Source organism: Mesocricetus auratus, unplaced genomic scaffold (assembly GCF_017639785.1).
Source record: "Mesocricetus auratus isolate SY011 unplaced genomic scaffold, BCM_Maur_2.0 Super-Scaffold_6731, whole genome shotgun sequence".
NCBI classification, from domain to species: domain Eukaryota; kingdom Metazoa; phylum Chordata; class Mammalia; order Rodentia; family Cricetidae; genus Mesocricetus; species Mesocricetus auratus.
Genome location: NW_024429185.1, coordinates 3,788,416 through 3,860,504, shown reverse-complemented (window position 1 = coordinate 3,860,504; position 72,089 = coordinate 3,788,416). Strand labels below are relative to the sequence as shown.

The following is a 72,089-nucleotide window of genomic DNA, read 5'->3' as shown; positions in this document are numbered from 1 at the left end:
ATTCAGTTTAACTCAGACCTGCAGTGCACACTACTGTAGGACTGGATCAAAGATGCAGGAACAGGAACAAAGTTCACATAAGGGATGCCCTGGCGTCACATACAATTCTTTAATTAGTTCCCTACACTCTTCAGTATCTGTGTTGGATACGAAGTTCTAGTATTCTTATAGTTATGGATATTGCAGCATGAAATAGCTAGATAACCTATTCCTATCCCCCCAAAAAAGAAAAACCATAAATCTAGCTGCAAACTCAAAGTGAAGCTTCTCCCCTCTCCTCCTTGACAGCACACACGTTCCAATAGGCTTAGTAATTCTAGTGTGTGGATTAGAGACAGTGGGAGGCAGAGAAGAAATGTGCTCGTCAAGCTCACCCTGGCAAGCTCCTGTCCAACGAGCTTAGAAAAATACCCTGTCCTCTGACAAATAAGTCCCATAGGACCTCACCTCGTCACACGGCCCTTGTAAAGCTGCTTGGGTTCCATCAGGCTTCTAGCCTCCATCTGTAGCATGGGTGTCCGGGAACCTCCAGTAGTAGGTTGCACATGCTTCAAGGCGTATCTTCTTCATGGTTCAGCTCATATTTTAAGGCAGTTTGTTTTAAATTCCGTCAAATTTGATGCCGCTCACCCACCGTTTGAGAGGCAGAAGTTTCACTTTCTGTATACTGCTCAGCATTTCCTTTCTCCACCTGTGTTCCAGACCCCTTAAGTTGTATGTTGTAACATTTGGTGCTGTGAGAAACTCGGCAGGCTCTCCTGGCAGTTCTCCTGCCTGCCTGCAGTCTTAGGTGCACGAGGACCCTGAAATCTTCAACTCCATCACTTTCCCAACTAAGGATCACTAAAATTCTACATCCAACACTGGCTTGTGTGGTAAGTGCTCTTCCTCTGGCCATGCTTCTGTGAGCAAAGATTCATTTCCTGAGCATGATTTTCATATTTTGGCTTTGTTCAAAAACCCCAGTACTAGGCAACCACATGTCTTTCAGACTCAGAACCATCCATGCCCCTGTCTCTGTGTGACAACATAAGAACAGTTGTGCCCACACACTTCCCATGGCCCCTGGACCTTGAAGGTTATGATCCAAGGCCAATCTGTGGCTGGAGTCCACTCTGCATTTCTGGGATGCTGTGAGTGCAACCTCTGAACCTTATCTCTGTTGGGGAAGTCTTATGCTAATAAAGCACTGTCTGGCCAATAGGAATCTAGATAGGTGGGGCTAGGAATCCAGGAGGATGCTGGGAAGGAGAAACACAGGAGAGTCGAGATGTAACGCCATTGGGGTAGGAAGCCCGGAAACCTCTCCGGTAAGAGACATACTTAGATTAACAATTATGGGGTAAATACTTAAGTCAGAGCTAGCCAGTAAGAAACAAGCAAGGCCAACAGCTTCATAATTCATATCGCCTCCTGTGTGTTTATTTGGGACTGATACGGCTCTAGAACCAGGCTGGCGGGAAAGCGGCTCTGGAACCAGGCTGGCGGAACGGCTCCTTCTCAAGGAAAAAGCTTCGCTTAACATATCTCTATCTCATTCATGGAAAATGTGCCTACCCCAAAGCCCATCCCTTCCAAACAGCTGCTTACCAGAACTCCACAGCCCATCATTTCACGTCAGTGAGATCCAATAGTTGGAGATGTGTACCCTACCGCCCCAAGCTCTTTCTGTTCTCTCTCCCTGATATCTTTCCTTGTCGTCTTCTTCTTGTTCCCAGCATCACCACAGGTCTGCCCACAGCCCTGCCCACAACACCCTGGCCTGATACAAGCAGCAGCATATGGCTCAGGACCCTGGGGATGTTTCCTGTCTGTTTCATGTGTATGAAAAGATGTGCGTATGGTGTGAACCACATGTGTGTGTTTCTGTGTCCTGTACATGTGTATTGTAATGTGTAAAAGTTGTATAACCCTGGGAGAATCTGGGTACAATGTTTCAGAAAGTTGAACTGTAGTCCCCAGTTGAACCAGTGATTTCAGTGTGAGTAGTAGTTGTCCACAGAGAATCTGGGGATCAACAAGATTATAGCAGCACTCTCAGAGCAGGCCCCAACTAGAAACTGTTCAATTGCCCATCATCAGTGAGTGAACACATACAATTTCCTGAGTTTTCTGAGTTCATTGCTTTGGGCCTAAATTGAGGCAAGCTGGGTTTAAAGAGCTCCTTTTGGAGGAAGCTGCCCTCCTTGAAGACACTTGGAAGCTTTGAATGAGAGCAAGCGGCTGGTCCACCACCATCCAAGCCTTCAGTGAACATACTGGGGACCTTGCTAGGCAAGCTTGGGTAACTGGTCAAGGAGACTTGGCCTCCATCTTTCTGTGCGCTGGCGTTACAACGCAAGCACTACACTGACTGATAGGCCCACGGGGTTCTTTCCCAGGTCACCAGGCACACACACGGTACACAGACATACAGACACACAAAATACCTGCACATACGAAGTGAAAATAAGATGAAAAATAGAAACCTAAAGCAACAGTACACAATGTTCACCTCATCCCTGTGCTGAGAGCATCCTGTGTTTTCCTGCCTTTGGTTTGCAATATGGGTGGAGAGGGTGTGGCCTAACAAAAGTTAACTTACTTCTCCATAGTATCCCAGGTGATCGCTTGTTCCGTGAGTGTTATCTGGGAAATTAAACACGCGCATGCAATGCAGTGTCCTTGTCCACGTGCATTCATGTGCCTGTGTGTGTTCAGGAGTGTATGAGTGTGTGTGTGTGTGTGTGTGTGTGTGTGTGTGTGTGTGTGTGAATGAGCACGGGTGCTCACACATGTACATCTGCACATGGGTGCAGAAGACCCTCCCCTAAGAACACAATGTCCTAAAGGACAGGGACAACAAAGACTGGAGGAAAAGAAGGAGCTGTCACCAAGCGCACGGACTTGGCAGTAAATCTGCAGCATCACTTCACTGTGTCCCAAATGAGGTAGGAGCCCAGACTGGGAAGACCGGGTGGAGCCAAGTGGGTCCCCTTTACCTGGGTCTCTGTCCTCTTTTGAGTTCTGTTCACTTGCCAAGGCTCCCAGGCACAGCCAGGAGAAAAAATATCTCAGAGTATGCTGCTGCCTACATGATCAGGAACTTTTGTCCAGGAAGCAATATGCTCGATCCTCATTCTTAGGGGGATTGTGTCCCCTTCTTTCCTTCTGAGACCTCTAGTATGTTCTTAGTATCTCAGCTGTGAGGTCTTCCCCACAAATATCCCCATGAGGCCCCCAAATCTAGAAGGGGGAGAGTCAATAGTGAGGGACAGTGTGTCCTTTTGCCACTTTATTTTCCTTCAGGAACATCACCTTACGAGAGGAGTTTCTACTCTCTGTCAGATTTGCACGCAGCGTGCTCCTGCTGACTGCAGGCTCTCTGCAGTGTCCACCAGTGTCCTGTGAGAAGATTTCTCTGGTGATAAAGAATTAGGAGTTGGAGAGTTAACCATACAGGGTCCTGAGATTTAGGATCAATCCGAGCATTCTTTGCAGTGTTGTGTAGGCTCCACCAGAGGGGCTTTCCAGGTTACTCCTTTCACCTGGTATCTCATCAAGGCCATGCATGTCTTCCCTTCCTTCCTTTCCTTTCATTTCCTCTCCTTTCCTTTCCTCTCCTTTCCTTTCCTTCCTTTCCTTTCCTCACCTCACCTCTCCTTTCCTCTCCCCTCCTTTCCTTTCCTTTCCTCTCCTTTCCTTCCTTTCCTTTCATTTCCTCTCCTTTCCTCTCCTCTCCTCTCCTCTCCTTTCCTCTCCCCTCCTTTCCTCTCCCCTCCTTTCCTTTCCTCTCCCCTCCTTTCCTTTCCTCTCCCCTCCTTTCCTTTCCTCTCCCCTCCTTTCCTTTCCTCTCCTTTCCTTTCCTTTCCTTCCTTTCCTTTCATTTCCTTTCCGTTCCTCTCCTCTCCTTTCCTCTCCCTTCCTTTACTTTCCTCTCCCCTCCTTTCCTTTCCTCTCCCCTCCTTTCCTTTCCTCTCCCCTCCTTTCCTCTCCTCTCCTCTCCTTTCCTTTCCTCACCTCTCCTTTCCTTTCCTCTCCCCTCTTTTCCTTTCCTCTCCTACTCCCTCTACTCCCCGCCTCCTCCCATCTGCTCCATGAAGAAGGTAAGGCCTCCCCTAGGAAGTCTACTAAGTCCGTCCCATCATCTAGTTGAGGCAGGACCAAGGCACCTCTCGACCCCACACCCCTATGTCTAGGCTGAGCAAGGTATCTCTCCATACAGAACGGGCTCCACTAAGTCAGTTTGTGCATTAGTGTTAGCTCTTGGACCCACTGCCAGTGGCCTCACATATTGTCCCAGTCACACCATTGTCATCTATATCAAGGGAGTCTAGTTTGGTCTTATGCAGGTTCCCCATTTGTCAGCCCTGAGTCAGTGATCTCTCACTAGCTCAGGTCAGATGATTCTGAGGGTTTCCCCATCATGGTCTTGACTCCTTTGTTCATATTATTGCTCCTCCCTCACTTCAAATGTACTCCAGGAGCTTGGCCCATTGGTTGGGTGTGGATTTCTGCATCTGCTTCCATCAGTTTCTGGAAGAGAGTTCATGCTTCTCTGGGATCATAAATTGTAGGTTGGTTTATTTTGCTTTATGACTGGTATCCACTTATGAGTGAGTCCATACTATAGTTGTCTTTCTGGTTTGGGGTTACCTCACTTAGAATGCTTTTTTTTCTAGTTCTGTCCATTTGCCTGCGAATGCCTATCTTTCTTACACTGTGACTAAGACATTGCTATACTGATATTTTTCCAAAATAATGTTTTTGGACTATTGGAGAAATATACTGTTATTTTTTTCTAGACCAGCACAGAGTGTATTTCCCAGTTTAACTTTTTAAAAAAGTTAACAAAGAACCTCTCGCGATCATAGATTCAGGTGAGATTGGGTCTCTGGGGGGGGGACTACCCATCCCCTGCCCAACACCCATCCCCTTGATCTTCCGGGGGCCACTCCTGGCATCCAGAAGACCCGTGCACACAGGAAAGACATCAGCCCTCCCAAGCCCCAATATCCAGCAATCCCTGTTCAGGAAAGGCATCAGCCCTTCAGGCTCCAAGCTCTGGCAACCCCAGCTTCAGCTTCAGCTTCAGTGTCAGCATCCCCAGCTTCAGCTTCAGGAAGGAAGGAGACCAGTGGAGACAGAAAGACCCCACCTACACCCACTGGAAGAAGAGATGGGAAGAAGACAGAATGAGAGCTCATTCAGCAATAGGATGACCACCAGAATCTAGGGAACCAACGCCAGCTAGACCTGAAAAGCACTACATAGACAAAGCAGAGGACACAGACCTTAAAAATTATTTTATGATGATGATAGAGACCCTTAAAGAGGAAACGAGGAAATCCCTTAAGGAAATAGAAGAAAAAACAAACAAAAAAATCCATGAAATGGGGGAAAATTTTCAAGAAATAAACAAATCTCTCAAAGAATCTAAAGAGTACCAAGAAAAAAAAACAACCAAGCAAATGAAGGAAACAAAACTCAAACAGTTGAAGGATTGAAAGCTGAAATAGAAACAATAAAGAAAACACAGAACAAGGGGATGCTGGAAATAGAAAATCTGGGTAAAGGATCAGGAACTACATATGCAAGTATCACCAATAGAATACAAGAGATAGAAGAGAGAATCTCAGGTGTTGAAGACTCATTAGAAGATATACAGTCATCAACCAAAGAAAATCTCAAAACCAACAAATCCCTAATACAAAATATCCAGGAAATATGGGACACCATGAAGAAGCCAAACCTGAGAATAATAGGTATAGAAGAAGGCGAAGAAATATAGCTCAAAGGTACAGAAAACATATTCAACAAAATCATAGAAGAAAACTTCCCTAACCTAAAGAAGGATATGCCTATGAAAATACAAGAATCTTACAGAACACCAAATAGGCTGGACCAGAAAAAGATCACCTCGTCATATAATAATCAAAACATCAAACCTACAGAATAAAGAGAAAATATTAAGAGCAGCTAAAGAAAAAGGCCAAGCAACATATAAAGGCAGGCCTAGCCAAATTACGCCTGACTTCTCAATGGAAACTATGAAAGCCAGAAGATCCTGGACAGATGTCCTACAAACACTAAGGGAACAAGGATGCCAGGCCAGACTACTATATACAGAAAAGTTTTCAATTACCATAGATGGAGAAAACAAAATATTCCATGACAAAGGCAGATTTAAACAATATGTATCCATGAATCCAGCTCTACAGAAAGTGCTAGAAGGAAAACCTAGACCCAACAAACATAACTACACTCACAAAGACACAGGCAATAGATAATCCCACTTTACCAAACACCACAAGAAAAAGGGAGGAGAACCTACACAAATAACTCCACTACTAATAAATCAAGCACAAACAAGAATCATCAATCAATGGTCATTAATATCCCTCAATATTAATGGATTTAACTCACCCATAAAAAGACACAGGCCAACAGAATGGATTCGAAGACAGAACGCATCCTTCTGCTGCATACAAGAAACCCATCTTAACATCAAAGACAGTCATTACCTCAGAGTAAAGGGTTGGGAAAAGATTTTCCAATCAAACAGATCCAAGAAACAAGCGGGTATAGCAATCCTAATATCTAACAAACTAGATTTCAAATAAAAATCAATCAAAAGAGATGAAAGAAAAGTCCATCAAGATGAAGTCTCAATTTTGAACATCTATGCCCCAAATACAAAGGCACCTACATTCATGAAAGAAACATTACTAAAGCTCAAATTGCACATAAAATCTCACATACAAATAGTAGGAGACTTCAACACTCTGCTCTCACCACTAGACAGGACCTCCAGACAGAAACTTAACACAGAAACAAAAGAACTAATAGAAGTTATGACCCAACTGGGTTTAACAGACATATATAGAAATTCCACCCAAACACAAAAGGATATACCTTCTTCTCGGTGCCACATGGAACCTTCTCTAAAATTGACCACATAATAGGAAACATAGCAAATCTCCACAGATACAAAAAAAAATCAGAATAACCCCCTGTATCTTATCAGACCACCATGCATTAAAATTAGAATTCAACAATAACACAAATCGCAGAAACCCTACAAACTCATGGAAATTGAACAATGCACAATTACACCATCCCTGGGTAAAGGAAGAAATAAAAAAATAAATTAAAGACTACCTGGAATTCAATGAGAATGAAGACACAACACACCCAAACTTATGGGACACTAGTGAAAGTTCATAGCACTAAGTGACCACATGAAGAAACTGGAGAAGAGTCACACTAGATAATTAATAGCACAGCTGAATGTTCTAGAAAAAAAAAGCAAACTTGCCCAGGAGGAGCAGATGCCCGGAAATAATCAAATTGAGGCCTGAAATCAATCAAGGAGAAACCCGGAAAACATTGAGAAGAATCAATGAAACAAAGAGTTGGTTCTTTGAGAAAATCAACAAAATAGACAAACCTCTGTCCAAACTAACCAAAAGACAGAGAGAGAGCATGCTAATTAACAAAATCAGAAATGAAAAGGGGGACATAACAACAGACACTGAGGAAATCCAGAGAATCATCAGGGAATGCTTTGAAAATCTGTACTCCACAAAATTCGAAAATTTAAAGGAAATGGATAATTTCCTAACAGATATCACTTGCCAAAACTAAATCAAGAACAGATAAACAATCTAAACAGACCTATAACCCTTAATGAAATCGAAGCAGTCACCAAAAGTCTCCCAACCAAAAAAAGCCCAGGCCGAGATTGCTTCAGTGCAGAATTCTACCAGAAATTCAAAGAAGAGCTACTTCCAGTACTCCTCAAAGTATTCCACAGAATAGAATCAGGAGGCTCACTGCCAAACTCTTTTTACAAGGCTACAATTACCTTGATACCCAAGCCACACAAAGACACAACTAAGAAAGAGAACTATAGACCAATTTCCCTCATGAACATCGATGCAAAAATACTCAATAAAATACTGGCAAACCGACTCTATTTATTGTTATAGGAAGGAAAGTTTATAAATTAGATGTTACTACCAAAAAAAAAAAGAATTAGACAAAACAGGCACTTGTAAGAGTATTGCTGAGACCGATGTACACAAATAGCCTGTGGTGTGGTGCCTGGGTACCTTCATCTCCTTCCAGCATGTCAACACTGTCAATAGTGTGTCTACATCCCATGCTACAAATCCCCTTGCTGAATGCAGCTGCCTGAAATCCCTGATACCCTCAGCTTTTAGTGGGCACATGTGGCCCTAGTAGGTTTGGCTCTTGAGCATACCACCCAGACTTCTGACACATATGAAGGGCTAGAGCCTAGAATAAGCCATGATTTTGATCTCTATGGTTATATTTTTTCCAATTTGTTTTTATCTCTAAAGACTTATTCATTTGCCAGTAAGAAATATGAAAAGTAGTACTCTCTAAAAGGTAAACTATAAGGCAGATTAATTTTTATTCTACACTTGCCAGTGTTCATCTTTATCTCTTCCTTGTTCCAACTGTATGCTCATTCTTTCAAGCAACTATTCAGAAACCCAGTGCTAACTGGGTTTTGAAACTCAACCTGCTTAACCAGCAGCTGAATATGTTATAAACGACAGCTCTCATTAGTGTAATATTTCTCCTTCTAGCCATGTGGTTATTTCTAAAAATAGCATATACAAAGCCCTGCAGGCTTCTTTCTTTCCTGTTTCTTTGTAGCTGATCAACCTATTTTATTTATACTTCTTCCAACTGGATAAATCTTAGTCATTGATACCTAGTTTTCTTAAGCAAAGAATGTGTTGCTTATGTTGTTCTGAATAGCCAATTGTCCTCTTTACAAATGTAAACATGCAGGCTGCCTCTTATTTCAAATTAACCGCTAAAATAAAAATTCAGATATACTTCTATAGAAATAAATTAAGATACGTAAATTCCTAAAAAGAAAAAATACTGGCAAACCAGATTCAAGAACACATCAGAAAAATCATCCACCATGATCAAGTAGGCTTCATCCCAGGAATGCAGGATGGTTCAACATTGGAAAATCTATCAATGTAACCCACCATATAAAAAAACTGTGAAAGAAAAACCACATGATCATCTCACTAGATGCTGAAAAAGCCTTTGACAAAATCCAGCACCCCTTCATGATAAAGGTCCTAGAGAGATCAGAGATAACAGGAACATACCTGAACATGATAAGAGCAATATATAGTAAACCAACAGCTAACATCAAACTAAATGGAGAGAAACTCAACGCAATTCCTCTAAAATCAGGAACAAAACAAGGCTGTCCACTCTCTCCATATCACTTCAATATTGCACTTGAAGTTCTAGCTACAGCAATAAGACAACAAAAGGAGATCAAGGGGATACAAATAGGAAAAGAAGAAGTCAAGCTTTCACTATTTGCAGATGATATGATAGTTTACATAAGTGCCCCGAAAAACTCCACAAGGGAACTCCTAGAACTGATAAATACCTTCAGCAAAATGGCAGGATACAAGGTTAAATGAGAAAAATCAGTGGCCCTATTATATACAGATGATGAAGTGACTGAGAAAGAAATCAGAGAAACATCACCCTTTATAGTAGCCATAAACAGCATCAAATATCTGGGGATAATGTTAACCAAGGAAGTGAAAGACCCATATATCAAGAACTTTGAGTCTTTAAAGAAAGAAATCAAAGAGGATACCAGAAAATGGAAAGATCTCCCATGCTCTTGGATTGGTAGGATCAACATAATAAAACTGGCAATCTTGCCAAAAACAGTCTACAGATTCAATGCAATCCCTATCAAAATTCCTGCACAAATCTTCACAGACCTTGAAAGAACAATAATCAACTTTATATGGAAAAACAAAAGGCCCAGGATAGCCAAAGCAACCCTATACAATAAAGGAACTTCAGGAGGCATCAACATCCCTGACGTCAAGCTCTATTATAGAGCTATAGTCCTGAAAACAGCTTGGTATTGGCACAAAAATAGACAGATAGACCAATGGAACTGAATTGAAAATCCTGATTTTAACCCACACACCTATGAACACTTGATTTTTTACAAAGAAGCTAAAACTATACAATGGAAAAAAGAAAGCATCTTCAACAAATGGTGCTGGCATAACTGGGTATTGGTATGCAGAAGACTGCAGATAGATCCATGTTTATTGCCTTGTACAAAACTTAAGTCCAAATGGATCAAAGATCTCAACATAAATCCAACCACACTGAAACTCTTAGAAGAGAAAGTGGGAGATACTCTTCAAAGAGTTGGTATAGGAGACCACTTCCTGAACATAACACCAGTGGCACAGACACTGAGATCGACAATTAACAAATGGGACCTCCTGAAACTAAAAAGCTTCTGTAAGGCAAAGGACACAGTCAACAAGACAAAAAGTCAGACCACAGAATGGAAAAAGATATTCACTAACCCCACATCTGACAGAGGGCTAATCTCCAAAATTTACAAATAACTCAAGAAGCAAGTCTCCAAAACACCACAGGATCCCATTAAAAGGCGGGGTACAGAACTAAATAGAGAATTCTCAATAGAGGAGGCTAAAGTGGCTGAGAGACACTTAAGAAAGTGCTCAACATCCTTAGCCATCAGGGAAATGCAAATCAAAACAACTTTGAGATTCCATCTTACTCCTGTCAGAATGGCTAAAATCAAAAACACTGAAGACAATTTATGCTGGAGAGGATGTGGAGAGAGGGAAACACTCCTCCACTGCTGGTGGGAGTGCCAACTCGTACAGCCACTTTGGAAAACAGTATGGACATTCCTCAGGAAAATGGGAATCAATCTACCACAAGACCCAGCAATTCCACTCTTAGGCATATATCCAAAAGAGGCAAATTCATACAACAAGGGCATCTGCTCCACTATGTTCATAGCAGCATTATTTTTAATAGCCAGAACCTGGAAGCAACCTAGATGCCCCTCTACTGAAGAGTGGATAGAGAAAATGCAGTACATTTACACAATGGAGTACTACTCAGCAGAAAAAAAAAAACAATGGAATCTTGAAATTAGCAGGTAAATGTATGACACTAGAAGAAACCATCCTGAGTGAGATAATCCAGTCACAAAAAGACAAACACGGTATGTACTCACTCATATATGGATTTTAGACATGGATCAGGATAGTTCAAGTCTGCACTTCCAATGACAGAGAGTCTGGGAAACAGGAAAGAACCTAAGAGACATGCATGGTACCCAAAAGAAGAGGAATGAGGCAAGATCTTCTGAACAGATTGGGAACATGGTAAGGGTTGGGGGGGGAGTGGGAGCTGGGAAGACGAGAGGGAACAGGAAGGTTGAGTAGGGGATAGAATAGGGGGAAGAGGGAATCATAGGTTAGAAGACAGATCAGGCACCAGTGTGACCTCTAGTGATCTAAAGGGATGACACCAACTGGCAAGCTAAGCAATAGTGAGGAGACCACCTCGAATGCCCATTCCTGATAATGAACTTGATGTCCATAACCATCCTGGAGCCTTCATCCAGTGACTCATGGAAGCAGAGGCAAACACCCACAGTTAAACACTGAACTGAACCCATGGAACCCAGTGACAGAGAGAGAGGAGCGCTGAGCAAATTGGCAAAGAATGGGCTGGCAAAACCAGCAAAAACTGCTGATCTGAACAGGGGAGGGCTTTTGGACCCCAAACCGGCAGCTGGGAGGCCAGCATGGGATTGATCCAGACCCCCTGAATGTGAGAGTCAGTGAGGAGGCCTGAGCAACCTATGGGGCCCTGAGCAGTGGATCAGTGTTTATCCCTGGAATACAAACAGACATTGTGTGCCCATAGCACAAAGAGGGATGCTCTCTCAGCCTGGACTCTTAGGGGAGTACCTGGACCCTGCCCTAAGTGAAATGACAGACTCTAGATATCCCCTATGTGGAAGGAAATGGCGATAGGGTGGGGGTATGGTGGGGGGGGGGGTTGCAGGAGGATGGGAGGGAGAGGGAACTGGGATTGACATGTAAAACAAGCTATTTAAAATTAAAATAATAATAAAAAACTATCTAGCTGGGGTGCTCCTTGACCTTTTTCCCTTGGTGAAGCAAGGAATGAGTTCAGCTAAAAGGCAATGCTGAGTAGAAAATATGGGGGACCGACATGTGCCATGGCACGTCCTACCAGGGCTGTGTCCCAACTGCCTTCCTCCCCTAGGTTTGCAAACCTTCAGCATGAACTGAACCAGACCATAACCCAGGCGGAGAGCCCCCCTGAAGACGAGGCTGCAGCAGCAGGGGCACTATGTGCCAGGCAATTGAGTCACCATAGAGCCCCATGCCCAGCAACTAGGCTACCCATGGGGTAGAGTACGTTCTTTTGTTTTCTAGGGATGAATGGGCCCCAATTTTTCTTCCCAGAGACCCAGGGGGACTGTTTCTAAGTCTGATTTCATTTCCTTCTCTGATAGTACCTCTTTTTTGTAGTTTGTTTGTTTAAGATTTATTTAGTTATTATGTATATAGTGTTCTGCCTGCATGTATACCTGCATGTCAGAAGAGGGCACAAGATCTCATCATAGATGGTTGTGAGCCACCATGTGGTTTCTGGGAATTGAACTCAGGACCTCTGGAAGAGCAGCCAGTGCGCCTAACCTCTGTGCCATTGCCCCAGCCCCTGACAGTACCTCTTAAGTGAACTGAGGAGGCTGGAGGAAGGCACAGACACCTTAATGGCATGACATTCTACACTGCAGGATCAAAGCCTCCACAGAAAAAGCCACCTACTTGAAGTTGTGAACTCACTAATGAGGCAAATACCAACCTACCTGCTGGTGATACTGCACCAAACTGACCCAAGTCTGTTGACTCATTACTCCCAGAGTAAAGACTGCATCAGATAAAAGCTTGAGATACAGAGGACCTACCACCAATTACTCAGAACCATGGCACACATCATTAAGTGGCCCTAGTGAGCAGGAAAAAAACATGGAGGAGGAAACATGGATGAGAAAGGCTTACTCTGTCAGTTTAGGGTCAAGGACTTTGCCAAACTGACCCCATATGTGGCGGGAAATCATACAAGGAAGACAGTGTTAATGTCACACTCCTATCCAGACAGGCCATACTCAAAAGAGTAAGATTCTCTTTCCAGTGCCATGCTGAAGCATACTCCATGCCACGCATGTGTTGTTGAAGATAAATCATCACTACAGAGACTAAGCAAATCTGTCATGCTTCGTGCTAGTCATTTTCTCTCCCATAAAGAAAATTCCAAGGAAACTGGAAATTTGACTTAATTTTTTTTCTTGTTTGTGTCTTGCGATTTTTTTGCTTTGTTTTTTCTTTATTTTAATTTTAGGTTTTGATATTTCTTATATTCTTGTCATTGTGTTAATAGTTTGCTAAGGCTGCACACTGTATATACTGACTGCACTTTTAAACCCCCCATTGAGTAAAATCAATGTATTTCATGAATAAACAATTTCCACCTTTTCACTCTTAAGGTCCTTCTTTAGTAAGGTATGGTGTCATATGCCTGTAACCCTCCAGACTGAAGTTTTTAGGGTTGACAGGGTCTGAAGGGGCAGAGTGAGTTCCAAAGAATGACCAATGAAACTCCAGTACTGCAATATAATGGAGAAAAAAATGTTTCTATTTGTTTGCCTGGTTTTTCTTTAAATGTTTTTGTCTTTTCCTCATAATGAAAATAATTCAGTGTTAAAGATCCCTTTATTGGAAATTTTATTTTTGATTTTTCCTCAAAGTGGGAATAACTCATTATCAATTGTCCCTTCATGGTAGACAAACAATTGCAATCTAGGAATAATCACTAAGCCAATGTTGTTTAAATTTCTAGAGGAATTACCCATATATTGCATGGATGATTTTATCATCTCCTGACCACCTAATTAATACTTAAATAAATGCTTAACTTTCGTGGTAAGAACAAAATTTACAATTTTGGAGATATATCATTAGGAACACTCTTATCGGTTTATCACTACTAAAGATTTGTCTCTGTTCTTTATGTTGCTTTCTGAAAATTGTTGTCAATTTTTACAACTAATTTAACATCTAAAACAGATCAGGCTATTAATTTTTTAGATAGTACAGTTGCTACATCAGTAACTCAAAACAATCTGTTACTGATAAAGAGCCTATAGTAATTATTACGCCACTAGATAAAATGCAGGTCATTTATTAGTTTCACACCGATAATACTTGATGGATTACATTAGCATGGTACTTGGATTCTATAGATGACTACCAAAATTTTCCCTCTTAATGACTATGGACACACTATGTATGGTACCTAAAAATATTATAGATTTGGTGGAGTTCTTGCCTTTGCAATAGGTCTTAAGTGTGAACATGTGTATGTTCTTACTTTTCCTTTTCCTAGTGCATACATGATATTTGCTGTCTTTGTATATAATTTTGTATCAACTCTAAATCTTTCCTTTAGACTAAAAGGGGAATTGTAGTGAGACATCCACCCCGCCTGCACCTGTTACACTGACCACACTCATTTAGGTGTGGTCACAGGTGCAGATGTGACGGGGAAGGGGGAGGGAGGCTAGGTCTGGGGTCCCAGACCCCAGCTTGAGCTCTTGGTTTTGGTCAGGTCACAGAGAGCAGCCTGGGTGTGGATCCTTGGAGCAGGAACTTGCAGGTAATCGGTGACTTCTCCCCAAATAAAATTAACCTATATTTAACCAAGTCCTGTGAATCTTAATCTGTGCATCTACAATTTAGTTTTTTAAACCTAAAAGATATTGCTTTTAGTGTTTTATAGATGACTCTTTAAAAGGTCAAGGAACATGTATTCCACCTGATTCTCAAATAGTGTATCAATACCAGGTGATATAGCTCAAAAGTGTGAGCTTGCTATTATCAACCAGATTTAATTAGATACTCTCAGTCATTAGATATTTTAACTGGCTTTGCTATTTATTTAAATTTGGATAACAATTTATTGGCACTAAGAAGAATCAGAGTCTTATAATCATAATGGATAGCTTTGGATCCTCAGTTTACACATCTCACCCAAAATAGGTATCCTGAAGGAAGATTAAGGCTCAATATTAACTCCCCTCATTCATAAGTTAGCACATGAAGGGTAGAGATGTCTTATCTAGAACTTGACTTTGTCAAATGACTCTATACATGTCCTTCCAAGGACTCTTATTAAAGCTAAATGCTAATAATAATCCTGCTTAAGCTAAAAATAATTCAAGACATTTTAACATCAGTCATGTTACTAAAATGCCTTACTGTACCCAGGGTATAACTGTTATAAAATACCATCAAATACTTAATCAACAAATCAGAAAAGTGTTTTAAAAGGGAAGTAAGAGCATACACCCACTTATATTCCATATGTTATACTACATTTAGTTATGTTAATTTATAGTCACTTACTTGATTTTCAGTTAAGAACTTGTGGTACAAGGCGAAAATGCCAGAAGCATTTCTTCACATCCTTTTTATAATTTATCTATGTTTCTACATAACGCTGAGGTAACAATGTCCCCAAATGTATGTTTTTTACAATATGACCACATTCAGGACTGGGTTTGTTAACTGAGCATGCTTACTGATAGGCAGAACTCTATATGAACATGTCCAGAATCCCTATGTGAAATCCCCATGCTTCTTTGACTTAGGGCAAGCATTGCTTTGGATATGACTCCTTGCCTCCTGCAGGAAAGAAATCTTTCTCAGTTCTTCTGTCTTTGTTCTTGTGATGGCTTTTCTTGGTAGCCAAACTGATTATATCTGCAATTAACTAATACTTACAAAATTGGGTACCGCTATGAGAAATTTTTCTTTATTTAAGGTTTGCATTTCGTTAATCTGGGTCTTTTAAGGTAGTAAGACCCACCTTAAATTTGGGTCAAACATTCTGGTAGCAGCCCACATATATAAAGAATATTGAAGACGGAAAAACACTCTCTCTCTCTCTCTCTCCCTCCCTCCCTCCCTCCCTCCCTCCCTCCTTCCCTCCCTCCTTCCCTCCCTCCCTCCCTCCCTCTCTCTCTCTCTCTCTCTCTCTCTCTCTCTCTCTCTCTCTCTCTCTCTCTCTCTCTCTCTCTCTCTCTCTCTCTCTCCCTGTCTCCCTCTCCATCCCTGATTTCCCTGACTGTGGCTAGAAGAGTCATTCTTTCGTTAAGCCCAGTTCTTAGGAATTATGATATATACTGAACATCAGCTGAAGCATCCAGCCTCATGGACTAAAAAAACTAATGAATTCATTGACTTGCCATTGGTAGATGATCAATGTTCGAATAGCTTGACTAAAACCTGTGAGACCTTCTAATAAATCTACTTTCTACATACATTAAGAGATTTAGTCCATCAGTTCTATTCAAGCAGGGAACCTTGACTAATACTACTGCTTTTTTTTAAACCTGCCCACTGAAGATGTGATACATAAAAATAGCAGTCATAAAGACATCCTTCCTTGTTCCATTTCTTTCTAAGTATTCAACTTACCCGTACTTGTTAAATTGTTAAGAGATTGAAATGAATTTCAGAACAGACCTTCTAAAGCAATGGAGCCACCACCCTGCCTTCTGGCTGGAGAAAGACCTGCCCTCTCATTTGCAATCTGGTTCCTGCTTTTCTCTCCTTGTTGTTTAATGTTCTTGAAACAAGCAGGTAAAAACTATCTGCATTCTCCTGACCCCAGTGCGTAGCTACAGCACAAGCATCTCCTTTTGCATCCTAAAAATCTCTTTAATTGTTAATATTCTGGGCCCTGGACCCTCTTCCACCTGGGAGAGAGGGGACTTGGTCCCCTCTCTTCCAGGTGGCTGTGCCAACTAGTCACATTGTGTCCAGGAGGAAGAAGGCAGATGGGCCTATGGAGTGCAGGAAGATAACAGTGTGTGCTATGGGAGCCAGAGACAAGCACTATTGAAATGCAAGTATCTGCAGATCTGGTAAAGGTCTGGCTCTGTGGTGGAAAACAGAGCCAGGAACCATGTGCTATGGTCTTTAAGCACATTGGAACCCTAAGGGAGGTTCTCTTGTCACTCAGGCCTCACTAGCCAATCAAGGCCTTAGTCTGACCTGTCTGTCAGAAGTTATGCAGGACACTTTGAGGCACTAGGCAACAGGGTTGGCTTTGTCACCAAAGAAGCACCAGTGTTTTTGTATGCTGTTCAGTGAGTGCTATACTGCAGGGAGCTCTGAGGGGGGCCTGGGTGAGCTGGGATGTGAGGACAGGTGAACAAAGAGCAATTGGCCCCTGCAACATGACAAATAAATGACCCAGAGACTCATATTTGGGTTCAAACTTCAAGATGAATATCAGAAAAGCAAAGGAGCTGGTCAATATCCCCTTGTCTCTAGCTCAGGCTAAAAGGGCTGATCCGTGAATAAGCTCTTCACCAAGTCTCAAACTGCTGCCTCTCCTCAGCACAGCTGGAGAATGAATGCCTCTCTGAGACCATGCTTCTATACTTCCCTAATGTTGGGATTAAAGGTGTGAGCTATAATTCTCTTTTAGACTGATTCACTCTTGTGTAGGCTCTGGGTAGCCTTGAACTCACAGAGATCCATCTATCTCTTAATCCTGAATCCTGGGATTAAAGGGGTGTACCACCACCTCTTGGCTTCTGGCTGCTGGGATTAAAGATATGTGCCTGACTTTGCTTCCGAATCCTCAGTCAAAATTTAATAAATCATAAACAATATACCACTACAGTCCCCCAGTGGGGATGGGGGATGGTGAGCCTTGGGTGCAGTTGTGGCAGGCTTCCCTGGGGCTGGGTGAAAACCTAGGTCCAGATTCCATGCGTCCTTGCAGCTTCCTGGATGCAGATGCATACCTCTGAATAACTTTGTTCAATGGACTGCATCCATGATGAGCATTGGGAGCAGGGAGCTGCATGTGGAAACATCTTTGCAGCGAAGACCAGCATGCTCTTGGCGTATTTGGAGAAGCGTAGTTTCTCTAGTATCTTCGAGAAGTTCTGCACTTCACATTTAACATTTAGGTGTAAGATCCATTTGAAGTTAATTTTGTGGAGGTTGTAAATGGCGTCTCATGTACTGGGAGCACTTTATACTAAACTGTGATGCAGAAGAGTAGAATTCATTATATAAAGCATTTAACAATGCTTAAAAGATAGTAAGCGATTTTATACTTCGTCAGTATGTATTAATTCATGTCATATGAGTGAATACAGACCAGACTAGTGGGTGTACAATTTGGAAAGATTAGCTTGATCCAATGAATGTTGAATTTCCAATTAAGGAATTCTCCTGTGCAGGAGTCTTCAGTCCAGTCCTGCTTGCCACAGTTAAGTCAGCTCAGAGGTTTGAGAAACAGGTCATTGGCCGTAACTCTGTCAGAAACCAACATGTGCATATAGGCAAGGTAAATCTATCTCTTACTAATGACATTCCCTCTAGTAGGGTAGGGCCTATGCCTTTTCAAAGACAGTTAAGTTTTTTAATGTTAAAAAAATTGTTTTTATCATTTAATAAGGAAAATTACTGGCATCGTTTTTAAAAATTTCATTTTCTTTACATGCTTTACTGTTCTATTGTTTGCTTCTGTTTCCCCTGTTTCTCAGTCAATAATTTCTTTGCTTTTTTTCTCAAGTGCTGTTTACTTACTTCTGTTTAAATCAATATCTCCTGTAGCTCAGGCTTACCTCATACTACGTAATTGGGTGTTGCTTTTAAAACCTAATCCTGCCTCTGCTGCCCAGCGCTGGGTAGACAGTCCTGTAACTTCTTCCAGGCTGGGCCTTGACTGATCAGTGAGGAGGGAAAATAGACCAGTGAGTGAGTGTCTTCCAATCACTCTGACTTTTACTAGGGACATACAAAAGAAGGAGGACCCGTGCAAGAACTGAATCCCCTGACCAGCTTTGAAGCTGGTGTAGTGTAGCAGTGCGGGAATGATGGAGCAGAAAGGAAGGTGAAGGGAAGCCTTCCTCCCTTGGTAGTAGCTGAGGTTAGCAATGTGCAGACAGGTGATCAATTTTAGATGACTAAAAAATGTCCTGACTATTCATGTCATGGGTCCACAGACCAGGGCAATCAAGAATGTGGATAAAGTATGTAGTTCAACCAAAATGGTGGTGGTCCTGCCTAATACAATTATTATTTTCAGGGTTTGATGTACAGCCTGACAGAAAAGATGTGAGTAATCCTTGGTGTGCTTTCACACAAATCTTAGTCTTTGGAGCACGTGACCATAAAGCCCGTTTCAACTTCTAAAAAGTAATTCTTTTAGTTTATGACTACATATACACAGTCTCTTTCCTGCCTCCAAGCCCTGCCATGACCCCACATTGTTTCTAAGTCATGCCTTATTTAGCTTGAACAAAGTTATATTTTGAATGTGACTTATGTATGGCTGTAGGACTTCCCAGCTAAGGAGAGAAGGGTTGACTGCAGTAGACATTGAATATGTAATGGAATGACACACATGAAGGACTTTGTGCCTTAGAAGAAGAACAGGAAGTATCCAGGGAGACTGGAAGAATTTCTACTAAAGTGCAAATTTCCTAGACTAGGGTCTTGTCTGCTGGTGTGGATTGGCAGAGATAGGAAGGCATGTGCCATGTGAAGTATTTGAGCTCTGCTCATCCAGTAGGGGAACTGCTACTGTCCTAAGGCCCAACTGGGTGGCCCTAACAAATGAAGGACTCTGGAAAAGATTAGCAATCAGGGTCACTAGTGGGAGGTAACTTGCAGATTCTTTCCAAAAATTCTCTCCTTGTTCTGCTGTAGGGAACTGTGAGGAAGACCACAAGTCATGCCATGGTGTTTCGGGGAGGCCACTGACCCCAGACCACGAGGAGCAAGTCTGCTGAGCTGTCAGAAATTCTGAGACTGGGATGAATCATGAGCCAGACTGTGGCTCTGTCTGTCTAAATAGTAACCTGGACAGTGGCCCTGACCCTCTGAGCCTCACTGAGTATGGACTCCCTGGAAAGGAAGGGGGAGGAAATGATGTGTGAAATATCACTGTCCATTGTGCAGTGATTGGCGGGAGGTCACCTCCATTTCAGAGAAAGCTCTAGAACATGGGGCCTTTCTGTAAGAAATATCAGTAGCTGGAGTGTCATAAACAAAACAGTTCAAGGTCATTTTGAGTTAATTTTGTGGGAGTTATGAACTCTATGCTTATTGAATATCTATATATAAAGATACACATTGGTCAAGATCACACTTTTCCTGGCTGAGTTTCCTTGGTCTTTTGATTAAAAGTTCATGGCTATATGTTCATGCCTTTGTTCTTGACTTTTTCTCTCTATCCCCATTATGTTTCACAAACATTGTGCACATTCACGACTGTTGTAGTTTTGTGGTAACTATAGAAGTTGCATTGTGTAGATCTGCATACAGTTTTTTCAGAGCTCTATTGAGCATTCTGAGTGCTTCCACTTTGCCTGTAGCTTTGGAATCAGCTTTCCTGTTAAAAAGTTTTGAGAATCTTCTTTAGATTGGATTCAATTCATGCTGCAAATTTACCATGTGCAACATCTTAATATTAATGCATCATGTTCCCAAGGATTATTTATTTAGAATCTGTGGTTGTTATTCTTAACCTGTGAGAGACTTCTTTCTTGGATAAAAAGGACTATGGGGCTTGGCAGGTGACTCAGCACATGCTCTTCTTGGGGATAACTTGAGTTCATGTCCCAACACCCAAGTTGGGAGGCTCATAACTACTTGCTACTCCTGATCCAGGGGATCTGACATCCTCTTACCTGATGTGAAACCTGTATACCCATGGAAGATATTCTCTCTAACATAGAAGCATATGCATAAAAATGAGGATAAACTTGTTTCCAAAATTTCTCATGACTTATGCAGCAATTAGAGAAAAAAAAGTTGCTTTAGGTGTAAAATACAAATCATGCAATGATTCTTTAAAAACCCATTATGTTGCCTTAGGTTTGGAAAAGTTTTAACTTTCTCACTATGATGCAGACTTACAATCTTCAATCATAGGAAATGAAATGGTGTCCAAGTGATCCTAAAAATATATTATTTCCTGTTTCCTTAGGGAATGAGATCCTTTTAGTAGTCAAAGCTATTTTGTACAAAACTAAAACATCAGAAAGCTTCAAGCAAATATCTCCAATTCTGTTGGAACAGCCCTCCTCAGACAACCTATTATCTAATATTGGCAGAGGAGAGAAGCAGAGTGCACAAGATATGTGCTGGCCAGTGATTTCTTGGAGTTTGAGTTTGATTAGAATTTTGTAGTTCTTGTTTACGGGATCATGGTATATATTTGTAGGTCTGCCTTTATGTTTCATTTTTTTCCATTGGTACCATCTATGTTGCTGATTTTATTAATTGTCATCTAAATATATTGTTGCACCTCTGGAAAATGATGAACCTTCACTAATATTTGTATTCAGAAAATTTACTATTTTATGTAATGAGTTCCTTGAGTTTTTGTTGGCTTGGGAACTTTCTGTGAAAAGACAGTTATAGTTTTCTTGATCTTAGAGACTTAACTTTTCCCATTTCTAAGCATATCTGTGTTTTTCAGTTATTGCTGTTTTCATATTTGGGATTTTGCTGCTTAAGTGATTGATAAGATCGATACATTGGTTTTGAGTTTCTAAATGTTCTCCTCTATTATTGTCTCTTTGTCTTAATATCATCGGCTGTCAACATGATCTAGCCTAGAGTCCTCTGAGGAAGCATCAGCTGAGGGCATGCCTGGAATTTCTAGTCACTGTGTCTGGGAGATACTGTGTTGATTGATGACTGATGTGGGAAGCCTGTTCCACTGAGACTGCAATACCCTAAGCAAGTGGACCTGACATGGATACGAGAGCTAACTGAGCATGAGACAGAGACCAAGCAAGGAAGAAAGCCAGTAAGCAAAGTTTCCCAGTGGCTTTGGCCTTAAGTTGCTAGCTTTGGTTTCTATCCTAAGCCCCTAATCTGGCAGTGTCAGTCAAATAAGCCCATTCATTACCTGAGATGCTTTTGGTTAGAGAACTTAATCACAGCAAGAAACAAGCAAGTTGGAACAGAATGTGGTACAACAAAAGCGATCTTGTTGCTGCAAAGGACCTGGGAATGATGGCCTTGGAGGAATGTTGAGGATATCAGGACTTTAGATGGCAAAAGACATAGAAAGTTGCACACAGAGCTTAACTGGCTGTTGCTACAGGACTGGGAAGATAGGAGCTTTGAGAATAATGCAGACAGTGGAGGCAGAGGTCATAGCATTCCAGTGGAAAATCAACTCCATGAAAAATTTAGGTAGAAGTCATCTGTACAATATTTTGATGCCAATTTTTATTTTCTCCATTCCCTGAGAAACTGAAGGAAGCAGTATTAAATAGGAATGGACTGATTTCTTACATAAACTATTTATTTTTTCAAATGTTTAGTACTGATAACTCATTCAGGTCTACAGTGAAAGAAAAAAAAAACAAGAGGAGCAGAAAGAAATGAACAGTCTGTGCTTTGTAGAGAAAAACAAGACTAGGTAGTTCTAGATGGCAGTCCAGTGGTGAAACAGAGGAAGGAATTTTCAAGGAGTTTAGTACTGTTAAAGAGAAGGCCCTTGCAATGTAAATGTACTGGAAGCCTAGGAAGTTACCTAAGGATTGAACCTTCAATTTATGGAAGAAATAGGCAAAGTGATCCTCGTCCCAGCAAGCAACTTCATACAGAGCCTGTTTTAAGTCTGGTCCAAGTGTAACAGGATCCATCACAACTTAGAACCCAAATTCTGGGGGATCATTGATGTTGCACTGGTTCTGGAAACAAGAAAGATGCAAAATTTAAGGTCATGGGGTCTGCCTCTGTGGTTTCAGTTCAGCACTGTTTTACACATCTATGTTTGGCAGAGTGTAAACCCCAGTGAGGAGACAGTTCATTGCATGAAGCTATGAAGATAAAACCTGCGTTGAATTCTGAGACCACAAGATGTAGACATCTGCCATGGAGAGCTGCATATAGGGAGTGGAAGTAACCCAAGAGAGAAGTGTATGAGAATTTGCAGGGATAGTGCCATCTAAGTCCTTCGAAACTGAAGCCCCATGTGTCTGAGACAGAGCTATACGATTTGATGTTTGCCCTGCTGGGTTGCAGTCTTGCCTTTGTCCAGTCTTCTCTGTGTCCCCATTTCTCTCCTTTGGAATGAGTATTCTGTGTCATTGCATGTTAGAAAGATGTAACTTGTTTACTTTATAAGATGTTATGTCAAACAGTTGCCTTCAGTGTCAGAAGTGGCTTTTCACACTGAACAGTGTAGCAGCCATGGCAGACTACAAGGATCATTGAAGTTTGACTAAATGCATTTTCATGAAGGAATGACCATAGTCTGTAGTGACCTGGGTCAGAATATAGTTGATTGAATGAAAAGCTCCCAGATTGGATGGTGTATTTGAATACTTGTCTCTCCTTGACAGCTTTCTTTGTGGTGCTTGGGGGATGTTTTGTAGGAGAAGCCTTTCAGGATGAAATTCCTTACTGGGGATCGGGTTTGCATGACAATAGCCTCAACCCATTTTCTACTTATTGAATCTATTATGTTGTTGAAACTGATAAGCCACTTTTCTTCTCACTCGGCCATGCCTTCAAAGCTATTTTAAATGCTCTCACTAAATCACATAAGACACAGTTGAATCAATTGCTATTCAGTGTAAGCCATTTTGCCAGGCTTCATTTTTTTAATTGTGTTGTTTTATTTATTTATATATTTTGAAGACACCGTTTGTCTATATAGTCCTGGCTGTCCTGAAAGGAGTTATGTATGGTAGGCTGCCTCAAACTGAGAGACTCAAATGATTCTGGGTCCTAAGTGCTGGGATGAAAGATGGGCCAATATGCTGGGTTGTTTTGTTTGTTTGTTTTGTTTTTATTATTTGTTTGTTTGTATTCTTTTTGTATTATTGGATGATGGACCTGAAATGTAGTTTTTTGCACATGTCAAGCATATGCTGTAGTGCTGATTGACCCAACATCTTCCATTCTAAAATTTGGCAAAGTGTGTCATTCTCTTTCCCAGGATAGCAGTATGCATGACATTAATACTAGAAAGCCTTAAGAGTCATTGGATTGCAGGTGTGTGACATTCTCCCTATCAATTGTATTTGTTTTGAATTCTTTTGAATGAATATGAATAGTTGCCTGTATGCACAGATATGCACCAAATGTGTGCTTGGTCCTCACATTAATCATAAGATGGCTTTGGAACCCATGAACTTGGAGTAAATGATAGTTGTGTGTCCCATGTAAATACTGGGAATTGCACACAGCTACCTGCATGACCAGCAAGAACTCTTCTGAGCCATCTCTCCTGCACTATGTTTTTTATTTATGATCAATATTTACATTGCTAATGTTTTCATTCATCCATTTGTAACTCTAAACATGCAGTGACTTTTAGTAAGTGATGTTACAGTTTAAACTGGGATCTTCAGTTGAGCACACCTATCTACAAGACCAGCAGGAGCCCTTAACTACTGAACCATCTCTCCTGCCCTATGGTGTTTATTTATGATCAACATTTCCATTGCTTTTTATTTTTTTTATCCCACTGTTTTTATTCATCCATTTGTAACTGTTTAAACATGCATTGCCTTTTAGCAAGATCATAATAACGTTATAATTTAAGCTGGGAATTTCAGGTTTCTGGAATTTGAGTCCTGAACTGGAATTCACTCTTTCTACGTTTTTTTTTTCTTTTTGATTTTTGTTTTTTGTGAGGGAGACAATGTTTTATTAATATATAACTTTGGCTGTCCTGTAACTCACTGCATAGGCCAGGGTGGCATACAAAACAATTAAATTCATCTTCCTCTGCCTCATGACTGCTGGAATTAAAGTCATGAGTCACGTGACATACAGCTTGGCTATCTTTTTTCTGATTAGTTTTCTAGTTAGTTCATACTGTTTCTCTGATGTGTACTCAGTACTATTGATCTGCTTCCTTGTCTCTATCTTTATGTTCGTTATTTGGCTATATCCTAGTCAAAGGACGCAGAAATGGCAGAAGTGAACCTCTTATTCAGTTTTCTTCTAAAGTGCCTTGGTGATTACATTGGAACTTCTGTGTCATGGAATAAGTGTGCAGAACACCAGAATTATGTGAATATATTGTCAGAAAGTGTACATTCACAACGCTCTCAGTATCACACTTTCTTTTGCACACATGTATGGAATATTTTAGAATCTATAATCATGTGAATGTCGACTTCACTTGTGAAGAGTGGGCTTTGCTGGATCCTTCCCAGAAGAGTTTCTATAAAGATGTGATGCTGGAAAACTACAAGGCCTCATGCAATAGGTAAGAATGTGAACTTTCCTTCACATTTTAAAATGAGATTATTGAAGCTTTTCTGTAATTTTTTATTGAAAAAGAGGAAGAATGAAGTGAATAAATCAGACATGATTCTAAGGTTCACTGAAAATATTAATCTAAATATTGCACAGTTTCCAAAATGTATCATATATGTCTGGTACTATATTTTAGGCTATAGTTTGGAAGACTGTAATATTGAAGATCATTGTCAAAGTTCTAAAAGACATTAAAGATAATTTTCATGTGCAAACTGATGTAAATGTGTCTCTTAAGAAATTTTAATGTGTCCTGGGAGTGTTAAAGAAACAGTATAAATAAGCACCACTTAAAGTGTATTGATAATTATTAAATTCTCACAAACCTATATACCTCGATGTCAGGTGGCTGATCTGTGTTTGCAAATCATTCCTCCATGAAAACAGTGCCTTAACTGATTCACAATTTGAATCATAGCTCCATGAGCACTATGCTGTAGAACTGCCAATCAGTTTAGCTTCATACCACTCAGATATTGTGAAAAGTATACATGTTGCATAGATAAATATATGCTCAAAACCATCTAATAAGCAAATAGTCCATAGTAAAGTTAGTGTTACTCATATACTGCTAGCTTGCTATGTTTAGTGAGAGGGGCAGTTTACATGCAGCAAGAAGGTTGTTGTAGAGAAACCTTAATCCCAATACCACATGTCTGTGAGGAACCAAAAGATGAATTGTGTTAATGCAATGTAGAAACCTGTTATTCTTCCTTTAGTCAGTATATCATGTGTCACTCTAGACACAAGCAGTGTGAGCATAGGGATGCAGGAAGTAGCAATGTGCATCTCTCCCTCCCAGAACAATTAGAAGATGTTTAGACATCCCTGCTTTGAATAGACTTATTCAATGTGAGACCACTTTACAATTACTTAGTTTTCTACCTTCATTGTGCATATATCAACAAACTCAAGCTGCAGAAAATCATTATGAGTATAGGAATGTATGAACACTTCTGTTTGTCCTGGTTCACTTTGCAAATGTAGAATGAGTCACAGTATAGGAAAGTTTATGAAAGCATTAAGTGTGCTAGGGACTTGAGTTGTTCCAAGTCTCTTGAAATATGTGAAAAATCTCGTGTAGAAAAAAAGATGCTGTAAATATGAGCCATGTAACAAAGGCTGTTACCATCACAGTTATCTTCAAATATGCGAAACAATCCTTAATGAAGGGGAATGCCTTGAGTGCAAAGTTTTAACATTGAGATCTTATTCCTCTATACAGTCAGACCAAATTATAAACTTAATTCATGCAAACATAAAGATTCAACAGTGTAATGAATGTGGTAAAGCTTTTACCTGTGCCAATGACACAAAAGAAGTCACACTGGAGAGAAGCCCCATGAAGGTAGTCAGTATGATGAAGAATGTATACCTTCTGTAAGGGGCAAAAGGGAACTAGCAGCCACAAAGACTGAGTTGTCTGGATGGGATAGCATTCTTCTCTGATGCCAGGGAACTTTTGCTTAGGAGACTGGAGTGATGGTGACTCCAGATGACATCCGGGTTGTGAGGAGATCCTGAGATTTATCATCAGAAGTCACTATAAGGCTGGAGGAATTAAGCATTTACAAAGAGCTGTGGTGTGTAGAGAAGGTGTTCAGGGGAAGCTTTGGGTGTGAAAGCCAGAGGACCAAATGTCCAGAGAGCAGTGCTTGGGGTGTTCCTAACGTGCTCTCTGTATCCACTGAGCTGAAGCTTTGGGTGTGAAAGCCAGAGGACCAAATGTCCAGAGAGCAGTGCTTGGGGTGTTCCTAATGTGCTCTCTGTATCCACTGAGCTGTGCTTCCTCAGGCTCCTTCAAGTCTTTCCTTCTTTCGTTTATTTTTCACTCTACGTAGCTGTCAGTGACATCACCCTGCAGGCCCACACAGTGAGGTCTCCACTTGGACCTTAAAGCTCCTCAGCGCCCACCCTGTCAGTCACTGGAACCTGCCTGTGTGGTAGAAGTAAGGGGGTATTCTAAAGAAACATTTATATCTCAGTTTTTGGCCAACACTAGTGAAAAGTAGAATCCATAAAATTTTAATTTCCCCAAGAATCTCATTGTGGGAAAAGTCTTCCAATGAGAATGTCTCTACTGAAGAAACATTTACTCCTTATCCACAACCTTGCAGGAGAGACAGGAGCTGAGAATGGGGTAGGCCCTTAGAGATGGAAAAAATGAATTATATGGCTCCATTAAATTATTTAGCTTTGCATATCACTTACCTTCTATCTAAACCTATTAGGACACCAAGGATGGACTAGTTATATTATATTTTTGCCTCTGTTCCAAATTTGTCAAACTGAGTAAATACCATGTTTTCATTAATAATTTTTCTTTTTCCTGCTTTTTTTTTTGTATTCCTTATTCTTCCTTCCTTCTTCCTTTCTTTTTTTCTTGGCAAGAATAAAACTGCTAAGAATCCCAGCGACACTTCTCAATTTTAGTCAAGCAAGTTACTGTTTACATATGTTTGGAGTCTTTTTACCCAAAACTGCCTTGTTGATTTATATCTCTACTTTTACCCCTGCCCCCTCTGAAGAAGTAATGCATACTGTCATTATGGGATCAGGACGATGACCGATCTGGCTTTTCAGCTGAATTTGAGACACCAAGTGACAATATTGGGATACCATTCCAAAGGGCCGCTCGTAAAGGCTGAACTCTCAGAAGAAGACAGGAAAGGAGTTCCTTTGCTGGTGTCAGCCCCTTATATCAGATGTTTTCCTTTGACCTCTACAGTTGGTCTCCAGAGTGATGAACCCACAATCAGCTTTACATTAACGAGATACTTGCTGTTGGATTTGGCACAAATTGCCAGTCAATCTGGGATAGGTCTGTGTTTAGAGTGGAAGCCAGGGCAGGGAATCAAGGTGTTGTATCCCTTCAGTTGCAGTCAGAAAGGAGGGTTCTTCCGGGTGCCAGGCTCGGGTGCTCAGCCGAGGAAGCCGTTGTAAGTTTGCCTGTGTGCTGCACTGTGGGCTCCGTTTGGGGTAAAGCGTGTGTGAGCTCTGCAGCTGGCCATGGTGAGTGACGGGTTCACTATGCCCAGAGTGGGTGGAGCGGCCGGCTGAGCCACAGGAGCTGGTTGTGTTTAGTCTGCCCGGATGGGTGGAAAGCGAGCAGCCAGACAAGTTTGGCTTGGTCCTGCTGGTCCTGCTTGGACCTTTGAGATCCTTGCAACATCGTTGGCCAAGGCGGCAGCCTCGGAAAACCTTCACTGTGCAGGCTGCATCTGCGAAGAGCTCTGGGAGCCGGACTGTGCTTAGAAATAACCCTTTGTTGACATCACTGAGAAATGTTGGTGCCTGTGGTGCTTATATTGTCACCATGGAAGGCAGATTTACCAAACTCGGAGAGCTCTGTCTCTCGACTATCTTTAGAAGTTCTGCACTTTTAACAGTCAACGTTTAGGTTTAGGATCCACCTGGAGTTAATGGAGCTTGTAAATGGTATCACATGTGTACAGTAACAGTTCACTGCTAAACTGCGATGTAAAACAGTGGAATTCAGGGTATAAGGATGTAATAATTCTCAGAGACATTAAGTCACGCAAAGGAGAATTTAGTTCAGGGAGAGCTGCCTCCCAAATATGCAAACATAGAATAGCATGCTAATGTTAGAGATTAGAACGGTAATATGTAAATGTGTATTCTTGAGCATTAATCACCCGTTAAGCTACATTCTCAAAACAAAAGAGACAACCCTGACTTACAACCACCAGAAACAACCCCACCCCATCAAAGAACAGGTCTCTGACTTCCTGCCCAAGGGGCCATTACAGGATCACAGCCAACATTAAGTCCTGGTGTGCCGTAAAGGTGCATTCATTCTAGAACAGCTGCATCTCCAGTCCTTTTGAAAAGTGGTTTTGAGTCAGTCAAGGTGTCCTGTGTTGAGGTGAACTTGAACCCTATTTGTAGCCACACAGGGCATTGCCCTTGTTATGCCCCTGACTAAACACCCTAAATTCCTGGCTTACAAGTCTGTAGCACCACAGATTCTAAAATTACCAGTTTGAGTCGCCTAGTGCACTGTCCATTGCAGTGACAGGAAAAGGGTTTGTGTGTGGAGCGTGGCTTCTCCCTTCAGAGCAGAAGAGGAGGAACAGTTACCATGTACACTGCAGGGGAAAGAGACTGGGCAATAGCTAGATCACAGACTGAAGGTTAAGGCAGTGAGCTGCAGGGGTCCCCATTACAAAGAAGGACCTGATGGGGCAGGGTGACTGTAATTTCCCAGCATGTATTAATTTTTTCCATGTGAATGAAAACAGACAATTGGTGGGTGTACAATTTATGAAGAGTAACTTGAACTACTGAGTATTCAGTTTCCAATTAGGGAACACTCCTATGCAGGTATGTGCAATCCTGGCTTGACATAGTTAAGGCCATCTCAGAGGTTGGAGACAGAGGCCACTGCCTGTAAATCCACATCAGCATATAGCATAGCAGCTAACATTTTACGTGGGACAAAGTTACACAATATCTAATTAATGACATTCTCTCTACCAGGGAAGTGCCTGCTGTTTCAAAGTCAATATAGCTAAGTGATCTTCTAATTATGTTTATCATTTAAAAAAACTCAATTATTGAGGTCGTTTTAAGTTTCAGTTTCTTTAAATGAATTACTCCTATAATCTCTATTTTTTATTTTCTAATGTTTCCTAGGCATTAAGAATTCCATTAGTTTTTTTTCTTAAGTGCTATTTGTTTATTATATATATATATCAGTTTAGAGCAGTTTTTCTCAACCTGTGGGCTTGTGATTCCCTTTGGGATATCAGATGCATGGTGTTGAGGAGGTAGATAGGGCAGATTTTATGTCTTGTGCCATAATCCATGTGGCAGGAAGCAGCTATTAAATTATTCTTCTATATTGTGTTCTGATTGGGCATGATTGGTTTTGGTTTTGGGTTTGCCTGAAACCACAAGGGGGCAGGAGGGTATGTAGAGCCATAGTAGGCTCTCTGTTTGCAGAGAGAAGTCTAGAGTATGGCATCTCTTTGGAAGAAATATCAGTAGCTGGAGGGTCAGAAACGTAACAGTTAACGGGTCACTCTGAGTGAATTTTGCATGAGTTGTGAAGTCTGTGTTTATTTCATTACTATATGCATAGAATCATAGATAAGTGAGTAACATTGGTCAAGATCACACATATCCTGGCTGAGTTTCCTTTATCTTTTGATTAAACGTTGATAACTATTATTTTCCCGCTTTTGTTCTTGGCTTTTTCTCTCTATTCCTTTTATTCTTTTAGAAATATTATACATATTCTTCTTTAGTGTATCTTTTGTAGTAAATATGGAAGTCACATTGTGTCAAACTGTGTACTAATTTTCAATAATCCCATTGAGTATTCTGAGTGTTTTCATTTTTGTATGTAGCTTTGGAATCTGCTTTCCTGTTATAAATTGTTGGGCATTGTTACTGGATTGTAATCAATTTATGGTGCAAATTGATCATATACAACATCTTATTGATGCATCCTATTTCCAAGGATCATTATTTACTTTTATATTTATTTAGACTTTGTTGCTGGTAACTTGTGAAAGACAATTTATTGGATAAAAAGTACTATGGGTCTTGATAGGTCACTCAGCACATACATGTTCTTTGTGGGAGTGATCGGAATTCAGATCTCCATAGTGATATACTTTTTATGATTTATTAAATCTTGCCTGAGGATTCAGAAAGCAAAGTCAGCAACAAGCCATAGAAGCTAGGTACACACCTCTAATCCCAGCAGCTAGAAGCTATGAGGTGGTGGTGCACACCTTTAATCCTAGGACTCAGGGTTAAGAGGTAGACAGGTCTCTCTGAATTCAGGGCCATCCAAGGATACACAAAGTTGAATCAGTCTAAAAGAGGATCAGAGCTCGCGCCTTTAATCCCAGCACTAGAGGGGTATAAAAGATAGAAACAGGGTCTTCAGTATTCAGTAAGACACATTCATTCTCCAGCCACACTGAGGAGAGGCAGCAGTTTGAGGCTTGGTGAAGAGCTCGTCTCTGGATCAGCCCTTCTGCCTGAGCTAGAGGTGAGAGCTAGTGGTCAGCTACTTTTCTTTCCTTTTTTAATTTACTAATTTTAAATTTAAATTAAATCAGTCTTATTTTACAGACCAATGCCAGTTCCCTCTTCCTCCCTTCCTCCTACACCCACCACCTTCTCTCCCGTCCCATCCCCCACCCCCATTCACTCCCTAGAGAGGGTAAGGCCTCCCATGGGGGAATCATCCAAGTCTGTCACATTATTTAGGGAAGAACTGAGCCCCACCCCACCCCAGTATCTAGGCTGAGAGAGTTTCCCTCCATAGGGAATGGGCTCTAAAAAGCCAATTCATGCACTAGGGATAAATACTAGTTCCATTACCTGTGGCCCCATAGACAGCCTAAGCCCCCCCAACTGACACCCACATTCAGGGGTCTAGTTTAATCTTATGCAGATTTCTCAGCTGTCAGTCTGGAGTCCATGATCTCCCACTTGCTCAGGTCAGCTCTTTCTGTGGGTTTCCCCAGCATGGTCTTGATCCCTTTGCTCATCACTCCTCCCTCTCTACAAGTGGATTCCAGGAGTTCGGCTCAGTACTTAGCTGTGAATCTCTACTTCTACTTCCATCTGCTACTGGATGAAGGCTCTGTGATGGCATTTAAGATAGTCATCAATCTCTTTATAGGGGAAGGGCATTTAAGGTAGCCTCTCCACTATTGCTTAGATTCTTAGTTGAGGGTCATCCTCGTGGATTCCTGGTAATTTCACTAGTGCCAGGTTTCTTGTTAAGTCCATGATGGCTCTCTCTATCAAGGTATGCCTTTCCTTGCTCTCCTTCTCTGTCCTTCCCCAAACTCGACCTTCCTGATCCCTCATGTTATCCTCCATCCTTGCCATCTCCACGCCTATCTCTCCTGCCTCCCTCCCCCTCCCCCCAGTGGTTCCAATTGCTCAGGAGATCTTGTCTCTTTCCCTTTCTCCAGGGATCCATGTATGTGTCTCTTAGGGTTCTTGTTTCTTGGCTTCTCTGGAGTTGTGGATTATAGGCTGGTAATCCCTTTGTTCTATGTCTAACATCCACTTATGAGTGAGTACATTCCATGTTTATCTTTCTGTGCCATGGCTACCTCACTCAGAATGGTTTCTTCTAGTTCCATCCATTTGACTGCAAGATTTCATTATTTTTTACCACTGAGTAGTACTCTATTGTGTATTTGTACCACATTTTCTTTATCCATTCTTCATTTGAGGAGCATCTAGGTTACAAATAATGCTGTTATGAACATAGTTGAACAGATGTCCTTATGGTATGAGTGTGCATTCTTTGGGTATATGCCTAAGAATGGAATTGCTGGGTCTTAAGGTAGATTGATTCCTATTTTCCTAAGAAACTGCCATACTAGTTTCCAAAGTGACTATGCAAGTTTGTATTCCCATCAGCAGTGGTGGAGTGTTCCCCTTTCTCCATATCCTCTCCAGCATAAACTGTCATTGGAGTTTTTGATTTTAGCCATTCTGACAGGAGTAAGATGGTATCTCAGAGTTGCTTTGATTTCCATTTCCCTGATGGCTAAGGATGTTGAGCAATTCCTTAAGTGCCTTTAGGCCATTTGATATTCCTTTGTTGAGAATTCTCTATTTAGTTCTGTACCCCACCTTTTAATTGGATTATTTGGTGTTTTTCTGACTAGCTTCTTGAGTTCTTTGTATATTTAGGAAACCAGCCCTCTGTCAGATATGGGGTTGGTGAAGATCTTTTCCCATTCTGTGGTCTGCTATTTTGTCTTACAGAAGTTTCTCAGTTTCAAGAGGTCCCAATCACAGTATCGGTGCTACTTTGCTTTTCTGAGCATCAGCTTAAAGTTTGAACCCCAACATCAGTCTCTGGGTCTTTTATTAATTCATATTACAGATCTCAGCACTGAAGTTGGAAGGCTCATAATCTCCTGCTATTCCAGGTCCATGCGATCTAATATTCTCTTTTCTAGTGTGTCACCTGTACACACTTGGAATAAGTTTTATCAAACTCATAAACATACACTCAAAAATGGCAATAAATTTGTTTTCAAAAGTGCTTGTGACTTATAAAGCAATTACAATAAAATAATTTGCTCTAGGTACAATATAAACCATATCATGTTTCTTTAAAAATCTGTTATTTCTGTTGCATTTGGATTGGAAAAGTTTTCATTTCCTCACTCTGATGCAGACTTAACATCTAGTCATCCATCATAGGAAAGCGATTCTAACTTTCATGAGCAAGAAGGTAGATATGCAAATTAATATTACAAAAGTTATATTTTAGTGTGCTGATGGTCATTATGCAAGATTCACACTCTAAATTCCAAACTAAGATGGATGTATCTCAGCTGAAGGTCAGGTCCAGCCTCTAACAGAAGTCTCTGATTCAAGAGTCTGGATAGTGGAGGTGCTCTCTAGCCACAGGACAGACCACGGTGATGCCCAGCAGATGTGCAGAGCAGTGCATTACCCTAGGTCTCGGCTTATACACTCTCCACTGTGTATCATGGCATTCTGGTGCTTTGTCTTGAGTCAGTGATGTCACTTGCCTCTTGTAATCAGGCACAGCCTTGGGTATAGTGGGGTTCCTGACTACGCTAGTTTCACATACCCAAAGGACTTTTTTCGCTTTTTCTATGTTCATTACATTCCTTCCCCTGGTCCTTGAGGCATACACAGTGACAATGGGGGCCACACATAAGAACTAGAATTTGTGAATATGGATCACAACAGAAAATGAAGAAAGCATATTACTAATGGGCAAATAAATGCAGGAAAATAAATGGCCGGAAGTAAAAGAATAATACATTTTAATAGAACAATGTAGATTACAGTATATTGCTGTTGAGAGATCCCAACTCAACATTTTTAGACTCCCTAGCAACTAGCCCATCACAGAGTGACTTGCCCTTCTGCCCTCTCCTGAGAAACTGGAGACCTCAAGATAAACCTAAAAGATAACCCTCCCTTATCCAGGAACTAGCTCACCACATTCCTACTCAATATTTTAACTGTGCAATGCCTAAAGAATGCTTGCTTGAGATAACCTTCCTGTTAAGACATAAGCTATCATTTAACTTCCTCATCCGTTATGTTTATGATGTTTGCCTAACTCCCCGATTCAGTTTTTCCCTTTAAAAAAACCCCAACTGCAGCTACTAGGGGTCGAACTCCTCTGCCCCTGCGAAGGTCATGAGCTCGGCCCCAGTGCACTGGTTCCCCGAATAAACCTCGTGTGCTTGCAGCAAGAACAGTCTCTCTTGAATTATTGGGGCATCGGCTTATCCCGAGCCTTGAGTGAGGGTCTCCCTACTCTGGGGGTCTTTCACTGTGATCCCTCTGGTATATGTGTATTTTCCCAAATTTATATTTTTTCCGGGTTTGTTGCGCACCAAATTGAAAATACATTCAGAAATAAAAGGAAATGCAATCACTTTCAAATGAAAAATGTTTTAAGGGGGGGACATAACAGGGTTTGAGCTGTAGGACTCTGAGCTAAGTAAATTATAATAGAGCATCATCCTTTCTTGATTAGTGTCAATTAGGGGAGCGTTTGGGCTATGACTGTGGGCCAGGTATTTCATATTTTATTTTTTAAAAAAAGCAAGTAGGAGTCCAGTATGCTTCATAATTAGCTTTCAGTGTTGTTTCTCAGTTTTCTGTATGTTAATGTTATAACAAAGCAAATGATGAACAGAAAGCATCAGGAAGTCTGGTGAGTCTCCAGAGGCATCCATCTCTGGTCTATGACCCATGTGTATACACCCTGTCTTTTTGACAACATGACAATGATGTAAGAAGGCAGAACCAAGAATCTGGAATACAGTATTCTGGCCTGAGGTATCATCATGGAGATGAAACATTTCCTGAAGAAGTTTCTTTATCACGGTTTGCACAGATATGTCTGTCAGAATCAAACATACCTGATTTGTTCCTTCTGGGGTGATAGTAGTCTCTGGAGCTCATTGTCATAGTTCCTCCTAAAATGAAGTTTATTAAATAAGTCAAAAATAATAAGGAATTCACATTCCAAAGGGACCAGTATGACATATACAAAAAACCAAAAGCTCTGTTTCATCCAATGGAATAATATCTATGTGGGGGAGCAAGTATAGTCAAATCTAAATATCCTACTAGTCACATCAAATACAGAACATTTTTAAAGCTTGGTAACTTTATATGGATAGATGAGAGTGTCTGCTTTGAGAGTACAACTGACAAATGTTGGATTCTATCTGTCTTCCCAGAGTCTCAATATTCCTAGTCATCTCACAATTGATTGAATGTAATTATGACATGTTGAAGGAAAGAACAGTGGAAATGTCATTAATGGCTTTCTACCTTTCCTAGCAAGTCATCTTCATGTTCATTATTATTAATAGGCTACCTGAGTCAAAAACATGTCTCTTTTCAAACATTATGCTAGAGATACTGTATATATTTACCTGTCCTTACAAAGGAGCTGTAACTCCAGTAGCATTTTATATAGCCAGACAACCAGGTTCTTTAGAATAAAAAGTACAGCCCAGTGTATCTCTGGTGATGTTGTAGTTGTCAACTGTGAATTTGAAGGCCTTCATGGAGCATGCAGTAAAGATTCCATTGCCAAGGTCTGTGAGTTGGTTTGCAAAAACCCAAAGGCTCAGTTCTGACATTTGGAGTTCAGTAGACAAGGGATGGGTAGCATCAAAGATGTTGGCCCCAAGTAAGAGGGTATATTGACTGGGTAGTAGATACCCTCTGTATTAGTCCACCTAGTCTACAATAAAATCATCACTGGGTACAACAAATCCATCCCCAGATCCCTAGGCAATGAGTGTGTGTGCTAGGCTGGTACTGCATTGTTCGTATAGACTAAGATAAAGTAAATATGTTTTATAGAATCCATGCTCATAAATTGGGAGCATGGGGGAGGGGAGAGGGAGTTACAAGAAAGAGAAGGGGAGAGGAGGACATGAGGGAGCAGGAAGATTGAGTCAGGGAAAGAACAGAGAAGAGCAGGAAAAGAGATACCATAATAGAGGGAGCCATTATAGGTTTAAAGAGAAATCTGGCACTAGGGAAAAGTCCAGAGATCTACAAGAATGATCCCAATTAAGAATCTAAGCAATAGTGGAGAGGCTACCTTAAATGCCCTTCCCCTATAATGAGATTGATGACTGCATTATATGCCATCCTAGAGCCTTCATCCAGTAGCTGATGGAAGCAGAAGCAGGCACCCACAGCTAAACACTGAGTTGAACTCCTGGAATCCAGTTGCAGAGAGGGAGGAGTGATGAGCAAAGGAGTCAAGACCAGGCTGGAGAAACCCACAGAAACAGCTGACCTGACAAGGGGGAGCTCATGGACCAGCATAGGACCAACCCAGACTACCTGATTGTGGGTGTCAGCTTGGAGGCCTGGGCAATCTATGGAGCCTCTGGCAGTGTATCAGTATTTTTATCCCTATTATATGAATGGACTTTGGGAGCCCGCTCCACATAGAGAGATGCTCTCTTAGCCTAGACACATGGGGGAGGGCCTAGGTCCTGCTCCAAATGATATGACAGACTTTGAACATCCCCCCATGGAAGGCCTCACCCTCCCTGGGGTGCAGAAAGGGGATGGGATAGGTGGCCGGTGGGGGTTAGGGGAGGAGGGGAGGGAGAACTGGGGTTGACATATAAAACAAGCTTGTTTCTAATTTAAATGAAAAAAAAAGAATCCATGCTCATACCAAGAAGTTTGCCTTGGGTCCAGTAGAGACAAAGAGATCACTGCTTTTGTTGCAAATCCTTTAGTAAAATGTTGAGATAGGTCTGTGTGCTTTTGAAAAGTGAGTCTTGCTTGATACATTGCTTGGATATAGTCTTCTCTTGTCTGTTCCTCTGAATAAGTTGTAGCAGATAATTGTGAGAGATCTGGTTGGCTACAGCTAGTCTTCTCAAACTTGCAGCAGTATGTTTGTTAGACTCTGCCAGTGATTGCTTTAGTACATTTAGTTGCAGATAAAGGCAAGTAATCAGTTTGTAAGTGGTAGCCAGCCCATGTCTGGATGTAATTTGGCTCTCCCTTTCCTCTCATTTTTAATGTTAGGGGTAAATTTTCAAATTTATTAACTCTGTGATCTATCATCTTTGATAATTTATTGAGTTTGTTCTCTAGGAAGTTTTATTTGGCAAATTGACAGTGCATTTCCTCCTCTGTCTCTAGTGTGCTGCTATTAGAGGCTTGCATCCCCATTTCTGGCTCAAGTGGGTTCTTTTTTTTTTTTAATTTTATTTTCCAGTTTAAATTTAGATAAGAAACAAGGTTGCTTCACAAGTCAGTTCCAGGTCCCTCTCCCATTCCCTCCCTTCCTCCCGTGTCCTCCCCCCCCCCTTATTCCCTCATTTCTCCAGGGAGGGTGAGGCCCTCCATGGGTGTGTGCATAGTGTGTCATTTCATATAGGGCAGGGCCTAGACCCTTCCCCAAGAGTTCAGGGTGAGAGTGCACCTCACATTGTTCTATGGGAGTCCAAAGTCCGTGTGTATACTTGGGATGGGTACTGATCTGCTGCCCAAGGCTCAGTAGATTCCCTAGGCCTCTTCACTGACACCCACATTCAGGGGGTCTTGATCAGTCCCATGCTGGCTTCCCAGGCTAATGCCTGGGATTCAAGAGTTAACCTTTGTCTGGTCAGCTGTTTCTGGGGGTTAAACCAGCCCAGTCTTAATCCCTTTGATCATCAGTCCTCCCTCTCTGTTACTGGCTTTCTTGAGTTCAGCTCAGTACTTAACCAAGGGAGTCTGCCTCTTCTTCGATCAGCCACTAAATAAAGTTTCTGTTTCCCAGACTCTCTGGCCATAGGATTGTAGGGTTCTTGTAAAACTATTTAGTGAGACTTGAGAGTGCTCAGATGAAATAGCAGTTCTGTGGAAAGAGAAGAGAGAAATACAGCCTCATACTGTGTTGTGGCAAACTAATTGTTTATAGGGACAACACTGAAGTTAAGCTGGGATACTTCAGTGCATTTTGGAAATGTCAGGATGAGTCAATACAAATGAGAATTGGAATTTTATTTTATTTCGAGATAGGGTTTCTATAGGTAGCTTTGGCTGTCCTTGAACTCAAAGTGTAGACAAGATTGGCCTCAAACTCCCAGAATTCTGCCTGCCTCTGCCTCCCAAGTACTAGAATAAAAGGTCTGTGCAACACCATCCAACTTGTAATTTTATGACTGTGTGTGTGTATATGCTTATTTATGTGTGGAAAGGTGGGCATGTTTGTCACGGTATGGGCGTATAAATCAGAGAACAATTTTGGGCGTTGGTCCTTTGGCCATGTTTGAGACAGGGCCTGGAGTTTGCCATCACATGTCCATAGGCTTTCAGGATTTCTTCTGTCTGCCTTTTATCTTTCTTTAAAAGCATTGGATTATAGGCATGCACTGTTACAACTGGCTTTAAAATGCAGAATTGTGAAGACAATAACTGAAGTTCTTAGGTGTATGGTGAGTATTTTATCTGTTAACACGTTTTGTCAGCCCTAAAGTTTATTAAGTAGAGAGTTTTTGGAGTGAGTGTGCTTTGAGACTCATTCTCACCTTCTAACCCTGTCTGGCCTAGAACTCACTATGCAGTAGATAGCGCAGGCAGAACTTGCAGAGATCCACCTCCTCTGCCTCATGTGATCATGCCTGGCTAAAAAGATGTTTTTCATGTATTTAGCATAGATAGTAATCGAAAGAAAGGACTTTGGGAAAGTGTGGTCTCGTGTGAGAGAAAGCCACACATAAGAATTGATACAATGGCTGAGCGGTGGTGGTGCATGCCTTTAATCCCAGCACTCGGGAGGCAAAGACAGGCGGATCTCTGTGAGTTCGAGGCCGGGCTGGACCAATAGTCTCCAATACAATACAGAGAAACCCTGTCTCGTAAAAACCAAAAAAAAAAAAAAAAAAAAAAAAAGAATTGATACAATGCCATACATACAGTTTTGGTGGCCTATCTAGGTTCCATTTCAGTGGGTTCTTAAGGAGTCCCTCTCTATCTGTGTCTCTATTTCTCTGTCTCTCTCTGTCTCTCTCTGTCTCTCTCTCTCTGTGTCTCTGTCTCTGTCTCTATCTCTGTCTCTCTCTCTCTCTGTCTCTCTCTCTCTCTCTCTCTCTCTCTCTCTCTCTCTCTCTCTCTCTCTCTCTCTCTCTCTCTCTCTCTCCTGCTCTTTAGTAAAGAGATCATGGGTCAGTTCCCGATGAGACTTGTGTGGGATTCTGTCTTAGTAAGGTAATAGCATGGCTCAGAAGACTTCCGCGCTGTGCCTTATGCTACATCAGCTTCATTATCCTGCCCTGGAGATTGGCAGAAAATTTGCTGCTTAAATCAGAGAAAGAAGGACGTCCATCCTCAAAAGGGTTTATATACTTTGGCCTCAAACATGGCTCATTGGTATTTCAGATATCACACACACACAAAAAAAAGGAATAAGTTTTCCCCATCTACACAGGATGCCTACAAAGCAAATTTTATTGATTGTGAGAGATGGTTAGTATTGATTTTCAACTTGATAAGATCTAGAATTATCAAAGGGACAACTCCCCAGGCACACCTGTGAGGGTTTACCTAGATGTAATTATCTGGGATGTGCTTATAAGAGGTTAGCTTGTTTATCATTTCAGAAATGATAGCACCATTCAATTCTGTGGATTTGGTACTGGACTATGTAATTAATAAGGACCAACATTTATCACTGTCTGGTTCCTGACTATAGATACCTGGCACTGTTACTACTTTTTACAAATGTTCTTTTTACTTACTTTAAAAAGTGTTACTTTTTGAATGTCCTCATGCTCATGCTCATGTCATGATACTCGGTAGAGCTGAATAAGAAGTCACTCAACGCAGACATGTTGTCCTAACCCTGTGATCATAGAACTTAGCAACTAGAGGGAAGAGTTTAAGGGTTTCACCATCATCCAGTGACTGAGTGTACAATGGAGTATGCAGGCAGGCCAACAGGAACAGGTAAGACCATGATGGGCTTGGACAACTGTCCTTTATTGTTTTCCCCAGACCACAGCAAGCCTGAGGGCCTCTGGACAATCCCACCACCTAGACTCAAGTTGTCTTCTTCCCTGGGGCCTTGTGAACCCCAAGGTCTAAGAGGTGGGATGAACAAGTCCCGGTAGCCTTGAAATCAAAGCTCACTTTTCTACAGCAGCAGGGATGCAGGATGTGTTAGGGTAGGGGATAGAGAGAAGACTTTGACAGGTTGCTGATTGCATGGAGCTACTATCTTTCTGCCTCTTCCCTGCCCACATCTCAGTGTCCTTGTCACTTGCCTGAGGGCAGGCCAAGCTGCTTTGTGACCCAAACAGTAATCACAAGGCTGGGAAAAGGAGCAGTGCATTGGGCACCACCCAGTGCACCATCATCAGAAGATCACAACCAGATGATGCACATGGTAGAATCTCCCGAAGCTGACACTGACCCTCAGAGACCTGTCAGCAGCTCCACTGTCCTGGGGACAGTCAAGTTCTCTTCTGTCTCCTCCAGTCCTTTCCAGCTCCGGTTCTTTCCCATCTCTTTCAGGTCTCCTTTTCTCTACTAAGACTCATCTTTTGCCCCCTTGAGTCACCTGAAATACAGCGAGCTTTTAGGTTAGAAGTAGAATCAACAGGCAGCAGGTTAAAGGACTAGAGAGACTACACTTGTTTGCTATCTGAATAGAGCCCAGGCTAGTGTAGAATTTCATTAAGAGTCTCAGAATTTGCACAATATGATACAGGAAGCCGTTAGGTTATGGTTCCTTAAATGTGATTATTTGCTATGTTCCTGTTCTTCCCTTTCTGAAAACAGTGGGATGCTACTCTTTTTTTCCCATGGAGTATATGATTAGGAGACTGTAGACTTTTTAAAGACTATGGTATGTAAGAAGTTAAAAGTGTTTTATAATATGATAAGACTTTAATGTTACATGAGAGTTTGGGGCCCATAGCTACAAAGTTATCATATGTAAGGGATGTTTCTGATTTCATGTTAAGTCACACGTTGTGGATTTTGCTAGTTAATTTTAACTGTCAACTAAACATGGCATGGACTGCATGGTGACTATTGCTGATTGACAAAATTCCATCATTTCCACACTGCAGACCACACTTCTCCAGCACCTTTTAACTTTGATTTTTAATGATTCTCACTGTTAATGCCTTTCCCTCTGGGAAATTTTGTCTGGGTTTTGATAAAGATAAAAATGTGTACAGTGGTCATCTCTCTGAATAAGAAAATTCTTTGGAAAAAATTACCCACCACCATGGAGCAAGGAACGCCATTGTGCCTTCCTGATTACACCAAGAACAGGAAAGTTAGAGAATTGCTAACTGGACACACCTGATCCTAAGGATGAAAAGCATACAAGCCAGATCCAGAGCCTGAGGCCATTAAGGGCCATCAGAACTGTCCCAACCTGAATGGTCATTGCTTCTATCCAGAGCCAGGATGCCATCCAGGCTTAAGCGACTACCAAAGGCCATGTCTGGATCCATGGTCCAACTGTGTTGGGGTCTGTGTTGATGTCTGTGGCCCGTGCCCCCTCAGGCAGCCTTTGGAACTATGTGGGATGAAATCAGAGGTCCATGCTCAGCAGGCCCCACCCTTTCCTATCCGTGGGAAAGCTGGCCTTACCTCTCGCTGGACACTACAGCCAAAGAGCTGGCCTCTGCACTCAGGAGAGATGGCTCCACCCCTCACTACAGCCAAGGGTGAACCGTCCCTATAGACAGAAGTTTCTGTCCCACCCAGCCTACCTCCATTCATTCCCAAATAAACACATAGAGGCTTATATTAATTACAAAGTGGTTGGCCTTATTACTAACCTTCTCTTACAATGTAAATTAACCCATAATTCTTATCTCTGTTTAGCCACGTGACTTGGTACCTTTTCTCAGCAAGGCATTCTTATCTTGCTTTCTCTGCATCTGGCTGATAACTGCTCTCTGCCTTCCTCTTCCCAACATTCTCCCAGTCTGATAGCCCCACCTGTACTTCCTGCCTGCCTAATGGATAATCGGCATCTTATTAAACCAATACATGTGACAGATCTTCACAGTGTACAACAACATTATCCTACATAACCACCCCTCTCCTGAGGCAGCTGTCGCCAGTGTCCTGGACTGACCAAATTAGCTACCACCCAGAACCACAGCAGGGTCTTGGATTGGCCCACCATATCATCTGCCCTTACCTACAGGGTATCCCAGTCTTGGGATGGCCATAGAATATCCCAGGGTATCTCAGAGGAGTTCTGGTGAGGATCCAGTGATGATGGTGTACCAGAAACCAGAGACCTTGAACTAGACCAGTGACTCATTGCAATGGACATTTGCTAGGAAAGCTGATAGGACAAAGAGGTAGACTGCATGACACACTGAGGCCCCCATGTCACCAGGACAAATGAAGAGGTGTTATACAGGTAGGAAGAAGAAAGGTTTTTTGTTAGTGCTGTTTAGTTTTTTGTTTTGTTTTATTTTATTTAGTTCTTGTTTTGTTTGCTTACTTGCCTACTGTATTTTTCCCCCTTTGGTAACTGCAGGGCAGGATTTGGTGGGACTGGACTGGGATGTGAGCAGAATTGGGGTGCATGACATGAAACTCCCAAAGAATCAATAAAGAAAGTTTTAAAAAAATCCACCTTTAACCTGGGCCAGAACTTCTGGTGGCAGCTTACATATGTATGAAGCTGTGGGTAGAAAAGTAATTCCTTTACACGCTTTGGAGCCTACTTGGGAATTCTGATATATACTTAGGACCAGCTGAAGCATCCAGCCTCATGGATTGAACAAATACTGAATACTTCAACTTTCCATTGATAGACAGCCTGTTGGGAGGAAGAAATGCTATGCTGTCTGTGATCCGGTTCCTTTCAGTTGTCTGAAGTCCTGGTGACAACCAGGTTAAAAACTATCTGCAGTTCACCAGATCCCAGCATAAAGCCACTGAACAAACATCTTCTTTGTGGTCCTAAACTCTCTGTTTAATTGTTAATATTCTGGGCACCCCTCCACCTGTGGGATGGGAGAATCATTCCACTCCACAGTGTGTAATGGGTTGTATAAGCTAGTCACATTGTGTCCAGGAGGAATAAGGGGCAGTGCCTGTGGAGTGCAGGATGATAGCAGGGTCAGACACTGAACCAGGCATAAGTGCTGTTGAAACGCACATTTCTGCAGACCTGGTAAAGGTCTAGATCTGGGGTGGAAGGAGGGCCAGAAACCACTGTACTGTGTTCTTATTCATGTATCTGTTGTTTGTTTGTTTATTTATTTTAAATACAAACCCCAGTTTCCCATTCCTACACTCCTCTCATTCCCTCCCCACCCCTTTTGTACCCCCACTCCATTAAGAAGGAGTAAGACCTCCCATGGGAATCAACAAAGCATGGCATATTAAGTTGAAGCAGGTCCAAGCTCCTCCCCCTTGCACCAAGCTTGGGCAAGGCATCCCACCATAGAAAATTGTTACGAGAAGCTTTCCTTGAGAGAAGCCTTTCCGCCCGCCTGGTTCTAGATCGGCATCAGTCCCAAATAAACACACAGGAGGCTATATTAATTATGAAGCTGTTGGCCTTGTTTGTTTCTTACTGGCTAGCTCTGACTTAAGTATTTACCCCATAATTGTTAATCTAAGTATGTCTCTTACCGGAGAGGTTTCCGAGCTTCCTACTCCAATGGCGGTTACATCTCGACTCTCTTGTGTTTCCCCTTCCCAGAGTTCTCCTGGACTCCTAGTCCCTCCTATCTAGGTTTCCTATAGGCTCAACAGTACTTTATTGACAAATGCACAGGACTTCCCCCAACATCTCCTCTTTTCTGTTTAAACAAAAAGAAAGGTCTTAACTTTAACAGTCAAATTGTATATAACAGAACAGTTATCAAATAAGAACATAGTTACAATATTTTGTCTATCAACATTTAGCAAGATTTAAAGAAAATATCATCCATCCCATCCTTGTGAGTACAAAGTCCTATATGTAGCTTATCTTTTATCATAACTAAGGAAAACTATAATTATAACTATCTGTCTTCAACTCCATCAAAGACCACAGAAGGATAATATATAAACACTAGGATTGACAGAGGTATCTTACTGCCTGGACAGCCACCCGAAGTTCCTCTGTAACGTTGGGGCATCCATCTTCAGCCCATAGGCCACAATGTGTCTGGAACACTTCTCAGCAAAGCAGGAAATTTCAAACTGTCCATCTGCGCTGGCAGTCTGTCAGTCATTTCTCTGTGTCCTGCAGAACGTCTCCTAGACTCTTCCATGAAGCAGGAACCCTGTAAGACTGAGTTCAGCATTCACTTTCCTGTGGCTCCTGCATGTCCAGATTATACAACAGTCAAGCAGTACAGGCAAGAGCAGTTTCTTGCCCAAATGGCTAATCTTGCCATGTTGAAAGCAAACTCCATAACAAGTTTCTTCGATGCCCATCTTCCTCTCAGATGTAATTGGTGCTGCCAGGAGCAGACATTTCTCATTGTCAAGAAAAGCCCTAAACCATTTTAAACGCCATTTTCTGAAGGTCTTTGAGAGGTTTGAAGACTGTTTATCTATCTCAAATATTTTTCTGTATATCTAGAAAACCTAACTTACCTAACTATAAATTCTGACTATTATAAGTAACTATCTATAATCTGTATTTAATTACGCATTACATTTTAAAAGATCAGTATAATCACAATACTTAATCAAGAGGAGAAATATAAGCATCACAAAATTGACCTTGAATTTGTATCAATAAATGAAAAACAATACCTATATCATAATTCCCTTTTTTACCATTAAAAGGATATTGGCTGTGATCATTAACCAATTATAAACAATCCCATTTAAATTAAAACATAGATTTATAAACAAGATGGGAATTGGGATGTCGCTCATTCTAAACTGCTTCCTGCTGGAAGGGGGCGCCGTTCATACCATGGGGATCATGACAAAACTCAGAAACCTGTATAAGTCCGTATTTTCGGGGTCTGTAAGGCTGTATCATCTTAGCTGTCTCAGTCGTTGAAACACCTGGTCCACTGCTTCCGGGGGTCTTGGTTCGTGAAACCACAGAAACCTGGAAGGAATTCTCAGCTTTTCATTTTCTGTAGAAACATAAATAAAAACTCCTTTTCCGAGTAACATTTCAAGATTTTCTACAGTGGAAGCCTACGAAGACGCCCTACTTTTAAGACTATCCAGCTAAGCCTTCAATTTATGGAAGATGAAGGCAAAGTGATTCCTACTCCTTGTAAGTAGTTTTGTACAGAACTTGCTGCTATTTGAGTCCAAGCATGGCAGGGTTCATGAAAATTTGCAAGCCAAATTCTTGGGATTCATTAATGTTGTACTGGTTCTGGAAAGAAGAAAGATGCTAAATTTACAGTTCATGGATTATTCCTCTGTGGTTTCATTTCAGCACTGTTGCACCCATCTATGCTTGGCTGAGGAGACTGAGAGTTCATTGCATGACGCTGTGAAGATGAAGATTGTTTTTTGAGACCATAGGATGTTGAGATGCACAAGCTATAAGACATCTGCCACGGAGAAGAGAGCTGCATACAGGCAGTGGAGGTAGCAAAGGAGAGACCTGTATGAAAAGTTGTAAGGATAAGGCTAAGTCCTTTAGGAACGAAGCCCCACAGTCTGAGCCAGAGTTTTAGGATCTGGTGTTGGGCGTGCTGCCTTTTAGTCTTGCCTGGGCCCAGTCTTCCCTTCCTGTGTTTACATTCCTCTCTTTCCTCTCATTTTAAAAATTATTCTCATGCAAACAACTGACTATACTCTCTCATCCCTACTCCCCTCCCAATTGCCTCCCCTGCTCTCCTCTCTCCCAGATTCCATCTTCCTCAATTCCCCTTCATAAAGAGTAGATCTCCCAGTAAGTCAGAGACACCCCCCATACACACACACATAAAGTGTTGGGAGCCCTATAAAAACACCAAGCTACATAACCATAGCACATATGCAGAGGATGTGGCACAGATTCATACAGGCTCATAATTTCTGCTTCAGTCTCTGCGAGCCCCTATGATCCCTGCTTAGGTGATTCTATGGCCTGTATTTTCTGATATCCCTCTTTAAGTTAAAATTTTTTTCTTCTGATTTTTAAAAAAATATTTTCTGGACCTAAGAGATGGGATTCTCTTCCTTCTATTCTCGTTATTCCTAGGTTTGGTCTTTTATAGTGCTCCAGATTTCACTGGATGTTATGTTTCAGAATTTTTGAGAGTTAATATTTTCTTTGACCAATATAACCGTTTCTTCTTCGTATCATCAATGCCTGAGACTCTCTCTGCCATCTATTCTTTTGGTGAAGCTTGCCTCTGTAGTTCCTGTTCTCTTATCTAGAATTTTCATTTCTAGAATTCCTTCAGTTTGTACTTTTTTTTCATTTCCTTCAACTTTTGGTTTTTCCTTGGCTTTAAGGGATTTATTCATTTTGTCCAATATATTTTTAATCTTTTCCTTGCTATCTATAAGGGATTTCCATCATCTTTATGAAGTTTGTTTTAAGGCCTTTTATTTGTGCTCAGATATGTTGAAATATCGAGGGCTTGCTATAGTAGGATATCTAGGATGGGGACACATTGCCCTGGCTCTTGTTGATTGCGTTCTTAAGCTGACATTTAGGTGTCTGGGTTTGGGCTGATTGTGGGTCTAGGTGCCTATTTCTCGGTTTGTCTTCGTTGGATGGGTGTTTTGTTCCTTGATTTCTATGTGGTTTCTGGTCTGTGGGCCCTAAGGTTGAACAGAGGTTCACCTCCACACAGATTGGGAGCTGGTAATCTGGCAGCTGATGTACCCTCTGTTCCAGCAGGGAGTCCCACCCAAGTTTTGAGGCTGAGAAAAGGCTAAGGGGGTGGGGCTTAGGTATAGTGTGGGAGGGGCCCTGCATCTCCACCCAAGTAGGAGCCCAGGACAAATTGACAAAGAGGGAATTGGGATTGGAGATCATGTTAGATCATGTTAGGGGAGGGTACTGAAAAGGTCGAGCATGGCGGGGGCAGGCATCTAACTCAATTAAATTCAACTGCCTTTGCGTCCTGCATGCTAGCATTAAGAGCATGAGCCAATATACCCAGCTTGCCCATCTTTTTGTAGTTAGTAATTGTTCGTTCAGTTTCTCTGGTGTGTAGTCAGTACCATTGATCTGCTTGCTTGTCTTTCTCTTTAGGTCTGTTAATTGGCATTTAGCTTTCAAAGCTCTATCTGATTTCACAGATGCAGAAAAGACAGGTGAACCTCTTATTCAGTTTACTGTACAAGTGACTTGATGATTACATTAATAATTCTGTGTCATGGAATAATTCCATAAGTGTGGGAAGCACCATAAATATGATACTATATTGTCAAAGAAATACATGTTTTCAATGTTGTCCATATCATACTTTCTTTTGTATACATATGTGGGGTATTTAAGAATGCAGTGACCTACAATGATGTGCATGTCAACTTCACTTGGGAAAAGTGGACTTTGCCGGATCCTTCCCAGAAGAGCCTCTACAAAGATGTGATGCTGGAGACCTACAGGAACCTCACTGCTATAGGTAAGATTAGAGATTTTTCCTTCATGTTTCATAATAGGAGGACAGCATTTCTTGTTTATCCATACACTTGTATAATTTCACTTGAGAAAGAGAAAGAATGAGGTGAATAATCAGGCAAAGTTCTAATGTTCTCTGAAAAGAGTAAGTTAAATTTTGAAGAGTTTCCAATAATATGCATTTTCTGGTACTGTATTTTAGGCTACAGTTGGGAAGACCATAATGTTGAAGAACACTGCCAAAGCTCTACAAGACATGGAAGGTAAGTTTTTGTGAAAGCTGATACAAATGTGCCTCTGAAGAAATTTTAATGTGTCCTGGAAATTTTAACAAAAAAAACCAGTGTAAATAAGCTCAGCTTAAAGTGAAATGATGTTTATAAAATTCTAGAAGGACATATATACCTCAATTTCAGGTAGCTGATCTATATCTCCAAGGCATTCCTCGAAGAAAAAAAACAAGGAACCACTGATTTAACTGATGCCACCATTGATTTAGACCCCCCAGGAGAGCTGCACTCTAGAAATGAAAATCTATTTAGTTTTTTCCCACTCAAATATTGCAAAGGGTATATACATTGAATAGGTGATAAGCATATGTCTAAGACTTTCTAATAAGCAAATAGTTCACAGTAAAGCTACTGTTACACATATACTTGTGGTGACTTTGCTCAGTTAATTAAGATAGACAGTTTATGAGTGAATAAGTTTGCTGTGAAGTAATCATAATCCCCATCTATACTGCATGTCTATGAGGAACAGAAAGTCAAACTGTGAATGCAATATGTAGACCTTTTACTTGTTATTTTTCCTTAAATAGGTATATCACACACCACACTGTATATAAATAAGCCTTGAGAGCACAGGGAGGCGGAAACAGTGACATAACTTTTTTCCAGAACAATTAGTCCCCAGTCTGAGCAGAATGGTTGAATGTGAAATGAATTTACAGGTAATTGATTTCCCAACTTGATTGGGAATACATCAATAAACTCAACTGCAGTAAGGTTCTATGAGTATTGGAATGTATAAATACTTTTCTTTGTCCTGGTTCACCTTCCAAATGCAGTCTCACTCACACCATATGACAATTTATGAATGCAATAAGTATGGTAAAGCTCTGAGTTCTTTCAGTTCTTTTCAAATTATGAAAAATATCATATAGAAAGAAGATATTATGTGACCCATGTAATAGAATCTCTTACCATTGCAGGTATCTTCAAAACAGAAAATGTCTCCTAATGAAGTGAACACCATGAGTATAAACCTTAAAATCTGATTACTTTTTACAGTTAGGCCAAATTTTGTGAAATTAGCTCATACATATATGAAGATTCATCAGTACGATGCATGTGGTAAAGCTTTAATATGTTCTAATTATCTTTGTAGGTATGCAATAAGTAATTCCAGAGAAAAACCTTCTGAATATTCTCAATGTGTTAAAGCCTTTGTATATTATGGTCATCTTCAAAGAATTCATACTGGGGAGAAACTCTATGAAGGTATTCAGTGTGGTGAAGTTTCTGGATGTCATAGTAGGCTCCAAATACATAAATGAACGTGTACTGGAAAGAAACCCTATGAATGCAATCAGTGTGGAAAAGCCTTTTCAAGACATGGTCACCTTCTAATACATAAAAGAACGCATACAGGAGAGAAACCCTATGAATGTAATCAATGTGGTAAAGCATTTGCTTATCACTGTTATATTCAAATACATAAAAGAACACATACTGGAGAGAAACCCTATGAATGCAATCAGTGTGGTAAAGATTTTGCATATCACAGTAATCTTCAAATACATAAAAGAACACATACTGGAGAGAAACCTTTTGAATGTAATCAATGTTATAAAGCCTTTTCACACAACAGTGCTCTACAAATACATAAAAGAACACACAGTAGGGAGAAACCTTACCAGTGTAATCAGTGTGGTAAAGCCTTTGAAGACCACAGTAGTCTCCAAAAACATAAAAGAACACATTCTGGAGAGAAACCCTATAAATGTAACCAGTGTGATAAAGCCTTTGCATATAGCAGTAGTCTCCAAAAACATAAGGGAACACATATTGCAGAGAAATGCCATGAATGCAATCAAAGTGGTAAAGCCTTTGGATGTCAGCATAGTCTCCTAATACATAAAAGAACACATAATGGAGAGAAACCCTATGAATGTAAACTGTGTGGTGAAGACTTTACATGTCACAGACATCTTCAGATGCATAGAAGAACACATACTGGAGAGAAAACCTATGATTGTAATCTATGTGGTAAAGTCTTTGCATATCAGAGTGATCTCCAAATACATGAAAGAACACATACTGGAGAGAAACCTTATAAATGTATTAGGCATGGTAAAGCCTTTGCATGCCACAATCATCTTCAAATACATAAAAGAGCACATACTGGAGAGAAACCCTACGAGTGTAATCAATGTGGTAAAGCCTTTTCACAACACAGTAATCTACAAAAACATAAAAGAACACATACTGGAGAGAAACCCTACGAGTGTAATCAATGTGGTAAAGCCTTTTCACAACACAGTCATCTACAAAAACATAAAAGAACACATACTGGAGAGAAACCCTGCAAATGTCAACAGTGTGATAAAGCCTTTGCATGTATCAGTGGTCTTCGAATTCATGAGAAAAAGTCATACTGCAGAGAAACCCTGTAAATATAGTGAATGTGGAGAAGTTTTGCCCTTCACAGTACTCTTTATACAAGAGTAAAACTTTTAGTGTGTAATTGGTCTAGTAAAGCTCTTGCATATTACAAGTCTTTGAGGACTTGAAAAAAAAAGTAATGCGGAATGGAACCTGATCGCAAAGAATTTGGCAAGATATTTGGCCAACACACTTAGATTTAGTTACACAAGATTATTTTTTTCTGGAGGAAAACATCTGGTAATTATTACCAATATGTTCAAGCATTCTGATATCCCTCTTCATTTTGTTTGCAATGTGCAGACTCATATGGACAAAAGCCCTATGAATTTCAATGAAAAGGTTACCCTTTTGGATCTCATACTTGTTCAGTTTTATGAAATAACTCACCCAGGTATTACGCTTTAGGCATGTGTCTTAGTGCCTGTTCTGTTGCTGGGGTAAAAACACCATGTCCAAATCAATTTAGGAGAGAGCTTAATCTGGCCCTCGGTTCCAGAGGGAATCAGGATCGCCATGAAAGTGGAATGGCAACAAGTGTTAGACATCGCAGCTAGAGAAAGAAGCCAAGCGTTCCCTTCCTCACCCTGAAGCGTGGAGCAGAGAGTGGGAACTGGAGATGGTGTGCCGATGTAGACTTCCAGCCCCTCCTTCCGGTGGCCTGTCTCTTCCAGCAGTGCAGCGTTTCCCACGTCTTCCCAACTGATAGACAGACTGAGTAAAGCTGATTTCTCTGGCTTCAAGTCTACTAGCTTGCTTTCTGTTACATGAACCAATTCATGATGTAGAAAAAATTTTAAGCCTTTAAATGCCTCAACACCTGTGTAATAGGAATGAATGCTCACATGAGACATACATTCACGAGTGAAAATTTGTTTAATGGCTTGTTCTAATTTTAATTTTGTGATATCAATGTGTCTTTGTGGGTATGCACATGTTTATACTGGTTCCCAAGAAGGTTAGACCTTGTAATCTTCTTGTAGCAGAAATTTTAGGAAGTTGTCAAAAACCTGACCTTGGCCCTGAGAATGAACTTGTCTTAGACATATCTCTTACCCTGTAAATATTTTAAAGCCTTTATATATCATCTTGGTGTTAAGAACACATTCAAGAGAAAAACCCTGTTGTTTGCTTTAACTCTGGCCAATGAAACATGAGCCACAAAACTTAAGAAAACTCACATGGAGTTTATCAGGAAAGGGAGCGAAGGGAGCGTTGGTGTCAGCCCACCAGGAGTGGAAATGGAAAGAGAGAGAACAGACAGGAGGCGCTTGCTTAAAAGGGAAAGCTTGCATATATGTACAGAGTATGTAGCCACACAACACAGGGCCCTTTGAGCTGTCTTAAGTATCTGCCTGAATGCCAATGTGCGTACTCTGTAGTTAGCATAATGTCAGGATATCAACAAATCCTATTCATGTAAACAATTTGGTAAAGACAGTTGTTTATACTTTCAAGAAAAAGTTTTTTTCTTGTTTTTTATTATAGCCTGAAAGAAGTAAATTATTTACCATGTTCAATCAAGTAAAGACTAACAATTATAGTTGTAGGTTGTGTTTTGAAATTTTTGGAATAGGTATTGATCTTTGCTGCATGTGTGGCTAATCCATTTACTTAATCAGGCTGTTTTTATATTTTATGGCTTCTGTTCATCTTCTATTCCACTTTCACCTTGTTGATAGATATTTTTATGCTTCGGTGTATGGAATGGGATGCCCACCTTCTAAATAGTCCATTGTTTATTTAAATATCAAGCAGTATATTATCATACTTTTCAAGTAAGGGTATCTGTGAAAGGGTAGTGGGTTATTGGTTCAGTTTTGTTCTTCATAGTTTCACAAATCCCTTTGAGATGTTGTTGTTTGTGATCCAGCCTCGCTTGGATGTCAGTAATTAGTCAGGGATACGTTTCAACTCTTGATTCTCACGTGCCATCCTATTGAGTACAAGTCCAAAGATAGAAGATGTACCCACAACACGTGCTGTTTTGTTTTACAATGTTGATGTTAAAATTGCTTCATGGAAGAGGATACAAGGATCAGTAAATACCTCATTGTATAACCAAAGCAGCATTTTCATCTCTCTGGTAGAGATGTAATGAAATTGGATAAACAATAATCTGCTGTATATCTCACTGCATAGCTTGATATGACATGAATATGCATATGTTATTTGATGTTTCAGTCTCCTTCATGTCCCCACTTATTATCTATTTGGCAGTTCATCTTCAAGTCCTGCCCTCTAGGGGAATTATCAGAGATACCAGACAATGTAAGAGCAATGATTTATTTTAAATTCTCATTCGCGCACGTGCACGCGCGTATGTCTGTATGTGTGTCTGTGTGTTTGTGATAATGTGATTATAGGTTTTTAGGTCATGACAGATATGTCCAGACCAGAAGACAACTTTGTTTGCCATCTTTATATGAATATCAAGGTCAAGTTCAACCTTCCATACTACAGATATTTTCCACTTAGCTGTCTCAATGATGCTCAAATAATATTAGTTGAAACATTTCAACAATGTCTTCTTTTCAATATGTGAACCTATTATTATCTAAAGATGGAGTAAACAAGACAGTTTGAATAATAGATCCTATTTGTAAATGAAAATGATATACTGCTATCTCTTTTTCTTTATTAAAAAATTTGGAATGTGTTAGTTTACTCTAGGTACTAAACACTTGTTCAAAATACTTCCTCAGAACCACAAATGAATGCCAAAGAAGTTTCTCAGTGGGAAAAATTGGTTGTTGCTAAGCCTGATGACCTGAATTCAATCTCTGGGAGACCCATATTACTCCTACAAACTTTCTGTTATTTCTTCACTTAGACTGTGGCATATGCACACTTACATACCAGCACATACATAAAAAAATTTTATACCCAAAATAATGCCCAAATGAGATCACTTGCAGCCAAACTGGACTCCCTAGGCTTCAGCTCTAAAACTCAGATAGGAGAAGTAGATAATAGACACTTGCAAGGTGTCCTGTCACTGTTACACACACCATGGCACAGGTGTACACACAATTCAAACATAATTTTAGTGGTTGAAATTAAAAAAGCAAGGAAAATAGCCCAATTATTGAGTACATAATGATTTGCCAGTTTAAGTTATTATTATTATTATAGAACTTCAAGAATTACTGTATATCAAAACAATGATAGATCTTATTTAAATCTTATTTTATCCTTCCCTCATTCAAAGATAATTTTAAAAATATTTTATATTATTATTTAAAATCATTTTTAAAACATAGCTGGTCTTAAAGGTGCATGCCTATAATTCCAGCACTAGGGAGACAGTGGTGGGCAATCCCTCTGATTTTGAGGCCAGATTGATCCATATAGTGAATTCCAGGACAGCCATGGCTATGTAGAGATACCCTGTCTCAAAAAACAAAAACATAAACATTTCTGAAAGAAAGAGCATATCTCAAAATAAGGAACTTTACTATATATAATCTGATTGGACTCTCACTGGTTTCAAAAAACTTTTGTTATCTTTGCTTTCTTTAAGAGAACCATGCTATCCGAGTGTTGGTGGCACACACCTTTAATTTCAGCACTTGGAAGGCATAGGCAGGTGGATCTCTGTGAGTTTCAGGCTAGCCTGGTCTACAGAGCGATTTCCAAGACAACCTCCAAAGCAATACAGAAAAATCCTGTCTCAAAAAACCAGAGAGAGAGAGAGAATTGAATCCTTGGAATCTAACGAACTTTCATCTCCCTCAAGTGATAGGAGAAAGGAGTAATGTAGATAATGTAGGGCATCTTTATCTACATTGTAATGGCATATTTTGGAGCTGAAGGCTTTGCTCTGTAGTAATGCTCCTCTTGAGTACCCAAGTTAGGTTCCTAGCACCCACATCAGATGTCTCAAAACTACTTGTATTTCAGTTCCAGAAGATCTAATGCTTCTTCTGGCTTCCTAGGTCACAAGATATGCAAATGAGGAAAACACATATATATGTCATTCCTGATTGCAAAAATTGTTTTCTTCATGTATATTTTAAAAAGAATTAAAATTAATTTAGTTTTACACATCTTGCCTCTGTAAATACTAAATGCATATCTAGTACCAGTGGGGATCAGGAGATGGCATCATATCCTCCATGACTGAATTTACAGAGATTTCTAAACTGTCTTTTGTGTGCTGGGAATCACAGCCAATCGCTGAGGAAGAACAACTTGCTTTTAGCTGCTCAGACGTCTATTCAGCGCTATTAACACGGCATTAATAGCAGTAATGTGTGAATAGCTTATCCTCAGTTTATCTTCCCTTCGTCCCTGATGAATCAGAAGCAATATAAGATTGATCACATCAAACTAACTTAGATGTGGTGCTTCAAGAATTTTCTGAACCCCAAGTCTTGGCAAAATGAGGGACGAATACAAAAAAATCAGGAGGAAAAATTGACAATACAAGTATTTTAAAAGTGGCTGACCACCTGTCAAAAACCATAAGGCTGAGTTTATCCAAAACATTGTAAACAGGCAGCAATGGGAGCCCATGATGTACACATGCCAGGTGTACCCTTTTCATGTTATGTCTCTTGCAAGGGAAGAAGAAAAATGACAGGCATGAAGAGCTGTGTGTTGGAAAGGGATGATACTCTGCTTCTCTGGTGCCTGCAAAACTCTCATTTACGAGCCCTGGGTGATGGTGACTTCAGTTGATGTCTGGGTTGTCTGGAGATCCTGAACTTTAAACAGAAATCACTCTAAGGCTAGGGGAACTGGCATTTACAAAGAGCAGTGGAATGTGGAGGAATGTATACAGAGGGGGCTTTTGGTGTGAACACAGGGATCAAAGGCCAGAGAACACTGCTCGGGTTGTACCTGAGGAGCAGCTGTTCCTACTGTGCTTTCTGTGTTCACTCACCCATGATAGGTTAGTCATCACCTGTCTCCCATGCACTCCTGTTCATGGCAATGACAGTCTAGCTACCAGTATCAGCACCCTGAATCCCTTCATGCTTCAAGTGAAAATCAGATGTGACTACAGAGGTATTAACTTTGCTGAGTGGCTTTGCCAAACAAATCACCCAATTAGCCTCCGTGACTTTTAAACACCGAGTCATTGCTGAATGAGAGTAGCTTTAACAATTTCAGAGGGTTTGTTTTCAAAACTCAGGTTTAATGTGCCCACATAGTACTGGCATTCTATTTTTTTTTCTGACTCAAAGGGGCTCTCAGTTAACATTAGTTACTTCAGGAATAAAACCCCAACACAATAAATCACTGATTTAAATTAGAATAGTGATCTCAAGAATGAAGATGATAGAGCATAATGTGTCAGCATTTTCAAAGATTGACAAAATACAGCAGCAATCGCTGATTACCTGAAGCCTATAGTGTAGTGTGTAAGCCAAATATGGAAATCACTGATTGCTATTAAGGCACTATATAATGAGCTGGAGATGTAGCTCACCTAGTTGGGGGAGTGTTTGTCCTGCACTTAAGTTACCAACAAGACACGTAACAGCCATGGTAGTGGTGCTCACTTGTAATGCCAGAACTTCTTGAGACATAGAAGAAGGATCAAAAGTACTAGATTCACAATGAGATCAAGGTCAGTCTAGGCTACCTTAAAGCCTGTCTCACAAAACTAAATAAATAAACAAACACGCAGACAGAGACAGGCTCAAACAGGTTTCCTACAATGTGGACAAAACTGAGGGACTGGAGCAAATGCTCAGCAATTAACAGCACTGGTTACTTTTCTAGGGGACCTGGAAGTGAATCTCAGCACCCACATAGCAGCTCACAACCATTTTTAGTTCCAGTTGCAGGGAATCTGACATTCAGTTCTGGCCTCCATGGGTACTACTAATGCAAGTGGTATAGAGACATACATGTAGGCAAAGAACAAACATAGGAAAATTTAAATAAAAGCTACTATAGTCTACTAAGAAACGTGCCAAGAAAAGAGTGGAGTAGGAGTTGCTATATGATAGTTTGGGCTATAAACATAAAGAAAGAAGAGCATAAAAATAAACACCAGGATTGCATACATAGTGTTACTCAGCTGAATTCGAGAAAAGGACACTCTTCTTTGCTCAGTCTCTTACTCACCTCTTTGTTAGGCCTGGGCCCCTACATTCAGAGTGAACATCAAGCTGATCTTAAAAGTCAAGTTGGCTAAACAGGTCTAGGGTCATGGCCACTGGAGACACTGAATGTCCCTACAAGAAGCACCTGAAAGAAAGTCATCAGGGACTACAAGAAAATTGTATTTCTTAATTTGTTCTTGTATGGAACTTCTTGGTACATTGTTACTGTTGTAGAAAAATAATAATAGCTTCATTTAACATAATAACACATAATGTCTCCATACCGACATAGAACTAAAATGAACTCAAGAATCCTAACTTGCAACTGAAGAGTAAAAAGCATCCATCCCAATGATTGACTACTTGTAAGCAGAGGTACATTTGAAAGTAGATGTCACATTTGCTGCAATACACAATTACCTAGACATATATTAGTGGAGAAAATAACTTGAAGATAAATGATACTTTACTGGGAACCCATCTATAATCCCAGCTCTTGGAAGGGAACAAGATAACCCCAAGGGTGAGACCAACCTGGTTTCTATAGATGAATTCCAGGAAAGCTGCCCAGTAAACTAAGTGCAAATATATTAATTCATTAATTAAAAAATTTAAAACAGGATGAATATAATGTAGCTAAAATGTTTTTTAGGCTTTATGACAAAAAAGACACTTTCTTACATGCAGTCTCATTACCATTCACAAGAAAAGTTTGAATCTTTATTTAAAGGGCGGAAATATACAAGCAACAAACAAACATTTTAAAAACTAAGAAATGAATTCATCTAACTGCACAATTATCCTACTGTGAGAAAACTCACAGATGACTAAAAGCTAATACAGAAGAATTGTTAAGCAAAGGGCGTGCTGCATTTACTGAAATCATATCAAAAAAGAGTATCCTAAAACATCAAACAAGTATCTCTATGATCAAATTGAGGGCTGAAATCAATAAGGTAGAAACAAAACAACATAAAGAATCAATGGAACAAAGAGTTGAGAAAATCAACAAGATAGACAAATCCTTATCCAAATTAACAAAATCAGAAATAAAAGGGGGGGTATAACAACAGACACTGATGAAATCTAGAAAATAATCAGGTCATACTTGAATACCTATACTCCACAATATTTAATTAAATTGAAAAATTTAAAAGAAAGGGACAATTTTCTGGATACATATCACATACTAAAATTAAATGAAGAACAGACCTATAACCCCTAATGAAATAGAAGCAGTCATCAAAAGTCTCCCAACCAAAAAAATCCAGGGTCAGATTGTTTCAGTGCATAATTCTACAAGAAATTCAAAGAGCTAGTACCAATACTCCTCAAATTGTTCCACAAAATAGAAATAGAAGCATCATTGCCAAACTCTTTTTGAGGCTACAATTCCCTTGGTACCCAAACCCCACAAAGATACAACTAAGAGAATTACAGACCAATTTCCTTCATGAACATTGATGAAAAAATACTGACAAACTGAATCCAAGAACACATAAGAAAAATCATTCACCAGTATCAAGTAGGCTTCACCCAGAAGTGCAGGGATGATTCAATATATGAAAATCTGTCAATGTAACACACTGTATAAGCAAACTAAAGAAAAAGAAAAACCACATGATCATCTCATTAGATGCCAAAAAAGCCTTTCACAAAAATCCAACATCCATTCATAATAAAGGTCTTGGAGAGATCCAGTATAACAGGAACATACCAAAACATATTAAAGGCAATCTTAATTGAAGACCTTGATATTAATCCACACACCTATGAACACTGAATTTTTGACAAAGAAACTAGCTATTCAGTATAAAAACAAACTTCTTCAACAAATGGTGCTGGCATAACTGGATGCTGACATGCAGAAGATTGCAGATGGATCCAAATTTATTGCCATATACAAAACTTAAATTCAAAGGAATCAAAGACCTCACATAAATTCAGTCACACTGAACCTCTTAGAAGAGAAATTAGGAAATTAGGAAGTGCCCTTGAAAGCATTGACACAACAGACCACTTCCTCAACACCAGTAGGACAGACACTGAGATTGACAATAAATGGGACCTCCTGAAACTAAGAAGTTTCTGTAAGGCAATGGACATAGTCAGCAAGACAAAATGGCAGCCTACAGAATGGGAAAATATCAGCAACCACACATCTGACAGAGGATTAATTTCCAAAATATACCAAGAAACTAGACATCAAAATATCAAATAATCCAATTTAAAAATGGGGAACAGACATAAATAGAGAATTCTCAACAGAAGAATCTCATATGGCAAAAAGGCACTGAAGGAAATGTTCAACATCCTTAGCCTTCAGGGAAATACAAATCAAAACAACTCTGAGATACCATCTTAATCCTGTCAGAATGGCTATAATCAAAATCACCAATGCTGGAGATGATGTGGAGTAAAAGGAACACTCCCTCATTGCTAGTGGGAGTACAAACTTGTACAGCCACTTTGGAAATCAGTATGGCAGTTTCTCAGAAAAATGGAAATCAGTCTACCACAAGATCCACTGTTAGGCATATACCCAAAGGATGCACACTCAAACCACAAAGTCATCTGTTCAACTATGTTCATAATAGCATTATTTGCAATAGCCAGAACCTAGAAGCAACCTAGATGTCCCTCAAATGAAGAACAGATAAAGAAAATGTGGTACATATACACAATGGAGTACTACTCAGTGGTAAAAAAAATAATGACACCTTCAAATTTGCAGACAAATGGATGGAACTAGAAGAAAACATTCTGAGTGAGCTAACCAAGTCACAGAAAGATAAACATGGCATATACTCACTGATAAGTGGATATTAGACATAGAACAAAGGATTACCAGCCTATAATTCACAACCTCAGAGAAGCCAGGAAACAAGGAGGACTCCTAAGAGATATACATGGAACCCTGGAGAAAGGGAAAGGGACAAGATCTCCTGAGCAAATAGGGACCATGGGGGGAATGGAGGGAGGGAGAAGAGCAAGGAGGGAATCATCAGGTAATGCTTTGAAAATCTGTACTTCACTAAATTGGAAAATCTAAAGAAAATGGATGATTTTCTGGATAGATAACAACACTTACCAAAATTAAATCAAGAACAGGTAAACAATTTAAACAGATCTATAACCCCTAAAGAAATAGAAGTAGCCATAAAGAAGTCCTCCAACCAAAAAAAAGTCCAGGGCCAGATGGCCAGTGTGGAATTCTACCAAAAATTCAAGGAAGAGCTAATACCAATATTCTTCAAATTGTTCCACACAATAGAAGCAGAAGGATCACTGCCAAACTCCTTTTATGAGGCTACAATTACTTTAGTACCCAAACTACACAAAGACACAACCAAGATAGGGAATTACAGACCAATCTCTCTCATGAACATTGATGTAAAAATAATAAAAATACTCGAAAATCAAATCCAAGAACATGTCAGAAAAATCATCTACCATGATCAAGTAGGCTTCATCCCAGGGATGGTTCAACATATGAAAATCTATCAATGTAATCCACCATATAAACAATCTGAAAAAGAAAACCCACATGATCAACTCACTAGATGCCAAAAAAGCCTTTGACAAAATCCAGCACCCTTTCATGATGAAGGTGTTGGAGAGATCAGGGATAACAGGAACATACCTAAACATAATAAAAGCTATATACAGCAAACCAAGGGCCAACATCAAACAAAATGGAGAGAAACTCAAGGCGATTCCTCTAAAATCAGGAAAAAGACAAGGATGTTCACTCTCTCTATATCTCTTCAATATTGTACTTGAAGTTCTTGCTAGAGCAATAAGACAACAAAAGGAGATCAAGGGGATACAAATTGGAAAGGAAGAAGTCAAACTTTCACTATTTGCAGATGATATGATAGTCTATGTAAGCAACCCAAAGAATTCTACCAGGGAACTCCTACAGCTGATAAACACCTTCAGCAAAGTGGCAGGATACAAAATTAACTAAAAAAAAACATTAGTACTACTATATATAGACAATAAAGGGGATAAGAAAGAAATCAGAGAAACTTCACCCTTTACAATAGCCACAAACACCATAAAATGTCTTGGGGTAACTCTAATCAAACAGGCAAGAACTTTTAGTCTTTAAAGAAAGAAACTAGAGAAAATGGAAAGATCTCCCATGCTCTTGGATAGGTGGGATTAACATAGTAAAATGGCAATCTTACCAAAAGCAATCTGAAGATTCAATGCAATCCCTTTCAAAATACCAGCACAACTTTTCACCAACCTCCAAAGGACAATCCTCAAATTTAAATGGAAAAACAAAAGACCCAGGATAGCCAAAACAACCCTATTCAACAAGGCAACATGCAGAGGTATCACCATCCCTGACTTCAAGCTCCATTATAGAGCTATAATCCTGAAAAACAGCTTGGTATTGGCACAAAAATAGACATGTAGACCAATGGAATCTAATTAAAGACCCTGATATCAACCCACACACCTTTGCACACCTGATCTTTGACAAAGAAGCTAAAACTATACAATGAAAAAAAGAAAGCATCTTCAACAAATGGTGGTAGAGTAACTAGATACTGGCATGTAAAAAACAGCAGAGAGAGCAATATCTATCACCACGCACAAAACTTAAGTTCAAATGGATCAAAGACCTCAGCATCAACACACTGACCCTCTTAGAAGTGAAGTGGGGAGAGGAGCTAGGGAGACCAGGGGAGCAGCTGTTCTGGCAGCGGCATCAGGGACAACAGGCCGGCTTCTAGGCCTCTGTTCCAGTGCCTGGGGATCACCTGGGAACTGCACAGAGCTTCCATTCCTGGCAGGAGCCAAGCACCCCAGACTCTAGGGCTTCTCTCCCACCAACGAGACCAGGAAATCAGAGGAGCCAGGAAGACCAGGGAAGCAGCTGTTCTGGCCACAGGATCAGGCACAACAGGATCCAACAAAGGGTCCAGGGGACCAAGTGGGAGGCTAAGCACCCCAGATTCCTGTTCTTCTTCTCCACCCACGGGACCAAAACGAGGACAAGGAATAGAAGAACCACCAGATTATTGGACTTGCTAGCACCCACCAAAAGGGACTCTGGTCCTCTAACCACCAGACCAGTAAGGGGCTCTTTCTGCACCCACTAGAAGAAGAGATGGGAAAGAGACAATACAAAAACACACTCAGCAACAGAAAAACAAATATGACACCACCAGATTCTAGAGACTCCACACCAGCAAGACTACAACATTCCAATGCGAACGAAGCAGAAGAGAACGACTTTAAAACCACTTTCATGAAAATGATAGAGGCCCTAAGAGAGGATATAGGAAAATCCCTCAAAGAAATGGAAGAAAAAACAAACCAAAAAATGCAAGAAGTGGAAGAAAAAACAAACCAAAAAATGCAAGAAATGGAAGAAAAAACAAACCAAAAAAAGCAGGAAATGGAAGAAGAAACATAACAAAAAAGGCAGGAAATGGAAAAAGAAACAAAGCAAAAAATACAAGAAATGGAACAAAAAGCAAACCAAAAAATGCAAGAAATGCAAGAAAGAACAAACCAAAAAATTCATAAAAGGCAACAAATGGACGAAAAGATAAACTGAAAATTGCAAGAGGCAATGCAAACACTGCAAGGGTTGAAAACTGAAATAGAGACAATGAAAAAAACACAATCTGAAGAAAGGCAGAAAATAGAAAAGCTGGGCAAACAGTCAGGTACTACTGATACAAGCATTACCAACAGAATAGAAGAGATGGAAGAGAGAATCTCAAGTGTTGAAGATACACTAGGAGAAATGGATTCATCAACCAAAGAAAACCTTAAGTCCAACAAATCCTTAACACAAAACATCCAGGAAATATGGGACACCATGAAAAGACCAAACCTAAGAATAATAGGTATAGAAGAAGGAGAAGAAAACCACCTCAAAGGGGCAGAAAACATATTCAGCAAAATCATAGAAGAAAACTTTCCCAACCTTAAGAAAGACATGCCAATGAAGGTACAAGAAGCTTACAGAACACCAAATAGAGTGGACCACAAAAAAATTCCCCTCGCCACATAATAATCAACACCCCAAATATACAGAATAAAAAAAGAATATTAAGAGCAGCTAAGGAAAAAGGCCAAGTAACATATAAAGGCAGACCTATCAGAATTACACCTGACTTCTCCATGGAAACGCTGAAAGCCAGAAGGTCCTGGATAGATATTCTACATACACTAAGAGTCCATGGATGCCAGCTCAGACTACTATACCCGGCAAAGCTCTCAATCACTATAGACAGAGAAAACAAGATATTCCATGACAAAACTAGATTCAAGCAATACGTATCCACTAACCCAGCCCTACAGAAAATTTTGGAAGGAAAACTCCAACCCAAGGAAGCAAACTACAACCAGAAAAACATAGGCATTAGAGAATCCCTCTCTACCAACAGCCAAAAGAACAAAGGGGTGAAATTCCACACATAATTCCAACAACAACAACCATTGCAAATCGAAGAAGTGTGAGGAGCCGCCCTCGCTATCGCTATTGCCGTTAGAAGATGGCGCTGACATCTGCTGTCAGTTGGAGTTAACCGTTAGAAGATGGCGCTGACATCTGCTGTCAGTTGGAGTTAGCCGTTTAAGCTGTGCCTCTCCCGTGGCGTCATCTGGGGTGATGTGCAAACCACCAATCCCGGCTCTACACGTCTCACTCAGAGCTCCTAGGCTTATATAAGGGGCTGGGTTTCTTAGCTTGGGGTCTCCCTCTAAGAAGCTGATCATCTATCTCTCAAGATGCATTAAACTGCAGAAGGATCCGAGTGTTCTGCGTCGTTCTTGCTGGCGAGACGGTAGCGCGGGACATCTGGTGCCGAAACCCGGGAACTCTTCAACATCGCCGGCGCCGCGGGAGACCCCTCGGAAGACGGGGCGGATTCAGAACTGCAGGGACGTAAGTTCAGAGAGGTATGCTTTATCCTGAACACCCCCTTTCTCGACTTTGGCCTTAGTTTGTCATCACCGTGGGACGGGTCAGTGGAGGCTTTGGTGCTAGTCCTGTTTGTCCTTCTCCTTCATCGTGGCTGGTGCTGACAGAACGGTGCTGTCAGTCTGGTTCTGTCAGTCTGGTGCTGTCAGTCTGGTGCTGTCAGTCTGGTGCTGTCAGTCTGGTGCTGTCAGTCTGGTGCTGTCAGTCTGGTAACGGAGTTGAGCGCCGTTTTTTAGATAAGCCGCTAGCGCGATGGGGTTGTCACAGTCAGTGGTTACTGCCCTACAGACTGTGCTAAAACAAAGAGATCTTAAAATTGCACCACAAACACTTCAAAATTTTGTGAAGGAGGTAGATAGAGTGGCACCATGGTATGCTTGTTCCGGGTCCCTCACTGTGGCCTCATGGAACAAGCTAGGTAAAGAACTAGACAGGAAGCATGCAGAAGGAGATCTCCACTTAGGTACCAAAGCCATTTGGAAGCTAGTTAAAAACTGCTTGGAGGATGAGGCCTGTCACCCTGCTATAATAGAAAGTCAGGGAACCTTAGAGGAAGTTCAGGATAGCATGTCAGAAACTGAACGGAGTGAGAGAATGGGAGCTCGCAAAAGGAAAGACATGTCTAAGAAAAAAGGCCCTCCCCAAGAAGTTAAGAAAGGGGAGAGAAAGAAGGGAGTGATCATTCACCCCCTAACAAATCTAAGAAAAAGAAAAAGCCAGAATCTAGTCTATACCCTACAGTAGAGCTAGAAGCCTTGGAGCTAGATAATTCTGATTCTGACACTCTGTATTCTAGCGAAGAAGGTGGTCTAGAGGAGGAGGTGGCACGGTATGAGGAAGAAAGATATCACCCTGATAGACACCGGCCACTGAAAACAAAAATGAATGTGAGGCCACCACCTATAAATCCGGCGGGCTCACGCCCCTCAGCGCCTCCGCAGTATGAGCTTCGGCTGAATACTGGTACTGACTCCTTTTTACCTTTAGAGGAACGGAGAAAAATACAAATGGCTTTTCCAGTATTCGAGAATGCGGAAGGTGGAAGAGTACATACCCCTGTAGATTACAATCAAATCAAAGAATTGGCCGAATCCGTTCGTAATTATGGGGTCAATGCTAACTTTACCACATTACAGGTGGAAAGGCTTGCTAATTTTGCCATGACTCCCACTGACTGGCAGACGACAGTGAAAGCAGTGCTTCCCAACATGGGACAATACATGGAATGGAAGGCTCTCTGGTATGATGCAGCCCAGGCACAAGCTAGAGTTAATGCCACGGCTGAAGATGAGAATCAGAGGCAGTGGACATTTGAAATGCTGACAGGTCAGGGTCAACATGCCCTTAATCAAACCAACTACATCTGGGGTGTCTATGGTCAGGTGTCGGCCGCCGCTATTAAAGCATGGAAGGCCCTCACAAAAAGGGAGAGTCCAGTGGACACCTTACAAAGATTGTCCAAGGACCCCAAGAGCCATTTTCAGACTTTGTGGCCAGAATGACAGAGGCCGCCAGTCGCATCTTTGGTGATTCAGAACAAGCTATGCCCCTGATTGAGCAACTTGTCTATGAACAAGCAACCCAGGAATGTCGGCGGCTATCGCCCCTCGCAAAAGCAAAGGTTTACAAGATTGGCTCAGAGTGTGCAGGGAGCTGGGGGGACCCTAACCAATGCAGGACTAGCTGCCGCCATTTTACAAACGCACAGGTATAGAGATTTATCTAGTCGAAAAGCTTGTTTTAATTGTGGGAGAATGGGGCACCTTAAGAAAGATTGTCAAGCCCCTGAAAGAACAAGAGAATCGAAGCTTTGCCATCGTTGTGGTAAAGGTTATCATAGGGCTAGCGAATGCAGGTCAGTCCGGGATGTAAAAGGGAGGCTTCTGCCCCCTATTGAAGAACCCAAGGTACCCCAATCAAAAAACGGGTCACGGGGCCCGTGGTCCCAGGGCCCTCAGAAATATGGGAACCAATTTCAGAAAAGCAATCAAGAGGAAGTAGAGGCTTCCGAGGAACCCCCGGAATGGACTTGCGTGCCGCCTCCGACTTCTTACTCATGCCCCAAATGAATGTTCAACCGGTCCCAGTCCATTCCCCTGGACCTTTGCCCCCTGCCACCATTGGGCTTATTCTGGGCCGTGGCTCCTTAACTTTACAGGGACTCATTATATATCCTGGAATTGTTGACCCGTATCATAAAGAGGAGATTCAAGTTCTCTGTTCTAGCCCTCGGGGTGTATTTTCTATAAAGCAGGGAGATAGAATTGCACAACTGGTGTTGCTGCCCTCCCTCGGGGATGGAGAAACCTACACTTTACAAAAAAGGGCTATGGGATCTTCTGGAAGTGATTCAGCCTATCTGGCTATACCCCTAAATGAGAGACCTACAATAAAATTGTTAATTAATGGAAAAGAATTTGAAGGGATAATGGATACGGGAGCAGACAAAAGCATTATTTCACTCCATTGGTGGCCGAAGTCTTGGCCCACTGTTGTTTCATCTCATTCTCTACAAGGTCTTGGATACCAGTCCTCTCCTGCCATCAGTGCCTCAGCCTTAACCTGGCGGAATGCTGAGGGCAAACAGGGATGTTTTACCCCCTATGTGTTGCCACTCCCTGTAAATTTATGGGGACGGGATGTGTTACAAGCCATGGGCATGACCCTAACTAATGAATACTCCCCCAGGCATCAGCCATTATGGCAAAGATGGGGTATACAAACGGTAGAGGCTTGGGTAGGCAAGAACAAGGCAGAATAAAACCCATTACGCAACACGGAAATCGGGGTAGAAAAGGACTGGGTTTTATTTAGGGGCCGTTGAGGCTTCACGACCCATACCGTGGAAAACAGAGGAGCCGTTATGGGTCTCTCAATGGCCTCTATCCTCTGAAAAATTAGAGGCTGTCACAAGATTAGTGCAAGAACAGGAACGGCTGGGGCATCTAGAGCCTTCTACCTCCCCATGGAATACACCAATTTTTGTTATTAAGAAGAAATCTGGGAAGTGGAGATTACTCCACGACCTGCGGGCCATTAACAATCAGATGCATCTTTTTGGCCCTGTTCAAAGAGGCCTTCCTTTGCTTTCTGCACTTCCTCAAGATTGGAAGCTTATTATTATAGATATTAAGGATTGTTTCTTCTCTATTCCACTTTACCCACGGGATAGACCAAGGTTTGCCTTCACTATCCCTTCTCTTAATCATATGGAACCAGACAAGAGATTTCAGTGGAAGGTACTGCCGCAAGGCATGGCCAATAGCCCAACAATATGTCAGCTGTATGTGCAGGAGGCTTTGGAGCCAATTAGGAAGCAATTTACATCTTTAATCGTTATCCATTATATGGACGATATTCTTATTTGTCACAAAGAGTTAGATGTTTTACAAAAGGCTTTCCCCATGCTGGTGGCTGAATTAAAACAGTGGGGATTAGAGATTGCCTCAGAAAAGGTTCAAATTGCAGATACAGGCCTCTTTTTGGGCTCAATGATTACTCCCAAAAATATAGTTCCTCAGAAAATAGAAATTCGCAAAGACCACTTACAAACATTAAATGATTTTCAGAAACTTCTGGGAGATATAAATTGGTTGAGGCCCTTTTTAAAAATTCCATCTGCTGATCTAAAACCCCTCTTCGATCTCCTGGAGGGTGAGCCTCATATCTCCTCACCCAGAAAATTTACCCCTGCCGCCCACCGAGCCTTACAGATGGTGGAAGAGGCCTTACAGGAAGCACAATTACAACGTATTGAGGAGTCACTACCTTTTAATCTGTGTGTTTTTAAGACAGCTCAATTGCCAACTGCAGTCCTGTGGCAACATGGACCATTACTTTGGATTCATCCAAATGCTTCCCCTGCTAAGATTATTGACTGGTACCCTGATGCTGTTGCACAGCTCGCGCTCGCGGAATAAAAGCAGCTGTTACACATTTTGGCAGGGATCCTGATTCCTTGATTGTGCCTTATACTGCTGCACAAGTTCAGACCTTGGCAGCCACATCTAGTGATTGGGCAGTTTTAGTTACTTCCTTTTCAGGACAAATTGATAATCATTTTCCAAAGCATCCAATTTTACAGTTTGCCCTAAACCAGGCTATAGTGTTTCCACAAGTGACAGCTAAAGACCCACTCCCAGATGGGACTGTGGTGTACACTGATGGATCAAAAACTGGTATGGGAGCTTATGTGGTCAAGGATAGGGTTATATCTAAACAATATAATGAAACTTCACCTCAAGTTGTAGAATGTCTGATAGTACTGGAGGTTCTTGAGGCTTTTCCAGGACCCCTCAATATTGTATCAGATTCCTCTTATGTGGTTAATGCAGTTAATCTCCTTGAGATAGCTGGAATAATAAGATCCTCCAGCAGAGTTGCTAACATCTTTCAAAAGATACAAGCTGCCTTGTTAAATAGGAGATTTCCTGTTTTCATTACCCATGTCCGAGCACATTCTGGACTCCCAGGTCCCATGTCCTTAGGGAATGACTTAGCGGACAAGGCTACAAAGCTGGTGGCCGCTGCCTTGTCTACCCATGCACAAGCAGCAAAAGAATTCCATCAGCGCTTTCATGTGACGGCTGAGACCTTGCAACGTCGTTTTGCTCTATCCAGGAAAGAGGCTAGAAAATTGTTACTCAATGCCAGAATTGCTGCGAATTCTTACCTACTCCCCACATGGGAATAAACCCACGTGGCATTAGACCATTGCAGATGTGGCAGATGGATGTTACTCATATTCCCTCTTTTGGAAGGCTTCAATATGTTCATGTTTCTGTTGACACCTGTTCTGGCGTAATGTTCGCCACACCCCTAACAGGGGAAAAGGCCTCATATGTGATTCAACATTGCCTTGAGGCCTGGAGTGCTTGGGGAAAACCCAGAATTTTAAAAACAGACAATGGACCAGCATATACCTCTCAAAAATTCCGACAGTTTTGTCGGCAAATGGATGTTACCCATCTAACTGGCCTACCTTATAACCCTCAAGGACAGGGCATTGTGGAACGTGCCCATCGTACACTCAAATCATATCTGATTAAACAAAAGGGGAGTATTGAGGATGTTCTACCCTCGGTACCAAGAGTTGCTGTATCCATGGCACTTTTTACCCTTAATTTCTTGAACTCTGATGCCCAAGGCCACACTGCGGCCGATCGCCACAGTTTAGAGCCTGATAGGCCAAAAGAAATGGTAAAATGGAAAGATGTCTTGACTGATCTCTGGAAAGGCCCGGATCCTATTCTTATAAGATCCAGGGGAGCTGTGTGTGTTTTTCCACAGGAGGAAGAAAACCCCCTGTGGATCCCTGAAAGACTCACTCGAAGAGCTCCTTCACAACTCCAGAATAAGAAGGATGGAGGCCAAGTGGGTGATGAAGACTCTCCTACTCGGGATGATGGTTCCTAGTATGATGGGAGAGTTACGGTGGGCCATCATGTCTACCTTCCCCCTACCGATGCCAGTGATGCATAATGCCCAGGAGTTCCCTAGATTTTTCACAACTAATAGAGAGTTGGGGCTTGCCTTTTTGCCTTTAGATCCTCAGATACAGAGTTTTCAGGATGAGAGAACCTTGTCATTAGTAGGAAGCTTGTGCTTTACTGTGATTTCTTCATTAAAGGATAATTTTATTCATATGGATCCAGAAAGATCTAATGCTAATCCTTTTGAATTAATGGAAGCTGTACTGATCTTTCTCCTATGATAGTGAGAAGGGACAGATTACTTTTGATTGGAAAGGGGCATTAGGCAACAGTCTGAGTGAGGGACAGAGCTATGGATCATCTGATTGGTCCTCCTCCAATGTTAAGTATACCCCTTTTAAGAGAACTAATTATTCAGCTGCCCTTTATTTGGGTTGTGAGTAATGATACCTTAGGTAAGAATCAGAAAGAAATAAATTGCTCTGCTTAGAATTGTTTTTATGCATTATGCTGGGATGCTATTAAGCACCCTTTTGCTTTGGTAATGCGCATGCCTCGATTTGTTCCAGTTCCTGTTGAGACGCCAAGTAATTTGAGTTTGTTTAGGGAAAAGCGAGATTTTTGGGATCTCTGCTATTATTGTGGGCCTGATAGCCACCGCCGTGGTTACTGCTTCGGTTACCGCCTCGGCCCTTGCACTTTCTGCCACTGTGCAGACAACTCAAACCATTAATGAACTATAGGCCACTGTGACCATGGTCCTAGATAAACAGGCCACTGCCAATTCTCAGATACAAGGAGGCCTGATGTTGGTAAACCAACAGATTAATTTGGTTCAGGAACAATTGGATATATTGTGGCAGATGGCCCAATTGGGATGTGAACAAAAGTTGCCTGGCCTTTGTGTCACTTCAGTACAATATGAGAATTTTACAAGAGCAGCTAACCTGTCACAAGCTCTGTCTCAACATTTATTACAGAATTGGACTTTTGAGTTTGAGCAGACACTCCGTGAGTTGAGAATGGCGATCCTGCAAGTGAATTCGACGCATCTGGATCTTTCTCTGATGGAAGGCCTCTCCTCCTGGATTTCATCTGCATTTTCTTATTTTAAGGAATGGGTGGGGGTAGGATCATTTAGCCTAGTTCTCTGCTGTGGAATAGTGTTGATGCTTTGGATGGTGTGTAAGCTCAGAGCCCAAACAAAAGAGACAAAGTGGTGGTGGCACAAGCACTTGCTGCCTTAGAACACGGAGCCTCCCTGACATTTGGTTAACCATGTTAAAGCAATAGGTCGCTGGCCTCCCGGCTCTTGCACCCCACGAGGCTAGTCTCATTGCACGGGATAGAGTGGGTAGGCTTCAGCAGCCCAAGGAGTTGCAAGGCTAAGCACTGCACAGGAGAGGTCTGCGGTATAACGACTTTCTCCTGGGAGATAAGTCATCTTGCATGAAGGTTCTATGTCATGATCTCCTTCCCCCAGAAAAACGACATCGGACTGGTCAGGGCTCTCTCTGGGGATAAGACCCTGGAGAGGAGCTTTGTACATGTTCCAAATTTGCACATGGGGATTTGACCTCTATCTCCACTCCAAAGTTGTGGGTGTCCTATTGCTTCAAAAATAAATGAATAGGGGGAGATGTGAGGAGCCGCCCTCGCTATCGCTATTGCCGTTAGAAGATGGCGCTGACATCTGCTGTCAGTTGGAGTTAACCGTTAGAAGATGGCGCTGACATCTGCTGTCAGTTGGAGTTAGCCGTTTAAGCTGTGCCTCTCCCGTGGCGTCATCTGGGGTGATGTGCAAACCACCAATCCCGGCTCTACACGTCTCACTCGGAGCTCCTAGGCTTATATAAGGGGCTGGGTTTCTTAGCTTGGGGTCTCCCTCTAAGAAGCTGATCATCTATCTCTCAAGATGCATTAAAGCTTTACTGCAGAAGGATCCGAGTGTTCTGCGTCGTTCTTGCTGGCGAGACGGTAGCGCGGGACAAAGAAGGATGAGCAATCAATGGTCATTAATATCCCTCAACATTAATGGCCTTAACTCACCCATAAAAAGACGCAGGCTAGCAGAATGGATTCGAAGCCAGAACCTTTCCTTCTGCTGCATACAAGAAACACACCTCACCCTCAAAGACAGACATTACCTGAGAGTTAAAGGTTGGGAAAAAATTTTTCAATCAAATGGACCCAAGAAACAAGCAGGGGTAGCAATACTAATATCTAACAAACTAGACTTTAAAATAAAATCAATCAAAAGAGATGAAGGAGGTCATTACATACTCATCACAGGTGAAATTCACCAAGATGAAGTGTCTATCCTGAACATCTATGCCCCAAATACAAAGGCAACCACATTCGTAAAAGAAATATTATTAGAACTTAAATCACATCTAAAGCCCCACACAGTTATAGTGGGAGATTTCAACACACCACTCTCACCAGTAGACAGGAATACCAGACAGAAACTCAAAAAAGAAGCAAAAGGTCTAATAGAAGTAATGACCCAACTGGGATTAACAGACATCTATAGAACATTTCATCCACATAAAAAAGAATATACCTTCTTCTCACCACCACATGGAACCTTCTCAAAAATCGACCACATACTTGGCAACATATCAAACCTCAGCAGCTACAAAAAAGTGGAATAACTCCATGTATCTTATCAGACCACCATACTTTAAAATTAGAATTCAACAACAACACAAATTGCAGAAAAACTACAAAATCATGGAAGTTGAATAATGCTCAACTGCACCATTCCTGGGTCAAAGAAGAAATAAAAAAAAAAGAAATTAAAGACTTCCTCGAATTCAATGAGAATGAAGACACAACATACCCAAACCTATGGGACACTTTGAAAGCAGTGCTACAGGGGAAGTTCATAGCACTAAGTGTCCACATGAAGAAACTGGAGAACAGTTATACTAGAGAATTAACAGCACAGCTGAAAGCTCTAGAACACAAAGAAGCAAACTCCCCCAGGAGGAGTAGACGCCAGGAAATAATCAAATTGAGGGCTAAAATCAATAAAATACAAACTAGGAAAACAATACAAAGAATCAATGCAACGAAGAGTTGGTTCTTTGAGAAAATCAACCAGATAGACAAACCTTTGTCCAAACTTACCAAACAGCAGAGAGTGAACATGCAAATTAACAAAATC

General features: G+C 41.1%; 1 protein-coding gene across 1 annotated transcript; it reads left to right on the top strand.

Annotated features, from left to right (window-relative positions):
- Window positions 1-27,827: 27,827 nt before the first annotated feature.
- Window positions 27,828-51,614, top strand: LOC101823085 (zinc finger protein 120-like). The gene is made up of 7 exons (XM_040742279.1): window positions 27,828-28,086; window positions 28,304-28,551; window positions 47,689-47,815; window positions 48,014-48,074; window positions 49,201-49,330; window positions 49,406-50,463; window positions 51,578-51,614. The coding sequence occupies exons 1-7, from the start codon at window positions 27,828-27,830 to the stop codon at window positions 51,612-51,614; spliced, it is 1,920 nt and encodes a 639-aa protein (XP_040598213.1).
- The last annotated feature ends 20,475 nt before the right edge of the window (window positions 51,615-72,089 follow it).

What these genes read in the sequence shown, in the direction of transcription:
- LOC101823085 (XM_040742279.1), top strand. Translation starts at nt 27,828, where the DNA reads ATGACCGATCTGGCTTTTCAGCTGAATTTGAGACACCAAGTGACAATA. An exon ending in CAGGAACCTCACTGCTATAG is followed by an intron (nt 47,816 to 48,013) that starts GTAAGATTAGAG and finishes ACTGTATTTTAG; the next exon opens with GCTACAGTTGGGAAGACCAT. An exon ending in CTTCGAATTCATGAGAAAAA is followed by an intron (nt 50,464 to 51,577) that starts GTCATACTGCAG and finishes CTTGGTGTTAAG; the next exon opens with AACACATTCAAGAGAAAAAC.